The 62,024-nt window shown below is 43.9% G+C and overlaps 4 protein-coding genes across 5 annotated transcripts in view; 2 read left to right on the top strand and 2 right to left on the bottom strand.

Moving 5' to 3' along the window:
- The window catches only part of rab34a (RAB34, member RAS oncogene family a), a 4,141-nt gene extending 2,701 nt beyond the window's left edge, over nt 1-1,440 (bottom strand). Inside the window, exons 1-4 of one of the 2 annotated variants that reach the window (XM_068745226.1) lie at nt 1,306-1,440; nt 481-559; nt 307-398; nt 1-10 (exon numbers count right to left, since the gene is read on the bottom strand). The exon at nt 1-10 is cut by the window's left edge and continues 59 nt beyond it. In XM_068745226.1, the coding sequence (XP_068601327.1) occupies nt 1-10; nt 307-398; nt 481-555 (177 nt within the window). In that variant the 5' untranslated portion in view covers nt 556-559; nt 1,306-1,440. The remainder of the gene's footprint in view (nt 11-306; nt 399-480; nt 560-1,305) is intronic. The other variant, XM_068745227.1, reaches the window with a different exon arrangement.
- An 855-nt stretch (nt 1,441-2,295) lies between these two features.
- Nucleotides 2,296-8,931, bottom strand: tlcd1 (TLC domain containing 1). The gene is made up of 4 exons (XM_068745475.1): nt 8,479-8,931; nt 7,423-7,505; nt 5,557-5,639; nt 2,296-4,669 (listed from the first exon to the last, which is right to left on the bottom strand). Exons 1-4 carry the CDS (start codon nt 8,682-8,684, stop codon nt 4,265-4,267), a joined length of 777 nt encoding a protein of 258 aa, XP_068601576.1. The 5' UTR covers nt 8,685-8,931; the 3' UTR covers nt 2,296-4,264.
- A 4,068-nt stretch (nt 8,932-12,999) lies between these two features.
- On the top strand, nt 13,000-19,812 carry nek8 (NIMA-related kinase 8). Its single transcript, XM_068745599.1, has 15 exons — nt 13,000-13,046; nt 14,063-14,268; nt 14,743-14,975; nt 15,063-15,194; nt 15,458-15,666; nt 15,796-15,875; nt 15,975-16,159; nt 16,463-16,610; nt 16,796-16,872; nt 17,307-17,424; nt 17,601-17,751; nt 18,177-18,340; nt 18,566-18,718; nt 19,108-19,266; nt 19,784-19,812. The coding sequence occupies exons 1-15, from the start codon at nt 13,000-13,002 to the stop codon at nt 19,810-19,812; spliced, it is 2,091 nt and encodes a 696-aa protein (XP_068601700.1).
- Nucleotides 19,813-22,197: 2,385 nt separating this feature from the next.
- On the top strand, nt 22,198-46,287 carry traf4a (tnf receptor-associated factor 4a). Its single transcript, XM_068745580.1, has 7 exons — nt 22,198-22,340; nt 40,408-40,459; nt 42,742-42,846; nt 43,011-43,172; nt 44,207-44,368; nt 44,908-45,063; nt 45,655-46,287. The coding sequence occupies exons 1-7, from the start codon at nt 22,198-22,200 to the stop codon at nt 46,285-46,287; spliced, it is 1,413 nt and encodes a 470-aa protein (XP_068601681.1).
- The last annotated feature ends 15,737 nt before the right edge of the window (nt 46,288-62,024 follow it).

Below are 62,024 nucleotides of genomic sequence, written 5' to 3'. Positions count from 1 at the left end.
TTTAAATCTGCTGAGAGACAGGAAAAAAGAAAAAAGAAAACGAGTGAACAAACGCCCCGAAAAGATTCATTGAAAGCTCCGCTTATTAAAATCGTTCTTCTTTCTGATCCATCTCTTCCTGCTGATTCTCACCATCGATCTGAAGCCATTGATTTCCTAAAGGTTATTTTAGATTAAATATTAAAATGGGCGGAGCGGAGATAATAAAAGGAGCGTCCTGAATGGGCGGCGTCCCTGAGATGTGCATGCAAGGAGCTTTATTTCACACCGTGGAGGATTCAGGATTTAACCCTGCGCTTGCCTCACCCCACAGTGCCGGTGCGCTGCTCCTGGCAGGCGGTCTTCACTTTATGGTTGAAATCCTCGTCCGTGTGCTGAGCTGCCTCCTTCCTGAAGCACTGGAGGAGAACGAGAACACGTGAAGACACTTTCACAGCTAGGCAGGCGGCTTCACGATGCAGCGGCGCCACACGGCGTTACCGGAGGGAGCCGAGCGACGACGCGATCCCGCCGAACAGGGGGGAGAACGCTCATGGGTGGAACTCGGACAGACATGGAGCTGAGGCCATGGGGGGGAGAGGGGGGGGAGAGAGAGAGCAGCGTGAAGAATCTGACATCTTAACTACTCCATCACTCCATCACTTACACAATGTTGATAAAAACTGTAATTAAACTGTATAAAACATGAAACTGACTTTAATAAAATATAACTATTCTGTAAATTACTACATTTGAATTCCTAATGTGCTAAAACAATTTGCTGGACGGATTATTGGTTACGCAAACAAACAAACAAATAAAACTATTTGGGTGATGATAAATCTTTTTAATTTTATACTATTCTGCAAATCCAACTTTTCAAACTCAACATTCTGTTGTTTCTCTCTCTTTTTTTTTTTTTTTACATCGTGCAGCTTTACTTGGAAGCTCTCTGTCACTTATTTAGACTAAATTAATATTGAGAGGATTCCGAGGGATCCATCATCTCCTTCTGTTTAGACTATTCGTTCACAGCACGAAGAAGCTAAAGAGCCTGAACCAAAGCAGACATGAGAGACTCGCATCCAGACTCCCAGACCGGAGCAGAGCTGATCCGCTTACCGAGTGGATCCGTTTTAATCCGACTGTCGATAAAAGCTTCGATTTAAAACCCCAAAAGCTTGTTTTATTTGGGTTGAAAATAAAAAAGGGTTCAATACCGAAACTCAGGCCGATGAAACACGTCATCACGTCGGTAAAGTAAAACCACGTTCAGAGGAGGCAAACATTTTAACACCGTAAACTTTTTTTAAACACTAAAGATACCTCAACGAGACGGGGCGGTCCGCTCCTCCTCTCCGCTTCTCCTCCTCTCGGTGTTACGGCGTCTTTCCTTTCGGCGTACGGTAACGGAAACCGATTCACGCTAACATGACGCTGCGGAGTCTTCGGGGGACGAGGATGAAGTCGACAAAATATATTTTGGGGAGCAACGGGGCAAACTAAAAAACTCCTACTATAGCGAAGCTATAAACCGCTCTCCCGACTCCTCATTGGCTTCTCGTCGTATTCCGTTCCAGATTCTAACCAATCATCACCCCCCCGTGGTTAAAACGAACACGCCTCCGAGAATCCAAGTAGCCAATAAGAAGCGGAAGATGGTGGGTCCTACCTTCACCGTAGTAGGATTTGAAGCGCAGTGACGCGTTTGTCCTGCCAACGCTTTTTACCTCCCATCTTTCATCTGCCCAATGTTCTCTCCACCTCTCTGTCGCCCTCTGTCGATCTATCTGTGGATTTTGGGGACGGATGATGTACTTCTCGATTTGTTTTCCATTTCTCAAGAAATAATCTCTCTCTCTCTCTCTCTCTCTCTATTTAGGAAATGTACTGTATGTATGTATGCTGTAAGTTTCCCATGTCAATGCATTTGTCCACTAGAGGGCGCTCCAATTATTTAGCTGTAAAACCATTTCATTACAAAGTCCTGCTTATACTTGAATTAAATCTAACAATTTAATTAATCTAAATTAAAAAGTATATAATAGAGTAATGCGGAATTATATGCCTGGTGTACATACAATGTACAAGTTTACAATACAGTACATGTAATTCCATATAAATAGTATAAAAGCAAGAAAATAATAAAAATCACAAAGCACAAAGTATGTTCAAAAACACATTCACATAGAAGTGGTTTATATGATCTTAAAGCAAACATGATGATTAATGTGTCAGGTTTTTGTAGTCAGGTTGGTTCTAATGGGAGTAAATGATCTCACTGCCATACCACCCAATCCTTGAGAAAATGTGACTCCATTTATTGCATAGTTATTGAATTTGTTCCTAGTAAAGAAGTGAGGGATCAGGGTCATTCAAAAATAAGAACAATACAATCGCACAAATTTGACAGATAAGTAACAGATTTTGACAGATTTTTTAATGAACATTTTCATTAGATCTTTTTTTGTCAATAGAGGACCTGATTGTTGCAACACCAGATATCTCTCAGGTGTGATCATGAAATTACATTAAAAAAAAACCACAGTAAGAAATACAAACTTTCCCCCATTAGTTAAATCATCGTGTTTTTTTTTATTGTAACCATCAAAAATATGGACACTTCAGAAAAATACACAACTGTAGACTAAAGGTCAAATGATCACTTAATTTCACAAATGGCCAAGCTCATACAAAAGCATCTAAATATTTATTTTGTGCTATATCTTTATTTCCTTATTGGCAAATGACATTAATCTGTGCTTCTTTTGTGTTTTACGAAAGGCACTGTGGCAAAGGCACTGAACTCCACATCAGTGTGGACAATCTAAGCACTGGCTATGATAGAAATGAAATGTACTGATCATTTGAAGTCCACTAAAGGTGTTTACTTGCATTACCACTTGAAATATAACAAAAAGGAATGCACAACTCGGGACCGTTTATGAAACGTCCCCATTTCGGAAAAAGGAGGAAAAGGAAATACATTGTGATCAAAACGTTATCATTCAAACTCCTCAAAAAAAGAAGCTCTATTATTATTATTATGAAAGCTAGTAAAGAAGGTACACACAATACTCTGCTATTACTCCACATCAATTCTACTCCTGATTGTGCCTGCTCTTCTTAAAAAGGCTTTCTCCTGGTGTCCCGATGAGGTCAATTGTATATCAGACTGTTACATGTCAGGAAGATTCAGCTTCAGTCCATCTTCAATAACGACATATTTCAAAAGAGAATCATTAAATTATCCTGCGTTCTCCTGTGCTACCGGTTTAATCAGCAGCTTTGCATCAGTTCACACGTAGCTCAGCTTCCCTTCAGCCACATGCTGGCATTATCAGACAGTCAATGACATATATTTGTTAATCTTTTCAATCACTGTAACCCCAAGAGGTCCTTTGAGCATCCAGAGATAAATGGGCACAAAACCCTTACAGATAGAGAGTCCAGCAGAGCAATATTAGCCAATACACACAACCCATGAGCCCCTCCCGGCGGAATAATTCATCAAATGCTTTTACTCCATAAAAAACACCGCAAATACAACTGTTACGGCAAAATATAGTTAAACTGTCAGTTAAGATTTTTGTTTCATCTTTTGTTCTCATTCTGAAGGTATAATGTGACATTTTGGAAATATGCGTTGCTTCACTTTCCAAGTTTTTGGATGCTGATTAGGAGAGGCCTCGCGTCTGTCCAACAAAATCACATCAAGCAGCTGAGCTTAGCTTAGCACAACGACTGGAAACAGGAGTACGCAGCTAGCCTCGCTCAGTGCAAAAAATGTACAACCCAAATGTACAAACATATAGCCTATATGTTATCTTTTGTTTGTTTAATTTGAACTCAGGTTAAACTGAGGATTAAATCTTTGCTACTTTTAGCATTAAAATACAAACCTGTTTGCGTTCAAGTTTGAACCTGACTCATCGGCGTGGTTTGCACACACACACTGCGTTGGCTGGTGGGCGTGTCACTGCATGTACGATGGCTACAAAAAAGTACACCTATTCACATTTTGGCATCTAGTTGTTTTTTTCTTTTTTTATTGGTCCAACAGTCAGCCGCAATATGATGTTTTGTTTCATCTTGGGGATATTCAAGTCAAGTCATCGTCAGTGTTGCGTTATATTTTCCCTCTTGAAACCCTAAATGTCCAGCTTTCCCACTTCTCCAGAACAAGCCATCCCCTTCCCCACCAAACGCTGTTTAGTGTCCTTTGCTCTCTGGCAGTGACACAAAATGTCTAATCCTCATTAAAGGCTCCAGAAGCCTTCCTCGGTCAATCAGTGAGAAACCTTCTAGAATTGTTACATGTCCCATTCTGTCCCATAGAGCTCTTTTTGTCGTCAGAGTAGAAGTCAGAAAGCAGTAAGCGTCTAAAATAAATCAGCATCATAATATCTATCAGAATCAGGCAGAGCAAAAAGAAATGGACGCTCTCCAGCCAGGAGTAATTGCAGAATAAGTACCAGGTGAGGTAGAACTGGGCGCCCAGTCGGAACAGAACGTAGGTTACAACGTTGACATATTTGTTGACACAGTACAAAGAGGAGGACTGAGCGTTGGCCAGTTTCAACATCAGCCTCAAGTGCAGGGTGACGCTGTTGACCTCCACGAAGAGCGCTATGACAGCGCCGGCTATGTAGACCTCAGTGCAGAGGGCGTAGAGGAAGCACGAGATCACCTGCAGAGGAGACGGACAGAAAGACGCTGTCATTCCTCACAACAGCCTTTAGTTGAATTACGCCTCGTTTTTATTTACACGCTTCTGGCTTTTGTCGTTTGATTTTATATTTTCGCTCCATATCATGCTATAGCGTTGTATACATTTTGAAATGCTTATTATAGAGGGGGGTTGTTTGTCTGTTAGCAAGATAACGGAAAAGGTTCAGGATGGATGATGATGACATTTTCAGGGCATTTTGGGAATGTTACCAGAAACAGATGATTACATTTTGGTGATGATCCAGAACAGATCCTGGATTAGTTAGATTTATCGTTAACATTTCAGTCAATGGAGCTTGAAAATTTGTTCCTCAATATCTCGGTTGATTATTGACAGATGTTTATGGAATTTGACACAATCATGTAGGGTGGGGGCCTCTATCTAACCTCCGCCAAGCAGTTCATTCCTCTCCAAATTGAATTTACATTAATTTTAATGACTATGTTTCAACTTTTCATGATGTTTTAAACAAAATGAAACAGGGTGATTTGAGGACCTACGCTAAACAAATAAAAAACACTGTGTCCTATTTTCCAGAAAACCATTGCTCCACATTGGAATTGTTTATTCAGCAAACTCAATCAATAATTGTAATCATCTGGATCAGTAAATCTCTAGGCTGTTATTTGTAATTCAACGGATTTACAACATAGGCAAAACTGAGACTTTCAAAGCTCTATACAAACGTGTGAAACAAGTTACCTGTGAATGTGAGATCGAACATTCTTTTGGTGAATTGTGGAGCTTAACAAGGCAAAGCAAATGTCTTATCTGATCCAGAAGTGAAACCTGATAAAGATTAAAAAATAAAAAGATACAAAATAATCCTGGATATTCTGCCTTACCATCGCATGATGAAGTAAAAATTCCCATGATCCTCTCGCATGCCCTGTCAGGATAATGTCACAAGCATCTTGCACGAAGTAGCCTATGAAGAAAGAGAAACACTTTCTCAGTTGCTCATTGCTCATTGGTTGCCAGTTTCTCCCTTGATCAGGTCTCATGCCCGGGAAAATGCAGAGAGTTGCGTCTGGAATTGAATGTGCAAATCAACATAAAAATGACAAACACACTGGATCGGTTGAGGCCCAGGGACGCTGCTGGGCATTGGATCACTGTGGGTCGGAGACAGAGACGAAGAAGAGGAGGAAGACGGGCGCATCAGCAGCGAGAGAAGAGGGAATGGAAGAGTTTAGGATTGAGAGTAGAGACTTTGAATGTCAGGACGATGATGGGAAAAGCTAGAGATCTGGAGGACATGATGATGAGGAGGAAGATTGATGTGTTGTGTGTCCAGGAGACCAGGTGGGAAGGAAGCAAGGCTAGAAGCTGAGGAGCAGGACTCAAGTTGTTTTATAATGGAGGAGATGGAGGAGGGGTTATCTTGAAGGAAGACTTTGTGCAGAGTGTTCTAGAGGTGAATTCATGCGTCTGCCTGATGAGTTTGAAGCTGCAGATTGTGGGTGTCGTGTTTAATATGGTTAGTGGGTACGCTCCACAGGTAGGATGTGAGGTAGAGGAGGAGGAGGAGTTCTGGAGTGACTTAGATGAAGATGTTCAGAGAGCACAATGTGAAATGTACCAGGTTGATTTTGGTTCGATTTCCTCTTTTGCATTAATAAAACTAACTTTAAACTTCATGGCTTCGAGATGGAAAGTAAAGCGAAGCTATTTTTTTAAGTTTTGAACAGTAAAGCTGATGCTTTTGAAATGTCAACTTTGACAAACAATTATATGCTATCAGTAAAACACACTGTCTGACATGATGGAGGGCTAACTGCTCACAAAATGTACTTGAATTCAATTCAGTTTTGGTTTGTAGTAGCAGCCGATCATGGTGGCTGCAGAGAGAAAAGAAAAGCTGCTCTCCGTCACTGACGTCTGCATTTCGACAGACATTCTAGATCCCCTCTGTCTGTGGATGGCCGGCATGCGGCGGCTGCACAGCAGCCCCTTCCTTACGTTTAACAACATGACCTCTGGTGAATGGAGAAGACAAACGGCCCTCTGTGGAGTTCAACGCTGTTTGCGGTTGTTAGGGCAGTTCTCCACAGATTTACGTCTTCATGGTAACACGAAGACGCACACAAAGGCCCCAACCACACTCGGCACTGCTGAACCAGACCACCGAGTCCTCGGTGGATTATCTGTAGCGTCCATGGTGATGGAGAGGCGCCCGTTTGTTTGTTGCCAGAGTCAGGTGAAGGGGCGGCTCTGGTTTTGTTTCTTTTAAAAGGAGAGGTAGATTTTTTTTACACCTGCTAAACAGGAAGGTTCAGTCTAGTTGAAGGTTAGTGAAACTATCGTGTCCATCAGACCCGGTCCTAGTTGATGTCTTAACGTGATTAATCCATTAATTGACAGACAGAAGAAGAGTCTAAAAATATTTAAATAATTTGGTCTATTTCCAATACAATTTACAAATATTTTCTGGTTTTAGCTTCTTGAACGTGAAGATCTGATCCTTATTTAATCATTTTACGATCGATCTTTGACTTTGAATCAGAAGAAAATCAGAAGATGAATCTTCAGGTGAATTAATGGTAAAAGAAATATCTCGCCGCAGTTCGGATACTAAACCCTACGGCCGAGTAAATGTTTCCTGATGATCAGAATTTGTGAGACCAAGGAATCCGATTGAAAACTGGCGCTATCAAGGCGAAATCAAAACAGAACTTTAGAGCAGAGAAGTGAAGTTTCACTTCACTCACCTGTTGATAGGCAGATGAGCAGGTAGGACATAGGGGTTTGGGACAAGTGGACATTGGTCAACAACTCTGGAGAGGCCACCACGCTGGGGAGGGAAACATGTTAGGAGTCGGTATTTGCCTCGCTTAGAGCTGTTATGTGTCTCTAGAGCACTCCTTATCACTTCCTGTTTCATTAAAGGGGCGCACCTCAACCTGCACGTTTCTATGCATCCCCTCCCTGTATAAACACAACACAGCCCAATTATTGTTAACACATGACCCATATGCCATAAACCTAAAGTACTGCGCCTTGGCACAAGCTTCCCCGACTATTCCCCCCCGTCGGTTGTCGTTAACAAAACAGATTTGCCTCTTAAATGCAGCAATCATCGGGAGAGAGTTCAGGCAGCGGAAACTCTTTCTTATTGGTATAAAAGTGAGTCACATGGAGTGTCTCCACCCCGAAGAAGACTGTCTCATGATGATTTCACAAGTATGGGCTGCCAGCAGGTTTTTCCAGTTCGTTCTCGGCTGCTGCTTGGATAGTCCTGCGTTGACGGTTAAATGTGATTATTCACAAATCTGGCTCAAATTCACCAGCACAGCGAAACGGTAACGGTAACGACAGCCTCGTGTGCCACAAAGTGTTCAGTGGCATTTCTCTCCCCACATATAAATACCATTGCCCCCCCCCCCCCCCCCCCACCTCACCCTGTTGAACAGAGCTGCCACAGACTGTCACTGCAGCACGCGCACAAACGTCCCACACAAGACACGTAATGTGGGTCAGTGAATAGACACTGGATTCAATTCAATCCAATTCAGTTCAGTTTTATTTCTGTAGCACCAGATCATAACAGAAAGTCCTCTCAAAGCACTTTACAGGATGAGCAGGGAAACACAGAACCCAACTTGACCCACAAGAGCAAGCACTCTGGCAACGGAGGCAAGGAAAAACTTCCCTTTAACAGGCAGAAACCTCGGACAGAACCTAAGGCTCATGCATGGTGGACGGGCCGTCTGTCGGACCGGCTGGAGTCCCGGTGTGGACAACCAGACGTTTGAGTGGACACTCACCAGGACAGAGACCACGCCGAAGTGAGCAGAGAGTGCACGATGGACACAGACAGGTTCCTCCACTTCCAGCAGCGCATGTCATTCTGAAGCACCGCTTTGGGAGTGGGCAGCCTTCGCAGCAAATGGTGGACCCCCCTGAAAATCAGAGAGAACACCAGCACTGACAGCAGCGGGTGACTCTTCAGTGCAGGGACCAGGGTGTCCATCCTCGCCTCCCCCTGCTGTCCTCCCTCGGTGTTTAGTTTTACGCCCCTGGCGACGCGTCCTCGCTCCAGTGACCGACAGATGTGCGCGGAATGTGATGGGAGCGCTGCCCAAGAGGACCGTGAGGCGAGGTGATGTGTCGTCCAAGTGAAGAGTTGCAAGTCTTCCTCTTCACACGGTTCCCGTTAGGGGGGGGGGGGGGTCGGCTTGCACTGGTTTCCGTCACGGCTCATTCCACGGCGACCGTGTTTTTCCTCACGCAGCGCAGCGCGTCGTTGCGCTTCTGTGCGTCGCCGCCCTCAGTCCGCTTCTCTCTGTGGAATGAAGTTGGGGAGTGGCGGAATGGAACGCGGAGGGGGGGGGGGGGGGGGGGGGGGGGGGTGTTCCAAGGAGAAACACAAACTGTCATCCGAAGAACGAAGTCGCGGAGCTGCTGAGGTCGGCTTTTATCGGAGGCTGCGTGTTGTGAAATTTACCGGAAGCCCAGTTTTGCCAATATGGAATGAGAATTTCCAGTTTCTTAACTTAAAAAATAGTAGCTGTCTTTCAAAAACAATGTTTGAAAACACGACTTCTTAAAAGTGTTATTTAACACACTTAATAAAACATAAATAACCCGCGCCTCGTGGTCGACACCGAAAGCGCAGCTCATTGCGCCCTGCGGGATTTTACTCAGTGGATTCTATAAACGGACCTACAACCTTTACCGTTTTTATAGCAGCGTAAACTCTGCAGGTCAAGAAAAAAAGTTATTAAAAAAAACAACAACAAAAAAGCGGAGAAGCCACAGCTTCTCACTTTGGAGATTAACATTGGCAACGAGACGGTTCAGGGTTCGAAGTGCACAGACTGTGTCAACGTGTCGCGACCAAAGGTCAATCACACTGGATTTCAATGAATGATCAGTGACGTCACACATCCTTTCATTCATTGGGATCGAGCTGCGTTGTATCACGTCTCTGAGCAGATTAAACGTTCCATGACGTTTTACGCACGGAAACGATTATCATGCTGAAAGTTGATTGACACAAAATTCATCCATAACCATATTAATTTAAATATGTACTTATACATTCCATCTTTAGCAGGAAGCTTGTATAGGAGGGGAGTTTGCACTATTTTCCTTTCATTGTTTCCTCTTGTTAAAGATGCAAAATATGGATTTCATGAAATAAATAATAAATAACATCTTACGTTGATTGACAGATAAACTGCGGCATCACAAACCAACATGCTGCAGGTACATTCTGCCATCTGCTGCGTTAATGTTGGCACTGCCACTTTTATTGAAAGCAACTTCTCTTTGAAAGGCTGCATTTTTATCGACTATGATTTAATTAAACTGCAATATCTGATCTTATAAATGTCCCCTTCTGTGTCTTGCACAGTATTCAGTATTCATACGAGTACATCTTCACCCGTTAGGATTTATTCTGCCGTTTTCTCCTCTTCCCTTCTTCTTCCTCTTTCCGCTTGTCCCTATTACTCTTAGAAATTCCCTTCTCCTCATCCTCTCCTCCAGCTGACCCTACATGTCAGTTTGTGAGATGATAATCACTCTTAACATTAAAGGACCTAAATCTAAAACAAATGTAACACTCGTGAGTTTATAGAGTTCCATGCAGCAGTCCAGCAAGAACTTCTGGACACGCCAGTTTACTGCAAAGCACTTTACTGTGTTTGTTAAATATAGTTCTGATCAGGATTACCATCACTAATGTTGATTGTTGATGGAAACTGACCCACAGAAAAATTGTCACAGGAGATGCACCTGCAGTGTACAAATAGGCCCGCCAGATGGCAGCAAAGCATCACGTGTAGAAAACCATCTTCAACAGACTCCAGCCCTTTTCTTCCCGGTTCATCAAATGAATATACAATTAAACAAATAAAAACAACCCTCAGGAGGTTGAAAAAAAAAGAAAGAAATTAAGTAATTAAGTGCTGAACTCCTTTCATATCATGTAAGCACTAAGCAGCTCCCCAGACATAACAAATATGTGTGTAATTATTAAAGTCATGTGACTCAGAGAGAAAAACAGTATTCAGAGAGGACTGGATATTTGTTGTCAGTGTTAATAATTCTATATTTGTATTTATGTCACCTACAGTATGAAACGTGAACTGTATAATTAATTGTGTTGAGTACAGGCTTCTCTGTAACACAAACACCCTGCGGTTAGAGAGACAAATGTAACCTAATAGCATTTCTTATGTTTCCTGGTTACCTCACTGGTGTTTACAGTCCTTCATTGCCTCCGATTTCTAAAGAAACTGCTCAGAATTGCTGATTGTCAATGTATCGATGTCGTACTTCAGTATAGCTGCTGTTGTTTTTAAATCTAGAGGCGAATATCTCTCGATGTCATGAATCTGTATGAGTCAAGAATCTTTGTGTCTGGTTCAGCGGTGAGCCGCGTGGATCGTTGGGAGATTTTATTTTTCCCTGAGTCTTTTTGAGAACAGCTACCGACTACAAACAATCATTACAGAGTACCGTAAATGCACAGAGGGTTATTGATTTCCAGGGAGTACATCATAAATAAATAAGCAAAAAGACGTCTGTCCTAGATTATTTCTCATTCTCAGGACATCAAATGACACGCATTCATCGGAGGTTATATAGATCAGCCTGGTGTAATGGTAAACTTCTAAAATCATTTTTTTAATAGTTATTTTTATATATATCTATTGTGTATCTGCAACTGTTATAGATCCTTTAGTAAGAACCATAATCATCGGAACTATTAATGATTGTAATACATAACACAAGAAAAGATTGATGACTGGCTATTGAATATTAACAGTTCGAATGCATATAGCACACGAAATAATACCAAGAAAATGATCATAAATTATTAAAACTCTATTGAATAACACTCAGAAGAATTTAATTATCTGATCAACAAATAAGGCAAAGATATTCATAGACTATTGTTGATTCCGTTTATTTTTATATTTACTTTATTTACTTTTTTACAGCAGTTTGTCTCCCACCCTGAGTCCTGACATGTCAAAAATGTGACACAGACCTGCCTCCTAAAGCTGAGAGAGAGGAGAAGTTTGTGTCACCCACCACTCCCTGTCATAAGAAACCTCCGAGTGCCACTAGCTCCCTGAGCAAAGAGTCATATATGGCTTAGCACTATAGTAAACAGAGCATTCCTAGTTACTGACTGTTCTGCCTTGAGGCAGTTCAGTTCTTGACAGGCAACACGCCAAATATGTGACTAAGCGGGTCTGAGGAGTAGCGTACAGCACGACTCCTTCAGGTGGTGCTTTGTTGAGCTGTTATATCCCTGAGAAAGAGCAAACCATTGTTTGTCAAACTACTGTCTCATCTTTCTTTCCTGTGCCTATCTTTGTTTTAAAAAACTGCAAATTGTAGAGAGAAAGGGTTCAATTTCTTGAAGATCACTGTTTGTGGTGAAATATCATTATTTCAGGTTGGTGATAATGGTGGAGGTATGCACTTTGGCACAAGACAGAGGAGACTTTGTCACAGCACAGAGCATGTATTATCTTCATGCAGCCTCCATCCTGCTGTCTCAGACAAGAGGAAGGTACTTTATAATCACCCGGCGTCTGACTGTAAGGCAGACTGACAGACTACTCTAATTACCTCTGTCTCCCTGCCTCTCTGGAAACAAACTAAGTTTAGTGTATTTTTGGTTTTAATCTAGAAAGGATAATGCATTAGAAGTGACTTTCCTTTATTTTGACTTCAACAAAGATTTCCACCAGTGGAAAAAATTAACATTATAAAACAAAACAAGTCTGATAATGCATTTCTCAGATTGCTAGTCTTGTTCACTGTTCACTTTCGCTACACACATTGTCTGATGTTTAAAGGTGCATTGACTGCAGATTAAAAAAATAAAATAACCCGGGGAGGCAACTATTGCCACATAAACATTAAATCTAATTGTTTGTTTTAAATTGCTCATCAGAATACACAATATACAGCTGTGTTATGATGCCTTTTAAAAACAAACATTGTCTGCTTAGTGTCAGGAGTAAATGATTTTCACATTGCACTGCCATTGTCACTAAAAAGTGAATAAGAAAATAGTTTCTGGGTTTTATCAGAACTAAATTCTGTCCTAAATGTTGTACTAGGGTGTAAAGATAATGTCATTGTGTGCGTGCAGTGTATCAATGACACGAATAAAGCTTTATTCTTCTTCTAAATGGGCACACGGTGAGGGAGCAGTATAATAATCCCATTGCCCTTCGTGGTTTTTGTCCCTCGTTGCTTCCTGTAGTTCTGGGGATGGGTTGCCAGGAGACGGCGGAAACGATTACTAAGTAGCAGCGATGGAGAAGTATGAGAAGATCAAAGTAGTCGGAAGAGGAGCGTTCGGGTAAACTGTGGATTCTTTGTGCTTGAACATAAACACGTGTTGTTCCTGCGGTGTGTTTGGAAACGCAACGTTGTTGCTGCGTGAACTCGTTTTAGCTCGTTTTAGCTCGTTTTAGCTCGTTTTAGCTCCAATAGTGCGTTTGGTAAATTAGCTTTTGTGTTTACATCAGTTTGAACTACCGATGTCTTTTCTTCACATTTTAAAAATCGGATGTTTTATCTTCAATCAAAACATTGAGTTGCTGGCGTTTCATCAAACAAAAGTCTAAAAATATTAGTTATTTTTCAATAATTTGCTGAAAACGATTTTTAAAGTCTTTTTTTCTGTTGATGAAAAGGCAAAGAAAAGTATAATTTAGCTTTGGCATGCGTTACAACGTTTCAGAGGGTGATTTTTGTAAAGTCATTGTGCAAATTCACAACACGTTTTATGAATCCAATTGTGATTATGATTGAATATATATATCAGTTTAATATTTTTTTTGCTGAGCAGTCATTTTAAAGTACTTAGAGAGTAATGCAAATCTGTATTTGTTTACATTACAGTATACATTTATATAAAAATAAATCAAATAAGTAATGCTTGTTCACACATAATCACGTGGATGACACATTTTTGTGAATGGATTCACACATTTTCTTGTATATCCTCCTGAGACGCTGACATGCTCGCTGGCTGGGTCTCAGGAGGATAATGTAAAAATAAAAATTTAAGTGTGAAATTATCAGGTTTCATTCATCGTCAAATTCAAGTAGTTCTCAATACAGCAATAAAACATTTCCACAGTGAAATGCAAATGTGTAGCTAAAGAACATTAGCTCTTTTGTAGCCCTGATTAATCCATCAACTCATCAGTTTCTTTAAATATTTTCTTTCCTGAAAATCACACAAAATAGTCTGTGAACTTTTGAAACAGCTCCAACCTACTGAACATCATCCATATGCGTAATCATACAGCAAGATATACGTATAATAAAATACACATGTAATATTTCTTCCCTTTCCGCTCCTCTCAGGATTGTTCACCTGTGCAGGAGGCGCAGCGACGGGGCCTTCGTCATCCTGAAGGAGATCCCGGTGGAGCAGATGTCACGGGACGAGCGGCTGGCAGCTCAGAACGAGTGTCAAGTTCTGAAACTACTCAACCATCCAAATATCATCGAGTACTATGAGAACTTCCTGGAAGACAAGGCGCTGATGATAGCAATGGAGTATGCACCAGGTAAGTTTGCAGTAATACCTAATTACATGAGCCACTTTTTGTTACCTAAAATAAAATAAACTCAGTTAAAGTTTCATGACAACCTAAAGCTACTCGCTGGGATCTTATTTCCTGACATAACGGCTGAGTTGGTTTCAGTTCTGACCTTGAAGCACATTTTATCATTTTGGGAGCTAAAACAAATACTGATTTCCCATAACACATAAAAAATAATAATAATACAACAGCGTTCAATAATACAACTCCCCAAAGGGGAGGCCAAAGTACATAACACAACACCACGTGAGTACTTTGGCCTTCCTTTTTAATTGACATCGTACATTCACGTACAGCATATAAAACCTTTTGTGTCCACAGATGTTGATGTCCTCTCGCTGGAATTCCCATCTCCCAGTATACTGATCGATTATCAGTTATGACATTTGACCAATCAGAAATCGTCTTTGTTCTCTTGTCGATGTTTCCTCCATGCAGGTGGGACCTTGGCTGATTACATTCAGAAGCGATGCAACTCCTTACTGGACGAGGACACCATCCTTCACTTCTTCGTGCAGATTTTACTCGCCCTCTACCACGTCCACAACAAACTGATTTTGCACAGAGACCTTAAGACCCAGAATATTCTTCTGGACAAACATCAGATGATTGTAAAAATTGGAGATTTTGGCATCTCCAAAATCCTCGTCAGCAAGAGCAAAGCTTACACGGTGGGTTGTTCCTTCTGTGAATGATTCAGCCATACGTTCCCCGCTTCGTTCAATCCTAAATGTTTTTTTTTTTGTTCCACTCTGCAGGTGGTCGGGACCCCGTGCTACATCTCCCCCGAGCTGTGTGAGGGAAAGCCTTATAACCAGAAGAGTGACATCTGGGCTTTGGGCTGCGTGCTGTACGAGCTGGCGAGCCTCAAGAGGGCCTTCGAGGCTGCTGTACATAAAACACTAAACTTTTAACTTAAAGAAAATGACTGTAAAGCCACCGAATTAGATTTAACAGTCCAGTCATTACGTTCACATCGAGTTCGTGTTGTTTATGTTTGAAACAGAAACCATGTCTGCCGCTCTCGGTCCCTCCAGTCGGGTTCTAATGCAGAATACTTTCACAGGATGCTAGATAAGGGATTGGGAATTCCTCAACATATTTAAGGTATATTGTAATTTTGCTCTTTGCCACTCTTTCATTTGGTTTTCAGAATTTACCTGCTCTGGTGCTGAAGATCATGAGTGGGACATTCGCCCCACTTTCAGACCGGTACAGCCCCGAACTTCGTCAGCTCATCCTCAACATGCTCAATCTGGATCCGTCCAAACGGCCTCAACTCAATGAAATAATGGCTCTTCCCATATGCATCAGGCCCCTGCTTAACCTCTGCACAGACATAGGAAATGTCAAGATGCGCAGGTAGAGGGCTTTGATGCATGTTACACAATCATTTCAATGCTAATAATTTGACATTTCCTTTATGTTCTTATTTGCTCTTTCTTGTTTTGTAATCAGTTTTGTTTTTATCGCCTTCTCTGCCTCTTTCAGGATCGAGAAGCCTCTGTCTACTGTGCAAGCTGGTCCACAGGGTCGACCAGGAGGGAGAGTTCCTACCAACAGGTCAAGAGGTCAGACGCAGAGCCGCTGTTTAACAGCAGAACTATTTTGTAACCGACTCCTCGTCATGGCTTTAATGCTGAGTGCATTTTGTTCCCGCGTGTAAACAGACGGATCCGTTTGTTTAGCATCAGGGAAGGTGCATTCCCTCCCGTTGTCCTCCGTGTACACGTGGGGAAGTGGACTCTCAGCGCCTCTCCGCCTTCCGATGCTCAACACCGAGGTGCTGCAGGTGTCTCTGGGCCGCACTCAGAAGATGGGCGTGACCAAGTCCGGCCGTCTGATTACATGGGAGGTCTGTGCAGGCCGTATTGGTGACCTGTTTACACAGCTTTCAGGTAGTGCCTGATCCAGCACAACACCGGAAGCCGTCAGACCCTGCTGTCCTCGATCAACTTGTGGATGTGAATTTATGTATTTGTAGCCGTTTTGTAAGCTGCTAAATATCCAGATAGCTAAATAGTCCGGTGATTTGGCACATTAATGATTTTATTTGAACTATTTTCTTTTCTTTTATCTTTTGGTTTCTTTCTTAGGGAAGAGTTATATTATCATACTTTTGTGCTGGTTAGGTTCTAATAACAGTTTGTGATCACAGTCTCCTTCAGTGGGCTCCGGTGAGGTCAGTCTTCCCGGTGTCGTGGAACCGATGCAGTCTCAGTTCATTTCACGTTTCCTCGAGGGTCAGTCTGGAGTTACCATCAAGTCGGTGTCCTGTGGAGACCTTTTTACCACCTGCATGACAGGTTGGTGGGCCAGTCCTCCTTGTACAACCGTTTAGAGACTATACCGTGAGACAGAATAAAGGTAAATCTACGTTTATTCTGTCTTCCCGACCGTCACACTGCTGTCAGACAAGCAGACAACATTTGGATGCTCTTATGAAAGTGTGGATAAAGCAGCTGTTCTTCTTTTGAATTTGAATTTGCAGACAGAGGGATAATCATGACCTTTGGAAGTGGGAGCAACGGCTGTTTAGGACATGGCAACTTCAACGACGTCACGCAGGTAAAACGCCTTCAGGGGAAAATAGTTCAACGTTACAGTGTTTTTAAGAAACTCAGCAAAAGGCTAAAATATTTAGCATTCTTTACACTGAAGAGATTAAACCTCAGCAATGACTTTAAGTGTGATGCAAAACAGTTACCCCCCCCCCCCCACACACACACACACACAAACACACACACAGCCTGTAGTTGCATTCTATGATGTAAAATTTCTTTCAAACTGGAAAATTATGACAAAAATAGACATTTACTGAAATTGTAGAAATCCTTTTATTACAAAAGACATCTTCTGAATTCTATAGTTTTGATGAATTAAAATGATCTCGCTATTAATCACTGTCCACCGGGTCAACGTCGCCATAGAGACGCTTGATAAAACTCTGGAACACTGTAAATCTGACCTGTGTTTTCTTCCTCCTTTGTTTCGCTGCGCAGCCCAAAATAGTCGAGGCCCTCCTCGGCTACGAGCTGGTCCAGGTTTCGTGTGGGGCTTCCCACGTACTCGCTGTAACCAATGAGAGAGAAGTGTTTGCCTGGGGAAGAGGAGACAATGGTGATGTCAACCAAATGGATGTTTTGAAGCAGGCTTGATAATTCTTAATATTCATTCTTTTCTTGTTTGTGCCTGATTCATAATAACATATAAAAGTTATATATATATAATGCAAGAATTCAGCAACATCTCAACTCACAGCTGGAATGTTGGGTCTTTGTTCGACTGTCCTGTAGGTCGCCTCGGGTCAGGCACCCAGGATACCGTCAACGCACCCCAGCAGGTTACTCTCCCTGTTGAGTTCGAGGCCCAGAGAGTTGTGTGTGGAGTCGACTGCTCCATGATTATCAGCACCCAGTACGGCATCATGGCGTGTGGAAGCAACCGGTAATTACTCTAGAACCCCTCCCTCTAAGCAGGACTAATCAGCAGCAACAAAATATCACATTTCTATCGACTCCATCGTGTGTGTGTGTGTGTGTGTGTGCGCACTGTGTGTGCGCACTGGGAGGTTACACACGCTGCATACTGCTGATGCACTTTCATTACACACAACCTGCGAGGCCACATTCTCCTAAAATGAGTAACACCTTCCTCTCAGGGGTTATTCCCTCGATCTGGGAGGGTTTCGACATGAAGATAGATGAGTGGAGGAACAGCAGACGCAGACGCCGCATTTATTAGATGACCTGCAGCTTCAGCGAAGCAAAGAAAAGAAAAGAGGGATATTACCATTCGGGGACTCTGATAAATGTGCATTATATGCTGTGGTTTAACAGATTACACGTCTTTGTGTTTATTGGTGGGATCAGGTTCAACAAGCTCGGGCTGGATAAGATCACAGCCGGAGAGGAACCGGATCCGTTAAACCAGGTGGAAGAGGTCAATCTTTACACTCATGTCCAATCAGCCCCCCTCAACACTGAGAAGATAGTTTGCACTGACATTGGAACGGCCCATTCTATTGCTGTTACAGGTAAAATTATTATACCAATATCTTTCAGTCAGTCCCCATTTTTGTGGTGGTCTGTTTCATTTAGTGCACTTAAGTTGTGGCAGCAGCAGATCGACTGAGATTCTGCTCTAAAAGACGCATTCCAGCATGTTAATAAAGCCAAATTGAACCTGTAAAAGTATCAATGTGATCCCGTTTGTTGTGCTGAGTCACACTTCTAACATCGCCCACGTTTTCCTTGTTCAGAAAGGGGCCAGTGTTTCACGTTTGGCAGCAACCAACACGGTCAAATCGGCTGTAGTTCCCGCCGGAGCAGTCGCACTCCCTACCTGGTGCCCGGGCTGCAGGGCATCGCCATGGCTGCCTGCGGAGACGCTTTCACCTTAGCGATTGGCTCCGGTGAGCAGGAAGGACGACGCGTGATGATTGTGTGCTAACGAGAGCTCTGTTCAGGTGTTCGACGGACGGGAGCCTCTGTGGCATCTTGAGCTGCAATCATGAAGGTTTGACATTTTAAAACTAGGGAGACGCCACTGAGGCTCAGTTTTCACACGTTCAAGGTGTGTGTGTGTGTGTGTGTGTACTAGTAAAATGTAACATTGCGCCAGGGCTCGGTCTCCTGGGGGGAACACCAGCGGTCCCAGTCAGGTTTAGTTTGTTTGCTCGACTTTGTCCGGCTCTGACTTCCCAGATCATTTTGCTGCCGCCGCAGGAGAGGCGGAGCCGTCGCTGACAGACGGATGAATTAAAGAAACGGTGACCAGCGCCTTCCTCTCCTCTCTCTGCAGAAGGGGAGGTCTACACCTGGGGGAAGGGCGCCCGCGGCCGCCTCGGGAGAAAGGAGGAGGATTCTGGGATACCGAAGGCAGTGCAACTTGATGAGAGTCACCCATTTGTGGTGACATCGGTGGCTTGTTGTCATGGCAACAGTCTGCTGGCAGTGAAACGTAATATTTCACTTATTATCCATTTGTTAGCAAACGGTCTGAGATGAGGAGAAATCAGCGGATTAATCCCCACACAAACGAGCGGCGGAACTTGAGAATATTTATCTGCATGCTTTTCATTTATTGGGTCCAGTTTTATATTTCAGGCTGAACACCTCGACACGGCGACTACTCGTACTAAGTGGAACAAAAAGAGAGACATTTCCACCTCTCTCCCAACAGCGACGGTGCAGAAAAACGCTCAATGGGAATAAATTCTCCACTCCACAGATTTAGAGAAGATTAAACTGCATCACATTATAATAAGTAACAGAGATCACGTTAATCCTGCCTACGGGCTGCAGAGCTGCTGTTAAAATGCTTCTTTGACCTGCAAAATCACGCAGAGACCAACAAGGGCGACAACGATTGAACCAGAAACTTTTATCATTTGTTTGTCAAAATGACAGAATTAACCATTATCAGTAGTTCCAAATTGATTTTGTTGTTGCTAATCAACTATATCTTCCTGTTCCAGCTTTGCTGGAGGACCCGGTCCCGAGATGATTTTGTCCTAGATGTCCACTCAGCGGCAGAGCGAGCTGGAGAACAGCCTCCCCTCAGTCACTCGTCTCAGAGGCCCGTCTGTGCTGCGGCGGGAACATTCCCTTTCATGATGCAGCTGCGGCCTCACACTTTCACCCAGGCTTCCTCTCTCTATGTATCGTTATTCTCTCCCTCTAATGAAGGCTCGGTTCATCTGGTGGTTTGACTTTTATGGAGGGAAGCTGAGGAGTCTGAGCCAGTTTGCTGCAGCAGGTGTATTTCACAAGAGATTCACTGGAGGAATGCTGTCACGCTGTTCCTGGAGCAGGATTACAGGAAGTCGTTATGTGAGCCATTGTCCTTTCTCACAGTTCAGGTTAGCGTGATGAAGACAACAAGTCAAAGTGGTCTGCCCTTTAGCCACGGCAGATAAGGACACGATACAAAGAAATGAAAAGAGTAAAAGGTTTAGTAACTCATCAGCCAAATGAAGCGAACATGCAAATCTCACGTAGCCTTTGTGCCTTATTGGATTAGCTCAACCGCTGAGCTCCGACCGGATAACGATGGGATCCACCATCGTCTCTAGAGCCTCGCCAGAGTGCCGCAAATCACTCATCTGTTCACTCACTGGAGCCGAAACAATGACAGCAGCAGCTTTATAGCAAGCAATGAATGGAAGGACATTTAGGGCAGCTAACAGTCCCTAACGTATCGGGACATCCAGATCGTTAGCAGCGAGTTGTGTACGTTCCGAGGATGATATACATGATGGACCCGAGACGAGGTGGACCGACTCAAACATTATTATTTCTTGCTGATGGTACGTCTGTTAAATGTGGAGCTCATATTCGATTGTGGATGCACAGCTGGGTGTCATTTTGTGCTGTACTTAATACGTAAATCCAGTTTGCATTTTTTTATACAACTCGCTGTCTGGATATTTCCTTCTGTTAGAGCCTTTATTGTCACGATAAGAGTCAAACATGATATATTTAACATGAATAAATAGAACTAGCCACAGATCCTGTGATAAAGCTGTTGTAAGTGAAGATTGTTTAAAGTGGGTTCAGTTTTCAGAAAGAGAAATTATTTTTTTTACTTCTTATTTGCAAAACGAGGGACAAGCGGTGCTGAAACAATTCTATTGGTTTGGATGTTTTAGAAAACCTAATGTGTCCAGAAACCTTTAATGAATTTATGAAAATAAACATCCTTATGAGTAGTCTCTGATATAATGCTGACATGCCTGATTACATTTTTGCCTTTTTCTGTTCGCACATTTGCCTTTATTCCCATTATAATCATCGTCTTTTCCACAGACCTGTTATCAGTTGATATGCTTCTTGCAACTAATTCATCTGATGTTAATCGTGAATACTGATCAATATCATAATACAATATTTTAGAATGTCTTTTTTTATAACCTCTCCTCATTGAAGATGGCTCCACGCCTTTCCCGAGGACATGTCTCGTTTAACATTGCTGTCTGGAATGATGACGTAATGATGATGTAATCTGCTGGCAAGACACCAGGTCGAAAAATGATCTAAATCCTGGGGAGCGCTTAATATCTCTCCAGGGCGGCGCTCGTTTCTTAGTTAGAATTTACAATGAAACACTCATTTATAAATTCTATTTCATTCTCGTGTCGATGCAAAGAGAGGAATAAACCACTCGTGTTTTTCAATTTAGTGTGCGCGTCCTACCACCAGAGGGCGCCTCCCACCTGTGACTCCAGACGTTTGTTCCGGTAATCATTTTTATTTAAATTTATATTTGACTTAAAGCTTATGTCTAACAAATATTTACGCCTCTCTCTTTGGCATGATGCATATTCTCACTATTCCTCAGTCAGATTAGCGTGCGCTCATTGCGGTGTGTGTTAAATTATTATTATTATTATATTTTAATGTAGTCCATATTAAACGCGAATGGAACCCAAATAGCGCGTTTGATTCGAGGCCGCTGCAGACAGACAAAGCCCCATTACAGGGAGATAACGCGGTGATTCAGCTCCCTGACTCCTCCTTGCGTGTCGGAGGAGGCGGGACTCGACGCACCTAAACAGGCGAGGGGTAATTTATTGCGATCAGAGTGTCATCCGCCGTGGACGGACACGCGTCGAGGCCCGCCAGCACCGAGCCGTAAACCTGCACACGCAGAAAGGAGCAGCGACCGGGCATCGACGTCGGTCTCCGGCTGCAGGAGGAGAAGCTGCGGGGGGGGAGGGAGGGAGGAGGTGGGGGGCGAACGCGCCGCCTCTGAAGCCCGATCAGTCGAGACGTGACATGAACCCCTCGTCGGCTTAAACAGCAGAGGGGGTGGGGGCGCGGGGAGGACCGGAGAGGACCGGAGAGGACATTTCTACCGTCAACCCGCAGACCTCCCACGGAAGCCGCAGAGATGCCCGGATTTGATTACAAGTTTCTGGAAAAGCCGAAGAGACGCTTCCAGTGTCCGCTCTGCAGCAAGGCGATGCGGGAGCCCGTCCAGGTGTCTACCTGTGGACATCGGTTCTGTGACACCTGCCTGCAAGAATTCCTAAGGTAGGGCTGCGCGTGCACGCTCAGAGAGAGAGAGAGATACCGGAGACGACTGCCTGTCTAGTATCGGCCGAGCAACAGCAAATAAAGGACGTGCAGGTGTGTCGTCCTCACCTTCCCTCCGCTGGGGGGGGGGGGGGGGGCTGTCTGGACACAAATAGCATCAGCCTGCTTCTAGCAGCCGTCTTGAAGGAGCTGTGGAGGATGTTGTTGTTGTTGTTGTTGTTGTTGCAGCAGCCGTGAGACGGAAATTGTGTCTTTCATTGATACAAGATGAATCGGTCCAGATGTATTTACAGGTAAAGGGTAAAGATGATTTCGTGCCGGTGTCCTGCAGCAGGCCCCTTGCCTCTTTATCTTTTTGCCCCCCCCCCCCTTCCATCACACACTCAAAGTGATCGCATGTGATGCAACAAATCTCGGTGTTACAGCACAAACCATCACAAGGTAAGCTTCTGCCCGGTAGAAGCTGAGGGTTCGTATCGGAGCACGGAGGATCTGAGTTTAGAGACAAACGAGCCCGATCTCCGTCACGTTGATCTGGAGGAGAAGGATCCGGTTGCACAGATGAGCGCTGACGTCGTTCCTGCAGCAGATCCAGGCGAGTTTAAGTCGATTAACTTACAGCACGAACTACAATTGGCAGCGAATGATTCCTTTCACTGTAGATGTCCTGCATGTCCATTGTTTCAGCCAGATAGTTTATATATATATATTAAATGTTTTGTTTTACTGATGGCCCCAAAAATCCGGAAAGTGTTTACTTATCGAGGATTCAAAGCAGAGGAAAAAAAACCAGCTTCCATTCCATCCCATGCAAGCTGCGAGCGGAGCGTGTCATAAAAGGAATCGAGCTTAATGGATAATTAGGGAAGTTCCTGATTAGTGTTTTGTAATCGGATACATTGATCAGTTCTAGCTTTACAGACGATAACGGTGATTTAAGGGAGTTTCAGTAAAGCCCTGAAATATCTGGCGGGGCAGAAGACCAAAATAACAAACGATAATCCACCTTTTTGGATCGAGGTATCGTCATAAACTGAATCTGTCGACTGTCGGTTGGATGAAACTACATCCGTGCGCGTTGAGCCGAATGAAAGACAAACAGAGGAAGAGAGAACAGGAACTCGCTCTCACTCCTTTTTTTTGTGTTTGACTTTCAGTCGAGAAGTTAAAGCCTCCCAAATGAAGGTAAACACGGCGTTTGAATAGTTAAAGCCGGTTTTACAGCCCATAAAAAGGGCTTTGTGGCGCGGCCCTCGGTGACGGCTCACTTTGACTGCTCTGAAGTTTTATTTCAGTTTAAAAATGGGTCACCGCGTTATTGAACTCCAACCGACATGGAAAAAGAGCTTCAGAAGTCCGGAGACTCTTCTGAAACACCCAAACACAACATTTGCCCATTTGCCACTGTCGTAGATTCATATCTAACCACAGCGGTGAATATTTAATGATTGTTGAGTCAGAAATAGAATGCGGAGAAGTGAAAACCACGCTCTGAACGCACGAATGGCTCTGCCGCGTGTTCCTCGTTTGCACCTTGAGTCATCAAGGAGCCTCCCGTGGCTCACGGAAAAGCGGCGGCAAATTGCATCTGGTCGAAAAAAGCACGAACTCAGATGGGTTACATTAGAAAGCGAGGGAGGAGCAGCGCTCGCTGCTGATCAATGGGCTTTGCCGCCGGTTCGTCTGCATCATCCTGCCTGCCTCCGCCTTCGTCCTCCGGTTGGAGCCGCTTTCGTCCTCCCACATGCAGACCGAGTGAATCCGAGCAAAGTTTCACAACTTCGGAGTTTTCGCTGAGTCACTGTTTCTGTTTAATCGGGATGTGCGTGCAGAGAGGAGCGATTTCCTCCCTGTGAGATGGAAATGTAACCTGTGATCTCAAAAGAAAAGAAAGAACGATGATGATGTCTTTATCATGAGGCGGCGGAACCATCCGTCCTTCCGTAACGAGTTGTTTCACTCCTACAGGTTACGTCTCTGTGGCTAAAGAGTAAACCTGGTTCATTTCTCAGCTTGAATGAAAGTTACAGAAACGTCTTCTATCAGCAGCAGAGGACATTTCAGGAGCTTCTTCCACCGCTGAGGAGACCAGCTGCGTATTCACCCCTCTGATGAACCGAAGCGTGCCGGTCGAGGCCGCTTCCGGCTCTCAGCCAATGAGAGCGTGGCTCTTTTTGAGTTTATTGAAGCTGACCGTTTTTAGTTAGCTGCTGCTTCGCCCACTGTAGCAACCGGGCTGATCCTATTGGGTAATCATTGAAGGCCCGCGTGGCATCCAGTCGGGGCTTGCCAGCAGAATCTGCCCTCGTTTGCCCCGACGGCTGCATCGCTTCCTCCAGAGCCCGCTGGACGACACGCCGCCCAAGGAATGAAGCATGGCACAGCTTCAGCCTTAATCGTCTTCTCTCAGCAATAATCCTGGAACTCCTCTCTGTCTGCCTGTGCAGCACGTATAAGCAGTGCATTTGTAACTAGCACTCACATGGATGCAGTAAAAAATATCACATATAGCTGGCACGTATAACGACATTTTTCCAACATGTCATATAAAAAGTTGTTCACAAGAACATTCATAAACACTTTATTTCTTTAAAAATTACATTACATGTGTCGTAAACCATGTATTACTTTATTTGTTGCTAATACCCAGTTCCCAGTCTATCTGACCAATGAAAATATTCTTACACTTAAAAGTAGATCAAAATTTCCCTCGAGGCATTTTATGGGACTCATAAAGGTTTCAATTGGCCGGTTCTGGAGCTTCTTCCTTCAGGCCTCTATGCAGTCCCAGTAGTTCAGCCACTCCTTACCTACCCCGGGTCACATGGAGCTGTAGTAGAAGTATTTTTCATGGCTTAAATATTCGCTGTCTGAATCTCAGGGGACTTTTTTTTTTTGAATGGGCAGTGAGTCATTGTCATTGTGGCACATCTTCTGCGTGTTGTGCAATGTTTGCTCTCATAACCGATGTCGGTGATACTCACTTTAACTGCTGCGCCCACGCGCCAACGCTCTGAATCGGCCACATTATAAACACTACAGTCGGACGACTCCATTCTTTCTCTTCCGGTTTTTGACTATTTCGCTCCAATCGGTGGTTCATTGGTAGCTAATAAGTTCATAACTAATGCAACCAATGCTTGTTTTTATTATCAATCAATCAGGCAATTGTTCCCCCTATAAAATGTCAGATGGAAATAAAAGAAATACCAAAGAACTTTTACCCTCCTAAATTAGTTTTTCCAGAAATCCAAAGATATGAAATGTACAAGTTATAACCGAAAGGCAGCAAAACATCACATTGGTGTAGCTGCAGTCGAGTATCGTTGTAAGAGACACATTATGTAACAGTGCATTTAAATCATAGGCAGGCATGCTATTTTTAAAGTGACCTATAAACTGTAATTAGTAAGTTTCTCTAGATAAGGTACAGGAAATGAACAGGAAGTAACATTCAGCAGCCAAAAAGGTGAAATGGCTCCATTGATTTGGTCCAAAAGGAACAGAATCCACTCAGCATCTCATCTACAACATCTTGTATCTTTTTTATTTCATGTATTTTATTGCTTATATTTTTAATGTAAGCTGTAGAGGCGAGGGAAAAGTATTTATATAGTCATACTCTGAGAGTTCCAGGTTAGCCGTTTACCCCGTTTCTATTCTTTATTCTACGCAAACTATAATAACATGAGGAAGAATGTAATTATGCACATTTCCAAGTATCCTGGACCCACGGAGCTGAAAAGTTTCCAACTGAGAGCTCTTTCCAGTAAACCGTTTACCACTTTGCAGACCAACGTTGTTCTGATTAATGTCTGATGGCTGCAAAGCCATAGAACGTGATTTAACAATCAAGCATCAGAGCTGACACACACACTCCGTCTACATGGTGATGAAGAGCGTTTCTCTGTCCGGTGAGTGTGTAACTGCAGACGGATGTATAGAAAGGCACCTCAGTGACGGGGGCTTTCTTAAAGGCCTCAATGGACCTGTGTCTCATTGGGGTCCAAGTCTGCCACTTGAAGCAGCTGGGGCTTTGTGCCTCAGTAGGTATCTGTAGCTGAATGGGGGCCATGCCAGGGATGGCTGATGAATGGATGTGTGTTCATTACCATCTCTGTCCCCATCACAGGGACATTCACAGCCCCCCCCCCCCGCAGGTGTCCAGAGTCTGCGCCAGCATCCAGGGTCCATATCCGGAGAGTTTGGGGGGGCCTCACTGTCGCCCCTTATCCTTCTCTGGTGACAATGACGGTCAGTGAGCTGCACATTCGAGATGCTGCTTGCAGCTGAGTCACAGCCCTGTCTCCGTCCTGCCCTTCAGCGTCTCTCGGAGCGTCTTTCAGCTGATCTGTTCGCTTTAAACGCACCAATGCATGGAAGTGGGCGCTCACCTGGAGGAGAGAGCGACGCATTTAGGAGAAAGAAACTGTTGAGCTGTACAGCGACATTTGTCTGGGAAAAGCACAGTCGGTACTCGGCTGAAATGTAGCCCACCCCCCCCCCCCCCCCCCCATAATGTGCGGCACCTCTAAAGTCACGAGACAGACGACTTGTTCCAGCAGGAGTGACGCCTCCTTACTCCTTAATAAAGGTTATTATTCTCTGACACCGATCATACGAGAAATCACTGATCTTTAAACCCAAATCCAGACGCTCCCCTCCAGCTGCTTCCAACATGTTAAGACTCACGAGCTTAGCTCAGTTTAAGTGTTTTATTGCTGATTAATTTGCCCATTTTTTTGTCATGAAACGGTTCATCATTGTGTTAAAATAAAACAGGCTGGAACTGTGAATCTGTTGAAATAAAATGTTGTGTTCGAGTAGGAAGAATGGCCTCTGTTCCTGGATTCACATTAAAGGGACCGCACGAAACTGAAAATGAAAGCCCGAGGATGTCAGACAGGAAACCATCTCAAATCAGTGTTTTATTTGTGTACAGAAATGGATGTTGACATTCAATCATTTTCCATGTTTGGAGAAGCACGAAAAAAAAAAAAATACGACAGTTTTAACCCACAATTTAGTTTAAAATGGGTTCGTGCTCACAACGCTGGAAGTGTTAGATTATCATTTACAGGCAAATCGTTACGTTTTCATTTTGTTAGTGAGGTAAACTAAACTCGAGCTCGTGCAATTTCTTTCAATGCTCTGATTTCCCTCTAATGTAAAATCAAGTCCAGCTCAGTGCTGCTTTTTTCCTCCTTTCTAATGAAATAACTAGAAGAGGCGATGCCTTAACTTAATTCCATCTTTGTTTGGGAGCTTGTTCTGAAATGTTTGCGTTTCTGCAGACCGCGAGACGCGAGCAGGTCAATTTCAGGAGGATAAGACAGTCGGGGGGGATTCTCCAGGAAGGAAGCGGAAATACTTGGAGATGCAGAGCTGTGATGATGATGATGATGATGATGATGATGTTGCACAGAGAAAGTGACCTGACCATCTCACACAGCTGCAGAGCGCCCCAACTCAGACGCTGGGACGCTGTATTGTGACAGATGGTATTATGTGTGGAAGCACAAAGGAAACAGAGCAGACGTGAAGCTCCCGGCGGGTGAAGAGGCTTTAAAATGTTTCGGTGGATTTTCTCATTGATACGTTTCGGTGCCCTGCGGCGACACGGCAGCTCAACGCGTGTCGCTTTCAGGTCATCTGCCTGGGAGCTCATTAGTGACGGGCAGTTCAAGCGGAATTCATCGCTTTTGAAAGACTCAAGAAAGTGACTGATTTGATTTAATTCACAAAACAACCTTGAGATTTCAGCCAGCTGTGACCGGGGGGGGGGGGGGGGTCCACTTTGAATGCTCTGAGAATTCTGGCTGAGTTCAAACATGTACATTCATTATTCGCTTTAACTGTCTAGAAATGTGTCTCTCTGTGGACAATCAGTTTCATGGGACAGTGGCAGAAGAAAAGATTGGCTTGTGGTTTAACCTTTAAACTGGTTTTATCACTTTAACCTGCAGGTATTAGTGTGATTTACATCTATATTCCCAAATCAAATGATAACAGGCACTAGATGTAGATAATAAATAGTGCCCCCTGCTGCCCAGGGAAGAGCCAGCCGTGTCTAAACACGCCTCCTCCGCTATAAGTGATCCTTTAAAATTAATCTGCCCGTCTTTTGTACAAAACAAGGATGGAAAAATATTCCAGCTATGCAGCGAGGCGCTTCCCTTCGTACGGCGAGCATGCTGGGACCAAGTCACTAAACGCTGCTGCTGGACCGCAGCCAGCTGGCCCATAGCTGAAGAACATGGCTGGAGCGTGCACGTGGTGCAATATGTGTGTTGGGCACAGGTTACTGAACACGCCCGTATGCGCTGTGCACATGCCTACAGCAACACACACACACACACACACACACACACACACACGCACGTTCAAACACCCATAGACATGATTCCAGGTTGATCCTTTTTGTGTGTAACTGAGTGTTACGTGCACTGTAGAGGAAGTAGAGCTACATTAGCGCACATTCAATTATTATCAATTCGAATTCTAATTGATTAATCCTTTGTGTTGTCCCCCCACGTCTTCCATTTTGGACAAGACACGCTTTTTGAACGTGTCACTTTGAACTTTGAAATGTTATATTTCTTTGTCAGTCTCGCAGAAGCCACACCCACAATTGTCACCTCCCAGTTCGGAGATGAAGTCAGGAAATGACCGATCATGTTCTCGAGTTGATGTCCTTTGAACCATCGTCTATCGATGCAGCGGCTCATCATGAACACGAAGGCAGCGTTGGGCTGAATGGGAGCTGCTCCTGTGGCTCTCTGGAGAGCTGTTGTCTTTATGGCAGCATGGCCGCTGCACTGAGGCGGGAGCGGGAATCTGTGCCCAAGGTCCGAGAGGGCAGCAGCTGGGGGAGGAGCAGAGAGGACGGGGACGTAGCAGGCTTGTTGCAGAGACACCTGTCCTCAGTGAAAGGCTCCTCTGTGGAGACCAACAGGTGTCGGTCGTGCAGTTAAGCCCCTCGCTTGAAGCGAACTCACTCTGAATGGTGGCCATTTATCCACGGAGGCCACATTAATGTTATGGTCGGTGCCCAGTAGCCCCTCAGCCTTCCTACCCCCCCCCCCCCCCCCCCCTCGATGGGTCGGGTCCTTCCTTCCTGCCAACGCTCCTCTGTCTTCCTGTCTTCAGCTGGCGTGTTTGCTGTGGCGGTCCTTTAACTAAACCGCTCAATGACTCTCTTGTGTCGCGTCTCACACTTCCTGCTCGCAGCTCATTTTCAGATATGTCAACACATTAATGCTCTGCAGCGCCGTCTTCCTGCGTCTGCGCAGGCCAGCTATTGATCCCACGGGCGCCGGTCACGCAGGAAGTCCTGCGCCAGGTGCTTGTCCAGATGGATCATTCACTCACTCAGGATGAAGGAGCGCTTGGTTTTCGTTTTTTTTTTTAAACCTCCTGAAATGGCACAGCATTGGCATGAACAGGCTGGTAGATCAGCTCACATGAAAAGAGATAGTTGTTTTCATTATTGATTTCCGATTAGTCTTGATTAATAAGCCATACCAATTTTCCAAAATTGAAATGCGCTTCTTCAGAATGTTTCTGTGTAGCCAAATCTAAATTAATCTGAGGCTGTCATCACAAATGACAGAGAAATCTAGAAAATATGCTCAACCAAGGAGCCACAGGCAATAAATTGTTACTCCTTATTCAAAGAAAATTCATGTAAATGTGTTCCGTTGCGGCCCAACAACTCCTCCGTTTTTTGTGTACTTGTTTTGCAGTATGCCCCTAAATAAACACAAACAATGTATTACCATTTATTTAATGCAGCTGCCATGAATATATATATATATATTCTATTTTTTCTCTGAGTGTTTAATCGCTTTTTCTTTCCGGCTCCACTGCTGCTTTTTAATGCACTGATTCATTTATCCCATTGTTGCTCCCGGCAACAGCGGCAGGTTGAAGGATTCATGCTCAAAGAACAATGCGGCTAAGGTGTCTTGAAACCAAGCGCGCCTTGCTGAAGAAAGAAATGGCATCTGCAAAGCAGAGAAGTGGACGACTGCAGGTGGCTCAGCCCTCATCGTCAGCCCTGGAGGGAGAAGTGTGTGTGTGTGTGTGTGTGTGTGGGGGGGGGGGGGGGGGTGCTCCTGCCTCCTGCCTCCTGCCTATGAACTGTTCACAGATTCAGACCGATAAGAGAAAGCTGATGCCAGAACTTGTCCGGCATTCGATCATAGGGGCCCATCGCAGAAGCAATCTGCTTCCTCCAGTCCCAGTTACCATGGACACACGAGTGCAGGATCTAAAGTTGTCATTTCCAGAGATGCTTTCATACGCCACATAATTAATCAAAAGCCGTGTCTATTTTATCTGGGAGCAAAGTGAGACAGCTTTCTTGACTTTCAGAAGCTAAGCAGCATTGCAGGAAGTTAAAACTGGGCTGAGACTAATGCAAGTTTGTAGTTTTCTTTTAATGCCTGAGAGGAACACGAATGAGTCATGATACATCAGACTCACGGCGGTGCTCCCCCCCCCCCCACCCACCACGATAGTGGTGAATCACAGACTTTGACAAGGGGAAATCCAAATCATTATCTTCATTCTGCAGCATCTCCAGTTCGCCGTGACCTCAGACTTTAAACGATGTCGAAAGCAGCGCGTTTATAAAACAGTCAAAGAGGTTCAGTCATCGCGTCGTCACCTCAAACCATCTTGTGTCGGTGCTGTTAGTAATGCTGTAGGAGTGGACCCCCCCCCACCCGAGCTAATTAAAGGGTGCATCACCGAGGGCGTGGCACAGTTTACTCCAAAGGTGTTCTTGTGGGATTGGAATAAAATAACTGCCTCGCAGAGCCAAGCTGATAATGGTTTACACACACCTGCTATCTCCCGCACGTGTGTGTGTGTGTGTGTGGGGGGGGGGGGGGGGAAATCTATGGAGGACAGCTGGTTAATGACTGCAAGGCCGTTCTGTCGTTAGCAGTGACCTACTGATGAGATCCAGCGGTTGTTTTTGCTTCCATAAAGAGCACATGCATGTGGCGTAAATATTAAATCCAGTTTACACAATTACAAATGTGATTTATTTTGGACACACAACGATGCATTCGACCCTTTCCACATGCAGTAAGCCTTATGAGCAGAACTGTTTTTAAACCAACCAATTGCACGCCGGTTTGCAGACAGAAGGTTAGCAACGTTCATTAGAAGGTTCGGAATGGAATTATAATCTGCACTGCTGCTGGTCACAGACTCAGTCCTTCTTGGACATCAGAAGTCATGGTCTCTATTGTTTCTCTCCGGTTGCAGATATTGTGTTGTTTTCATTCCCTGCTTGCTAATAAATCGTCCGCGCTCATATTGCAAGGCGTGACAGTCGCTCGGCACGAAATGAATAGTTTTAATTGAAGGTTGGTGCTGAGTTTCCTCCTGGGTGTAACGCTAGTTCTGCGTTTAGTAAAAAAAAAAAACACGTGTCTTCTTTGTCTACCATTCTAAGTGGCTTCGACCCACACAAATGAAGTGAGCTCGTCTTCCTGTAGGAATCGCTGTAAAATGTGATCCGCGATGAAACCAGTCAAAGCAGCGGCTCGTCTTTCTGCTGCTAAATCGTGAAACTTTACCTCCAAGTCGTCTCTGATTCGTGGCTTCCTGCTTGGTGGTGGAGAAAGCTCTCGTAAAAGTGAAAGTCGAGCCTCTTGATGTCGGCCCGAGTGAAACAGACCCGTTTAATTGGGGCAGCAGCTTTTGAATGATCCTTCTTCTTTTTTTTGATTTATTGTCAGGATTGATTTAGTTAAAATCTTTATTAATCCTAAAAGGGGATAAAAAAAAAAGTAAGTCTACATTATAGATTGATCCTTTTTCAATTTATAGAGCCTGCACCTCCTCCGGATGCTGGAGCAGCAACTTTCCTGCCATTTAAATCCGGTGTGAATCGCCTACAGGAGGGACTGAGGCGAATCAGATTTGTATATGATGCGTGATATGTGTTCCCTGGATTTATAGGGCATTAACATCCAGAGCATCTGTCAGATAATCTGACCATCATCAGCATCTAATCTCAGCCAGACATTTAAAATACCTCTGGAAACTAAAAGGAGGTTCATTATTGGGACTCAATAGAAAACTATTTGCAAAGTTAGAAGTTAACATCTCAGCTCGTAGCAGGAAGCAGTTTTTTTTATATGGATTAGTTAAGAGAATGTAATGATCAATGAAAGTGAATGTTCTTATAAAATAAAATAAAATAAAACTGTTGCTTTAAACAAACATTGTATGCAGAATAAACATTAAATTCAGTCTGGTGAATAATAAATTGTCCCTTATTTTAATTGCCAATTTGTACAATAATCCTAAACGAGTTGCTGCATCCACAGTTGCTCTGTTTTTGTGTGGAGACTTCATGCTGTGCCTCTTGATGACTGCGGCTCTATAGCAGCTGAGCTGCAAATGCAGTTTTCGAAGGCGGAGCCGCGTCTACTTTTGCGTTTTTAATGCCATATGGTTCCATTCACCAAACGGCGCTCCTTTTAATAGGCCAGGAGATGACTCGGCATCCTCAGAGCCCCCCCCCCGTCCTGTGAAGGCATTCCACTAGATTAGCGTGGCAGCAGCACGGCGAGCCGGAGCCAGCCGCCCCCGCTGCAGATCACCCTTTTGAGCAGCAAATCTGCCCTCTGAGGCTGAGAGAAAATCAGATCAGCCGCTCTTGTCTGGGGAAATTTATAGCATCTTGCTGCTTCAGTTTGTTCTCACTTCATGAATAACCGTCAAGCACTCTTGGATGTTTTTTTCTTCTTTTTCTTTTGCATCATTTGAATCTTGCAAATGAGTGAAAGAGGGCAATAAAATGGAGAGTGGGGTATTTTACACCTACTGCAAGCTGAACAGCTGCTTTTAGCACTTAGACCAGTCGGTCCTTCTCATGTGTGTGACATGTTAAAGCTCAGGACTTTGATTGATCTCCAGGAGCTGTCCTGCCACCCCACCTCCCAACACCACTCTGCCACCAGATCAATACAATACAATCAATCAATAGAGCATGTCCTGTCCAGCCCTGCCTTCATTTAATGTAATGCAAGGCTTCATGCATTTGGGTACGCCTCTGCTATAGTGCACTCATTTCCACTGCGTGGTTGAGGCTGACTGCAGTGATGGGATAGTCACTCAACCCCCCCCAGATCAGCAGCAGTTAATGAAAGTGGATTGATTTTCCTCTGTCTCCTGTGCACAGCGTGTAATCTGGGTGATGAAACTGACCATAAAACAATAGATCCGACAGAATTATTTTACATTTGCGGTTTATTTATTTGATTTCCTGCAGTGGATGATGCCAAATAATCTGTAGGATATTGTGTACCACATGAAACGGCAGAACGGAGGCTGATCCATACAGGGGGGGGGGGGGTTGTCGACCTACAACCTATGCAACTCCAGACAGTTCGACTTACGACCAAACCCGTCTGTTGTTGTTTTATGTTTGTTCCTAAGGTGTTTTTACGACATAGCGTGAAGCGAGCGAGCGACAGCTTCAGCGTTCTTCTCCCAGCTGCGTTATCAATCCTCTCATCTAACTCATTTTCCAAGCAGCAAATGGTCATTAATTCCCTCAAATGTCAACCTGCTCCTCTCAATTCCTAATATCTTAAGTGAAAGTCAGAAGTAAGTCTGAAATATATTTGTGAAGGCAGTAAATTCATAAAGTCAGCAGAAACCAACTGAAGAGCTGGGTGAGCGTTTCATGTCCAAGCCTGGTCACATTGACGGGGGGGGGGGGGGGATTAGAATACTTAAGGATGGATTATAGCATCTTGCAGAGTTGGGCCCAGCCTGCATATGTTCGCTCCTCCTTCTGACCTGCCCTCTCTACCTCCATTCATCACTCCATCCGCTTTCCTTTACGTCTCTATTTTTTGTAGCCGCTTCCTCCCCTGGCAGGTGGCTGTTTTTCATGGGGTTTTTTCAGTTTGATGTCATGGCATCTCATCCAGGCCACACCTCCGGCAGTTTGATGAGACGAATTTTTATCAGCACAATCACACAAATATTTCTGTCCAGGGAACGTAAGGCTGCTTTCAGGAGAGTGTAATCAAGAAAGCCTTGCCTCTATACGTAGTTTAGGATCTTAAAACATTATTCATGGGGGGTTAACCTGTCCTGCCTTTCTGTGTTGCGCCAAACATGTGACGAAAGATCATCAGGAATGTTTAGCCCAGACTCAAATGTAATAAATGAGAACATCAAAACAATCTTTTGCCACAACCAATCCAAGACGAAGGATTTTGATTATCCTTCAGCTTATATAAATAATATTTATCAGAGTCCTCAAATAACACGCAGCGTGCAGCGCTCTGCAGCCAGCGCCATGCAAACATGACATTTAATAAAAATCAAATTGAGAGCGCGTTAACCTTTGGAGGCTTTATAGCCATGTGAACTTTCTCACAGATGTCAGCACGGCGAGGTGAACTGTAAAAGAATACCATTACATAAGCAATGATGGCGCGAGCAAGCAGGCCGTCAGGTGTCCCGAGGGTCAGGACATGCAGTCTGGGTTTGAGCGGCCGCAGAATCATCTCCGTGCACGAGTATCACAAGGAAGAGTTCAAATTCCCAGTAGCATCCGAGCCCGCTCCACAATGTGTCCCAGTTTGTGTCTTTCGCTGTGTCCTGGAGATGAAGACAGGGAACAAGGCCAGACATCCTCCCACACACGCACACACACACACACACACACACACACCAGTAGTGCCTTTCTTCCACTTGCATCATTTTTTTTCTCTCCTGCTTTTTTGCTAAGTAACACAATTACAAATAGTATTTTTGCAGGTAAGGAAAGCAGACGAGAGATGTTACACATTCATCAAAGTTTAGTTGGGTTTATGATCACCATAGGACGCCGTTCCCGTTTTCCACCCGTCTTCACCTGACACTGATTCAGCTGTAATTTATTTCCGTGTTGTTGATGACCGTGACCCGCAGACTGTCAACCATTGTTACTTCATGTGAAGCAGCTGCCAGTGGCTGTTAGTTACGAGAAGAGGATGTCGGATGGGATTTTACAGGTGTCATATTAGGGACAGGCTTCTGCCACACTCGGAAAACAGGCCTCTGTAATCTTGAATCCGTATTTTACTCATATATTTAAGAGGAGAATGTCCTGCATGCACCAGACAAGGTGCATGCAGGACATTACTACGTAATTGAAGGATGTCTCCCTGTTTTTTTGTGCTTTGTGGTGAACCCGAATGACAAATAAAGTCTGTGTTCACTGGCTTTCTGATGGGTCATTTTTCAAGGTAATAGCTCTGTGCCATGTGTGGGGGGAAACGGTCATCTGTAATTAATGTCCACATTTATTCTGTCCAAAGTTGCATCAAAGCAGATTGGAACGAGTTTAAGGCCACAGATGATCTTTAATTAATTCCATGAAATGTACAGGAGGTCTGCGGGTCATCCTAGTGTCATGAATAGGATGTTACGGAGAATTTTTAGCTGTTTAACTGGTTTTATAAATACAGGAAGGACAGAAATAAGAATGAACTCTGTTCTCCCAAGACTTTCTAAGTAACTTACGTTGTTTCCTTTATTTGCTTACCGTATTTGTTTGTAGCGCCACAGATGGGAGTAGGAGCAGCTAAAATATTTAGTTTGCTCTTTTATAAAATTTGACCAAAAACAGCCACGCATTTTATTTTTGATAATTCTAGCCTATGATCACCGAATGTTATATTCAAATCAACTCCATGCTAAATGCTGATTGAAGCCAACGTTAGGCGTTGAGGAATGGACAGTTTATTGTGTCTCTATTAAAGCTGTCACCGCATCATTATGGGTGGCTGCACCACACAGGAGGCCTGTGACGGAGCAGTCCATCCACCTGTGGGTTGTCATCACGCTCCTGTGAAAGACGAAGCTGCTCCTCCCTTTTCAGACAAACAAAAGGGCTGCAGAGAGCTGGGCTCAACGCCAAACCAGCCATGGGTGAAGGGAGCTCTGCTCACCTGGTATCAGGTTCCACAGGTGGAAACCAGTGGGGGGGGGGGGAGGTAGGACGACACCCAGCCTCAGCCACTCAGCCTTATAAGGATGAGGAAGATCAGGCTTGCAGGTTCAAAGTGGAGGTAGTGAGAGCTGGTTCAGAGGCTCCGCTTAGCACAGTCTGTTTGGATAAAAAATAAAATGGCGTCACACATAGTGACATGGTTTTAATCTGGATTGGATACACACAATTGTTCCAGATTCCTTGTGCAACAGTCAGTGTTACTACTAGCTGCTCAAAGAAAGTTCCTCAGTTTTAATTTATGGAAGAAATGTAAATAAATAATTCATTATAATCAGACAAGTGGGAAAACGTACAAATTAATTAAATTCCGTTGTCAAGATTCCGTAATAGAAATGCTTAAATTGTCCAAAGTCCTACAGTACAGACCTGCACCATAGCTACTATATGAAGTACCAGTTCCTTGCTTTAAGTGGTATCCAGGTTGATTACATTAGCTTTGCCCCTGCTCACACTCATGGCGCGCAAAAACTCTAAAACCAGATGGATTGGGGGGGGGGGGGTTATGGCAACTCTGTCTGGGACGAAACAAAACTTTTCTTTTCCTCAACTCTTTAGAGGAGAAGCAGGAAGTTTGGTTTCAGCTGCATCAAAGGCGATGGCAGGATTTAAGGTTTTGTTTGTGTGTATATAAAATTACATCTTGAAAAGACAAAAAGGGTTTTAGTGCGAGGATAAACATGAAAGCTGGCAGCATGAGGCTAGTTCAAACAAAGCTGAGTCAGCGTGGCAGTCTATTTTAAGGGTTAACTCAAAGGGCCTCGCGCTTTACTACTCGTTTAGACTGTCGCAACAGCCCTGGCCGCCACAATGGCAAACATGTGCTCTGTTTCTACAGAGCAGGTTCCAGGGTTAGTCTCTGGTCTCTGGTTTGTCACTGACCCCGCCCCCTTCACGTCCCTGTAAGATTAAACCTGAGGGATTTGCACATGTCACCGTCTGCCTGTCGGGAGCCGTGTGCAGAATGACGAAGCACGTTGTGACGGCTGCCCTGGGATCAGCAGCGCCAAGGAACGGGGGGTTCAGTCGAGCTAACACTGTGTGATACGTTTGGGTGATTCAAACAGGAGCATCTCTGCAGCTGAACCGCTGTAGAGCCTCCAGTACTCCAACAGAAGGAGGCCATGAAGTTTGGATTAGGTTGCTCTAATATGTACCGTCCAGGCTTAAGCAACCCTGAAACACTTGTTGACCAGCCCCTCACCGTGGTTGTAGATCAGTGGCAGACAAGCGTTTGTGTTAAACTTGTTTTAGAGGATGCTGGTTGTTCGCTGGATATGAGTTTCAACTTGCAGAGATGTAACAAAAATGAGTTTTTCCCTTCGGGCTTGCTGTGACAGTTACGTTTATCTTTGAAAAGTCAGACTGCAACGGATAATTAAAGTCTTACTGATTAAGATCTATTTTATTATTATGATTTATTCAGGGTCCAAGGCAGGATGGGGCGGGCGCTAGTGTGTCTTTCTAACTGCCGAAACAACCCAACAACAATTTTGATAACTTTAAAAGCCTGAATGTTCACATTACGGAAGCGCAGACCGACAGTAATTTAGGCATTTTCGACTTGTGATAAGTGAACTAAATAACTTTCTGTCTTCTGCTAATGCTTTTACCAGCTAATCATTTCACGATTTATTCAACACACACGTTGGCTTTCAGTCAATTATTATGGAGAAGCTCGATTTGTCCAGCTCTGGCAACCCGTGTTGTTCCAGGCCTGCTTTACGCTAACAACAACACGTAAACAAAGAAAGCTGCTTGGCGTTGAGGAATCATTCTAGAAAGTGATCAAAATTGAGCTGCGTTCCACGTGCCCCCCCCCCCCCAGTGCTAAATGTGCTGTCACTACGCGGTGGTGAGTTTGTCTCAGGATTTACCAAAAGAGTCCAACTGTCGTCAGCAGTGGAGCCGAATGCCCGAGTGTGTGGCTGCTTGGAGCTTCTCTGCGACCAGGGGAGGAATCGTGCTGACATTCTGTGACCACGCTTCTTTTGGCCTGTCTGCCTCTCTGTGTGTCACAGAGTCACGGGCCCCCGAACTGGAAGGGGGCCTCAGGCTGTCCCCTGTCCGGAGCGGAGAGCCCGTCGCTTTGCATCTCCTCTCGCTGTGTGGCTTCAGGACAGGCATTGCTCTCTTTACGTCGATGAATGTGTGGTGGAGACGACTTCTGTGAATGACTTTACACATGAGATGTTGAGCGGCTTCTTGCAGCCTCTAATCGATTGACCCTCTTCTACTGCCCGTTGTGGCTTTTTAATAGATCTCCCGCTCCCCGCTGACACAGTGACCCTAATGGAGGCGAATTATTGCTGTCTCGTCATGCATTAACCTCCCTCCCTCTCAGGCCTGACTTCTGCTCCCCTCCCCCGCCTTTCCACACACACCCCTGGTTTCATAGCAGCTGGGTAGATGGGACAAAGTGCACATGGTCTCCCATCCTGTCATATGTCCCCCTGTGCCTCTGTGCCTCTGGGCACCACGGTCTGGTGACACTGCAGCAAGCCAAATCCATGCGATAAGCAGCAAACACTTACCATTTGCACGCTGTTGTCCTTTAATTGGTTTAAGCATTTAAACATGGTCAGGGGCAGGAGGGGCCTCATTGTATGGGAGGTCAGGTCAGGCTTCAGGGCATGGGTCTGCTGAACAAAACACATTTTTGTGCAACCTTGTTGGCTTTAAATTCAGTGTGCTCAGTTTTCATAATGAAACTTAAAATAGATGCATAGAATACTGCAGCTACATGATATTTTCATTATCAGACAAACTGCAGATACTTGCAAAAAGAAAATGCAGCACAAACATCTCAGAAGCTGCAATAAATCAATGCTGCATAAACAAGTAATAGATAATCAAAGTCGTTGTCCTGCAAATGAAGACCGTCTGTCAGATTACTACTGATCCAGGAACAGCAGGGTGGCTTGAGACAGTTGTGGCTCAAATACAGACATCTAAACAGATCAGCTGCTGATTGCCTTTTTTTTGATAGCCTCTGTGCGTCTGGAGAGGTTTACTGTGCAGCTGCACGTTTACTCTGTGGCAGCGGTTACTGCTACCATTATTTGCATGTGTGAATATTTCATGATAATATCAGGGTTGGGATGTTGTGAGAGGGTCTGCCTTAATGAGCTGTGTTACCCGCTCATCTGGCCATAAAACAGGCCAGTGGAGGGCTCCTCTGTGGCGCCACAAAAACTCTGTGGGTGCATGTAGTAAAAAGACTTAAAGGCTTAGTTTGCGTTAAACTAAAGAAAGAACAAGACAAAAAACTCTTCTAACCAGCACATATTATCTTTTCTTTCGGGAGAAACACTCTCTTCAGCAAAATGAAAACATTTACAGCATTTTAGTCTCAGAAAATTCTGAAGTCTGTATAAAGTAGAACGTTGTTAACCTGTGAAAGAAACTGTGAAAGTGGGCGGGATCATCAGTCATCACTTTATGTATCACAGATAAGCTGAACAGGCTCCATCTTGTCATTTTGTCCTCTGTAGTAAATAAAAATCTGAGCGCATAAATCCTCAAAGCGGTGCAAAATGATGGAGCTAAAGTAGTTAAAGCGGTGCGGTGTTTCAAAGCCGTGACTTTATTGTGCAGTGTGTGCGTGTGTGTGTGAGTGTGTGTGTGTGTGTGTCCCTTGGAGGGTGATGAGTGTTTGAAGAGACAAAAAAAAAAAACCCTGAATGATAGGTTTTGAAGCATAGCTCATACCAACTGTCAAAAGAATGCCTCTCAGCTCTGGTATTCTCAGTCAGGGTCAGAATTAAACCCAAATGATCCTTTGCACATCTGCTCGGTACCACGTGATGGAAATCATCAGCGTGTAAAGGAAGGTTCTCTGCTGATATCCATGTTCCTCCAACTTCTTGATGGCTGACGCGTTCCGAGCGACTTCAGAAAATATGATGTTGTATGTTCCCAGCTGTTCCCGAAGGCATCATTCAGGCCTCGCCCTGATCGTTGAATATGTGATTTTAAAAGAATGGCTTGCCGGCGTCTTACAAAACTTTTTTGTGTTGCTTCTTGCAGTGAGGGCGTCTTCAAGTGTCCAGAGGATCAGCTTCCGCTGGACTATGCCAAGGTAGGATTTACACGCCGCACCACGGAGATTTCAGAGGTCATAACAATTAACTTTAGAAAAAAAGTTTTTGTCATTATGCACACAATACACACAACAAAATTACATTTGCATTATATAATATACAAACAGCGAATGTCTTCAGAACGCTCAAGTTAGATCATCTTGTAGTTGTAGGGAATAGAGATCAGACAAACTGATCAGATCCACTAATCTGGTGATAAAGTAACTAGAACATCAAAGGAATTTAAAAGTACACACAACACAAACTTAAAATGGTAAATTAGGAACAAACAAGTGGTCAGACACAATATTTCAATGTAAAACGAATTAAATGTAATACTGCGTTGACATTAATATAATCAAAGAATGTTAAATGCCATATTTGAAGAAAAAAGATATTGGATGATGACTTTGTCATTAAAGTGCCGCAATAAAAAAAATACTTTTTATGTTTGTTGTCTAATCCTGGGATGACGTAGAAACACGGTTCTGTAAATCACAGTCAGAGGTTTTCAACAATAGACGGAAAGCAGACTTTCATTCATTCATTTTCTTCCGCTTTGCGGGTCACGGGAGTTGCTAGAGCCTATCCCAGCTTGCTATGGGCGAGAGGCGGGGTGCACCCCGGAGGCATCGGCATCAACAGCGCATCGCGGGGCCACACACACACACACACACACACAATTTGCCAGTTTAATTGACCTAAATTGCATGTTTTTGGAGAAAACCCACGCTGTCAAACTCCGCACAGATCGGATTCGCACCCGGTACCTTCCTACTGTGAGGCAACAGCGCTAACCACTCCGCCACCATGCCGCCTTGAGAGCGGAATGTTCGATTAAAGCGCTATACACTTTTTTCCAAATAACAACGTAAAAAGATCACTGTATAAATCTCAGCTGAGCTCTACTTAAAGGCAGTTAATCAGGTTGTTTTTGGGGATAAAAGATAGTGACTGTCTTTATTCAGAGTGGAAGGAGCTCTCCTTCACACGTGATGTCTCTCTATTGTACATGGAAAGAGAGCCACGCGAAAAGATAAGGACTCTTGCCTGATCTGCATATGAGAAACTGATCAATGAACAGTGAGTGACTGTTCCTGCTTCTGGGCTGCTTTTGGCATCTATTAAAGCTGTCATTCTTCCATTCAGCTCAGTAGCATTAGCCAGAATTAGCCCTGGAACCATTGGAGCTGCAGCAGAGCACCAGTGCAGGTGTGTTTGCTGTGCAGAGAGCAATGGAAGGCGCATGTAATAGCGAGGACTCCCTATAGGAGGAGTGTGCTCATGGCACACCTGTCCGATTTTGAGATTTATCCTCACAGGCTCCCAGTCGTCTGCAGATTGCCTCGCCCTGGTGGTCGACTGTCGGGGTTATTGCGATGCTCGATGGAGCATGCTGTCCTTCGATGACGTCCACAAACATGACCGCACTCCAACAGAACAAGAAGTGTTGCCGTCGTTAAAGCCTTGTGCTTCACTAGTCGCTAGTAGTAGTGTGGGATTAACAATGGCTAAAGCAGACAGCATAAACCCTCAAGTTGGAGCTCCAAGGAGCTTAACCCCCCCCCCCCCCCGATCTGTCCGGGACTAAGCTATTAAAAGGTCATCATTGCCATCTCCTTGCAGATTCCAAGACTGGAACAATGAGAGGGTGTTCCAGTTTCCTCCAGAGATGTTTCCCCTGTTTGCTTCCCCTGAAAGAACGTGATTACGGCCACACACACAAAAAAAGAAATGTATGGTTACACTTTTTAAGTGCAGTGTCATTTCTGTAGCGCATATTTATACGGTTAACACTCATTTTGAGTGGCAGAGGCATCTTTCTGCTGACGCGGCGGCTAGAAGCACTGAGGGAGGCGAGGGGAAGTGTTTTATTGTGGAGGATTTTCCAAATGACTCCCTTGTTTCCAAGCACGTGGTCACAGTTTGACTGTTGTTGAGTTGTTTGTTTATAGGGCTGTTGTGACATTGTGAGGAAGTGGCTTTTCTTGTTTGACCAGCGCTGTGCTCCGACGACAGCACTGAGGGATCGAGATGAGTGTTGCTCAGACATGCTGTGTGTGTTTAATCCAACAAACCCACAAAAGATCAGTTCATGAACATCTGCAGGATCAGCTTGCTTTGGTCAGTTATATAACACATCCCGTGGTAAAGTAAAGTAAAAACTTAATTCCTCCTAAAAAGAAATCAAGAAACACGAACATTCATTTTGTCGACTCTTCTACTGCTAGTCTTACAGCGTGATCAGTCGCCTCCTCTGACGTCTCCTCTTCCTCTTCAGATCTACCCGGATCCAGAGCTGGAGCAGCAGATTCTCGCGCTGCCCATCCGCTGCATCCACAGCGAGGAGGGCTGCCGCTGGACCGGACAGATGAAGCAGCTGCAGGTGAGACGCTTCCCCTGCTCTGTGTTCCACTCCATCCTCACTTGCGTGTCACCCGTTACTGCCCTCGCTCATCTTCGTCTCCTTCCCTGGCTCTGGCCTGGCTGATCCCAACACGTGGTTGGCTGTGTTTGCATTAATACTTCTGCCATTGTGTTTCCCCTCAGGGCCACTTCTCCACCTGCGCCTTCAACGTGATACCGTGCCCCAACCGCTGCTCCGTCAAGCTGACGCGCCGCGACTTGCCCGACCACCTGCAGCATGACTGCCCCAAGCGCAAGGTCAAGTGCGAGTTCTGTGGCAGCGAGTTCACGGGCGAAGCCTACGAGGTAAACAACGTCTCCAAATCTTTTTTGTTCTCCAGCACGGAGAGCTTGACGCCATCACACAATTTCCATTGGAATATGAAAGACGTCTTTGTGAGGCGCAGCAGGAGAGACTAGTGCATACGTGTTGCTGCCTTCGGAGAGCGCTGGGCTGATTTTAAATAGCGAGTGTGTTGGCAGAAAATGGAAAATCATCTCTGACTGCTTCTTTCATAATGAATGTGTTTTCCTCAGCGCCTCCTCACTAGCACCTCTGTGGGTTCCAGCATGCTGCTCCCTCCTGTTTGCTCTGGCCCGCATGGCCTCCTCTTTGCACTCAGCCACCCGTAACTCTCACAAATGTTAAAAAACTTCACCAAAATGACCTTAAATAGAAAGGATCTCTCATCATGCAACTTGAATATTTGCTGACAGTAATAACTAATCTATGATTAAAGATATTGATATTGATATTGATTGATTTATTTATTTCAGCAGTAAAACGTGTATTCAGTCTGATTAGTATAATTTTAAGTAGAATGTAAGTTGCTGCCAGAATTCAGTAATTTTAAGACGTGAAAAAGTAATGACGGCTTCCTTATTAAAGGATTTGCATAATAGTATATATTTAAGCTAATTTAGCATAGCGTATATTTTAAATTTAATTTGAGAAAATGTGATAAAAAAAGAGAAGTAAAGATGGTGAATCTCTTCAAACAAAAGTACTGCAACACAGTACTACTGATATACAGGTATAGAGTGTTGTTAGTCATACATCCAGCACTGCTGACATTAAACTTCTACTTTGAGATGACTCATCGCTACTTAATTTTACTTCTACTTTATTTTATACTGTTTCCTGCCTCACAAATGAGTCGACCTGCAGCTTCATCGTTTTCAGTGATGATTTATACGTTTTCTTCATTTTGAGCTATGAAAACTTGCAGGACATAAACTCGATTTCAGTAAACAGGAACGACTACTGTCTCAGCAGCTTTTTCGAGTGGACTTCCTAACGCAGCTCCAAGCTCTAAACATGTGTTTCCTTTCTCTCCCAGAACCACCAGGGCGTGTGTCCGCAGGAGAGCGTTTACTGCGAGAACAAGTGTGGGGCGAGGATGATGCGTCGACTGCTGTCCCAGCACGGCACGGCCGAGTGTCCCAAACGCACGCAGCCCTGCAAGTACTGCGGAAAGGAGTTCGTCTTCGATACAATCCAGGTCCGTTTACATTTATGCTTGGCATCTTCTATTTATTTCCAAATGCGTTACTTCTGTCTTTTTAATTAAATAATTATATATTTGGCAATATTGACCCAGCAAACCGTATCGTGCCAGTAATCCATCCTGAATGTGGCTCACTGGTCTGTCGAGATAATCTGCTTTTATGTTTCATATATTTTTACACTGAATATTTGGTGGGTTGGTCCAAAGAAACCAGACAAGGGTGTCCTTCAGCTCAGATGAGCTGGGACCAATCAGTTGATATTTCTTGATTAAATGATTTAGCGTGAATTTGCCCGTATTATTGGCTGTGCAATCTAATTATTTCCTGTGGCTTCATGACTTTATGGCTAGCTGCATGAATGGTTGTTTATTTTTGAAGCATTATTTTGAAATTTCACGTTTGTTTTTAAATGCTGAGGCTCAATACTCTTCTGCCATGACATTTTGATTCCACAGTGTATGACATCATTTAGTTTTTATCACTCACACTGTCGCCAGTGACAAATTAACACTCTCACTGACTGCTGCTGCAGAACCACCAGTACCACTGTCCCCGGTTTCCGGTCCAGTGCCCAAACCAGTGTGGCACGCCCAACATCGCCCGGGAGGATCTAGCTAACCATGTGAAAGACAACTGCGGCAGCGCGCTCGTTCTGTGCCCCTTCAAAGACGCCGGCTGCAAACACAGGGTAAGACGAGCCTGCATCATTTTACCCAAACGATGATGACGATGAAATGATGTGTACTTATTCTCAAATGTGGTTGTTTAGTTGAGAAAGAATTATGCAAAGATAGAAAAAAAGGAAATAACTTTAAAAACAAGATTCGTCTCATTTTTCCAGGTGTAAGATTTTACATTTTTGCCGATCTGCGGTGTTTGCGCGTGTTTTTCTTATATTTCGCTCACATCTTTCCTCGCTGTGTCTTGCAAAGTAATGATTTACAATCACGCAGCGCTGCCCTGTGAGGTCTCTTTTAATGAGAGCAACACTTCTATATTTTGCAGCGCACTGTGTCTATTTTTAAAACTGTCATCAATGTGAGAAAATGTGGCGATGCTGGTGGAGGAGCTGCGGATGAGCGTCATCCTCCTCCTCCTCGCTGCTGAGACTCACGAAGCATCTGTACAGCTTCATGTTCAACACCTACTGAAACGACGACGTGATGCAGAGCAAACGCTGACCCCACAGCCGCGTCGAATGCAGCCCGCAGCTTGTCTTCATACGTGTCAAATCCATTCCAGCGGCTTCCGTATAATCTCTTTGCTAATTTTCCGGCAGTGCCCCAAGCTGGCGATCGGGCGTCACCTGGAAGACACCACTAAGTCTCACTTGACTATGATGTGCAACCTGGTGGGGCGTCAACGGCAGGAGATCCTGGAGCTGCGGCGGGAGATGGAGGAGCTGTCTGTGAGTCACGACGGCATCCTCATCTGGAAGCTCAACGACTACTCGCGCAAACTCCAGGAGGCCAAACTCCGAAGCAACCACGAGTTCTTCAGCCCACCCTTCTACACTCACCGCTACGGCTACAAGCTGCAGGTGTCGGCCTTCCTGAACGGTAACGGCAGTGGCGAAGGCTCCCACCTCTCCATCTACATCCGCGTGTTGCCCGGAGAGTATGACAGCCTGCTGGAGTGGCCCTTCTCCTACAAGGTGACTTTCTCCATCCTCGACCAGAGCGACCCATCGCTCTCCAAACCCCAGCACATCACCGAGACCTTCAATCCGGATCCCAACTGGAAGAACTTCCAGAAGCCCTGCAGCAGCCGGAACTCACTGGACGAGAGCACCCTGGGATTCGGCTATCCCAAGTTCATCTCTCACGAGGAGATCAAGAAGAGGAACTACATCCGAGACAACTGCATCTTTGTCAAGGCTTCAATAGAAATACCCCAGAAGATAATGGCTTGAGATCCCGTCATTGTTTAAAGACTCGCGACTGGAACTGACTCTTCACCTTGAAAATGTTACCCTTTAGATGCTTTCTGCCCTGACAGCCTCCCCACCACAGAGCTTGAGGCGAGTCTGTTTGGCTTGGTGAGCTGGCTTGGAGGACCTAGACGTGTCGCGGAGGAGATGGTGTTTGGTCTGCAGAACCATCACTCTCTGGTGTTTCTTCTTTTTTTATATATATACATGTATATATGTTTTCTGAACTTTTATCACAATCTACAACAACAAAAAAAGCCTTTGAAATCAAACAGTGCCTAGAGAGTTTATCTTAAGTTATGTTTTGTTGTTATTCCTGCAGTAGAAATGCTAAAAGACGATGGAAAACGTAAAGAAGAGGGGTGAGAACATTAGACACCGGTATGAGGCGTCCTGTTGAAGGCATCTGAGGTGGAAGGAGCTCGGCAGACTCGGGCTCAAGCCCCATTGCCTTTAGCAGACTCCCGTTCATCCCTTAGACACCACCGAGCCCCCGGTAAGAGGCACCTCGTGGGTTTCTGTGCATACACAAGTGTTAAGTCCGTGTTTATGAGTGGCCGGTTCACCTCCTATGTTTTGAGGAAGCAGTTTGACATTGTGTATGGGTTGAATGAAATGATCAGAGTGTGTGTGTTCTTTCATTATGACGCTACACAAAGCAGCTACGTATCTTAGCCCAAAACAAAGACTAGTAAAGAGGGAAACGGCAACGTCTTATGCATACAAATGTAAAAGTGACGTTTGGCTAAGGTAAACAACGGCTCCAGCTTTATTGAACTGAAAGGAGAACCCTTCTTCACCAGTGTTTACTGCTCTTTTACTTTCTTCTTTTCTTTTTTTAAACCATGCTAAAATCATTGACGATTTGTCTCTAGTGAACTGAGCCCATCACAGGAGCCGTCTGTGACATTTATCAGTGATTCAACCTAGTCGTAAAAAAAGCATCGGTAGCTTGCAGATGTACCAAACACACACACACACATTTCACAGTGAACCTGTGAGGGGGGGGGAGCACCTTTCCTTGGTCTTCTGATGAGCAGAGCAGACAAAGAGGCCAGCTGGAGCTCACCTGCGTTCAGTCGTGAAGAGAAAGCCATGTGGCCTTTTTACACAGTACGTCTTCGCATGAGGATTGTGGGGGGTGAACGGCGCAGCATGCATGCTTCGTGTCTGCAGCCTGGACTACGTTTTTATACTGTAACCTGTATTCTTGAAATCCTTTCCCGTTGATGGCTACTTCTCTTTTTTGGACCATTTAAAAGTTGAAAAATGTCAAGAATATTTCTTTTTTTTTTTCGTTGTTGTGCTTCTTATACACATAATGTGAACACTGTTGGTAATATAACCTGTAAACACAATGAGCCCTCGTCTCTGGAGGGGCGTTTTACAGCCCGTAGTTATTGATGAGGCGTCTGCACCTTTGTCGTCATCGTGGTCAGCAGTGTCTTCACACAACGCGACGACGACGGGTGGAGTGGCTCAGCCACCGTACGATATGCCGATCTGCATCACGGCCTGGTCAGAGGCGTGGAGGACTGATGACCCAGTACGCTCCTGGTGCGTGTGAATACTAGTGTAAAAATGCAGAAGCACATTCTGTCTTTTTATTATTATACATGGAAAGTTCATGATTACTTGTCATAATACCAGCTGATATTTTCCTGTGATTTAAAGAAGTTGGAAGATAAATTTGTTTTTGTAAGATTCTGTATTTTTAAAAATACTTTGCTGTTTTATACAAAAACTATTCGTTGGCGAGTCGGGGTTGACTTTAGGAATTTTCAGACCCTTTTCGTCTCTTGGACATTTGGATACTTTCTTTGTACTTGTGGTTTGAGCCTCACATATTCTGTCTGTATTATTTCCTCTTAAAAGTATTTATTTTAGGGAGCCATCGTGTGCATTTTTACAAAGGTGGCACACATGTTTTAATATGTTGATTGATGAGTGCTTGTCTTTCTTAATTGAAATAAAAAAAATCATATATTATTAATGTATTACCAAGTGGTATTTTATACTGGAAAAGCAGAAATGTCAGCAGATTGTTGATCCCCTATTTGAAAATATTTGAACACTGGTTCCAGATCTGCAAATCATTAAGTTAAAAACAAAAACAACACCAGCAGGACCTTTAGATGAATATATATCTGGCACTAGTCTGTGAGTAAATGTGGTAATATTATAGATTTGGATGAAATTATAACAGAACTGTGCTGATTTAATAAAAAATAAAAAAAGACATCCATTATGGAACAGTTCTGAGTGGGATCCTAAAGGAAACTGAATGTAGAATCTCCACTTTTCTGAAGCTGCTGTCTTGCTTTTGCAGCTCTTCATGAAAAGATTTGTTCTGCTGCTGTAGTTCACACGTTGCTGAGATCTATTGCAAACTGTCTTTATGCCTCTCTTTACAACCAGCTTTCTTGGCAGTTGGGGAGAGCCTTAAACTTCGGGCACAATTTCACACAAGTTTTCTGTGTTGCATAAAGAAACATCTGGTGTGTGAAATAATGAGTAGGAAGGACTTCTGGCAGTTATTTGGACTGAAGAAGCTTAAATATTTTTCCTTGACTTAGCGACAGTGCTAACCACTGTGAAAGCACTGAATGTCTTTCTTTAAAATCTTATCTGAGAAAAGGTTCCGCTTCCTACCTTCCACCTAAATTATTCTTTCTTCCTCTCAGATGTGCTGTTTTTATTTTTATTTTATTTATTTTTTATTTAGAGAAACAAACAACCGAAACAAACAAAAGTACTCCAGTCCATAAAGGGCACTACTTCTGTTTGGGTCTACAACAGCCAGTTTGTCAAACCTCCATCTGCACACCTACTCCGTGCTCCAGGCCTGAGGTGAAAGCACATTCAATCACGATCTTTTGCTCGTCACTACTCCAATACCGTTTGAGCTGTAAGGGAAGCAAAGAAGCGGAGGAAATTAGGCAGAGGAAGTGAGGCAGGCTCCGGCCCTACTTTGAAGCGAAGCCAGGACTTTGCATCGGCTTGCAGTTTGAGAGATGTCCAGTCTAGCAGGATTTAGGGAAGAGGAAAATGAGCTTTTAATGTGAAACTCACTGAGTCCCCCCCGAGGAGGACAGTCCTGTTTTTCACTTACTGTGAAATCGCTGGGCCAAACTCTCCCTAAATCATGTAATCTCAACTGCACTTTTTCCATTTAAAATGAAAACAGCATCTGTTTTCTAGGCGTATAGCATGACTTCTTGAGGATATTGCCAATATATTTGTAAAGAATAGCTGTTTTTCCATTTTCCCCACCATGAGAGGGATCATTCATTCATTTCAGGGAGGACAGACCCCTCTGTCTAACCTCAGATTAATACAGAAAGCTCACGTCTGAAGTTGAAGGCAGAGGCTGCCTGACAGCCTCAAACTTTCCTGGCTCATAGTACAAAAACAACAACAACAAAAAAACTAACATTATTCTGCTTCAGGCTAATGCAGAATGAAAATAGCAGCAGCTAATTATATATTAGCTCCACATGGAGTCACGTGCAGCTCTGTGTACTGTAGCGGCCGTTGGCTTCCCTTTCTTTCAAGTAACTGTACACTCACTTGGTAAATGATTTGCAGCTACAGCCATGTTTTCATGAACTGCACACACATCAGTGTGATTCCTGCTTGGTGAGCTCACCCAACCTTTGGTCAACATATGTTGAAAGTCAGATGTTGGCTGGGTCAAAGGAGGAGAACGAGGAGGTGGTGGCATTGAAGGCAGAGAGAGGCCCAACCCATGAGGTTTTCCTCATCCATGGAAAAAATAGCACATCAAAGAGGAGCTGCGGTTTGTGAAGCGGCACCACGCTGTCGTCTCTCATCTTGAATGCATGCAATTCTGCCTCGCGGCATCTGTGTCGTGCAGCAGAGGAAAGAGAGTCTCAGAAGTCACAAAAAGTAAGGGATGTTCTCATGACGAAGAGCCACTGAGGTCGACTGAGAAAGGCAAAGCATGGAGTTAAGATTGTATTGGCAAACTCACGGCTGCTTTTTATGGGACAATTCACAGTAAGGTTTCAGATTGAAGCCCTTAGTCTCGCCCGTAAAGATGTTTTAATTATAGGTAAGAACTAAGAAGAGAGAAGTATGAGGGACCTAAATAAGTCATATATATAACCATTTAAAATCTTGTTAGGACCTCCTGTTTAAGGAGTACTGGGGGTAATTTTGGGGGAGGTTGTTTGTTGCTTGTGGAGGGGAAACGCTGTCTTCTGTGGTGTGGAATAAAAATGATGAGCTCACGATTAGCTGGACCCCACTGTGCTTCTTCGACCACTCAGACACGGCGGCTATCCTGAATAAGTAAGAGGCCAGTACAACACCTAAAAATCTTACACTGATCAAAAGAGATATAACGATACTGTCGGTTTGATTTCTTATTTCACTTTCCCTTCAGAATTCAATTCTGAAGGGATTCTCTTTGTTCACAGACTGGATGCCAAAGAGTTAAACAGTAGATCCACCTTGAGGTCATATGACTTCACCAACCAAGCCTGTTTCTCTGGATTAGCAGCAGCTAATCTGACAAACCAGAAAAATGAAGCTGGATTATTTTATTTTTTCCCCCCAAATATTGGTTTCTGCATTTCCTCTGGTGTTCAGCCATCTAACCAGCGACTGATGGTTTTAATCGCCTTTTTAAAACAAGCTGAGCAAGACCAGAAAGAGTGACCTGGGGTCAAAGGTCAGTCAGAGTCACTGTGGTAAGTGCCAGTAGCACCGTGCCCGGTGCTACAGGTTTTGGATCAATGACTGGCCTGCATTACTTAGAAACCACACCCTCCCCGTAGAAAAGTACCTGGAGGCTCAGACAAGACAAACACAAAAATAATATCTGATCAAAACTGGGTGGGTTTTACCAATACTGTTTTTAGTGAACAATATTTTCACATGTATTTATTATTGACTCGCGTTTATGGAAATCACAAGAACCCCAGAATATTCCCAAAACAATGACGTGTTTATCCAACATGCTACTGGTGTTCTCTTCATTACGCAGCACGGGAATGTGACGTGTGCTGAATATCATTTGCTGATGATGATTTGTTTTGTTTTAGAGATTTATGTTTGCTATAAACGCTGCTCTTGGTAGTAATTATGTCATGTTTACTTGTGCATGAAACACGTTGTTGGTAGCAATGAAGCCACAGATTAAGACTTCTCAGCTGTGCGTATTGGGCTGTGGATTTTGCAGCTCTAAAACCCAGCTGTGCTCTACAAGCCACTCACATCTCTGTCAGTTGATTAAACAGAGCATTTGGGTCAGTGGAGACCAAAAACCTGGCTTACATTGCCAAAATTGCAAAAAAATATATTGTTATGAGCCTAACTTGAATTATAAAAGTGGCTGGATGGATGGATAATGGATGAATAATGTTGAGGACATTAAACCACAGGGACACGCGGTACAGTCAGAGTGACATTCTTTATTTGAGGTTTTTATGTGGATGAGCAGGAAGCCTCCTGAGGGTTCACACGTTGCTGGGGTGATTTGTCTTCATGAACGTCGACGCCGGTAAGCAGTGGCCACTGAAGGACCCTTTCAGGTACAAACTCCTGCACACACACACACACACACACACAGTGTGCACACGACCATGAAAGTTAAACATGCACTGTTTTATTCCAGAAGGTGCCTGTTTGACGGCCAAATACATACTGTTAGTTTTATTCTCACATGTAAGTAAGATAGCTTTGAAAAGGAATTCACACGTTGCATGATGGTCTTGCACTGGGCCACAAATTCTGCTTTATCTCCCTCTTCTCACAAATAGTCCTTGCGTGGTTGTGTGACGCATGTTTAAGTATTAGTTTGCATGATGTAAATTTAAATTACAAACTGTCAAACCTTACCTAAATACAGTAAGGAAGAAATAGTATAGCTGGAGACCAGATCAGTAAAACAGCGTGCGTGTTTCAACCTCAAACAGTTTAGAGGAATTTCTGCATACGTTCAACCAGAACTAGTCTTGGATGTACCGACTGCCACCCCAGAATCCTCTCACTACCAAACACATCGTCGTGTTTGTTGAAACAAATCTCTTTGGCCTGAAGTCCTGCCGATAATCTTAACTTTGCCTGCAGCCCTTAAGTAACGGCTTTCTGTGGCTGCAGCCATGAAACCCATAATCTCACCATATGGTAAATGGCCACAATACACGGGAGCAGTGCACAAGAATTCAAGAGCCATCAATTATGACTAAAATAGGAATGTTAGGAGTTATCTTCTTTTTTTTATCTCCCATTTGCAAACTGTATTGTAAGTTTTGGTATTTTCAATATTTTACATTTTGAGCATGACATTTTGTTCATCCGTGTCTCTTAAACCGCTTATCCCACAGATGAGGCATTAGTCTGATTAGGTAATTAAACACTTGGTGTAATTCCAATAACTTTTATATGTTCACTTTGAATGTAAATACTTGGTAGAATTTCTGTGATATTCATTTTGCTGTTATATCCATTGATCTTAAACAGTAGGTGCATAGCATAGCATCGTCAACACAAGGGTCTTGTTTACACAGTTGTTTAGAGGTGGTTAATTTTCATCACTTAATATCATAAAAGTAAAATAGAAAACACCTTTTTGCATTGGGCTTGAAAAAGGAGAGAAAATCCAACAGATATTACAAATGTATTAAAAAGGCTTAATGTTTGTTCCAATAAATTTAAGGAATAACACATTAAAGTCCATTTATGGCACTGCATGTCCGTTACACAATGAACACGTCTATATGATTTTGTTTGATGTGCTAAATTGGTTCCCATTAATTTCTGCAACAATGAAAGAGTCACGTGATCTTTTATTGTATGCATAACAACAGCAGCATCACTTGCTAAAGCAGGAGTAAAACAAGAGACAAGAATGTGAGTGTATTATAATATTGTGGATTATATGTGGCATAATGCATCAAGAATACAAATTAAAGATACAAAATGTATCCAAACATAAAGATTGTCTATAATGTAGTGAGACAAATATTTCATATTTGTGTAGCTATCCATCAGAGCAGGATTCATCCTATCGACAGCATCATTCTGTGTCATACTCTGCAGTAGCGATGTCATATTCCCGTCAAGCCCAGTTTAATCCTATTACAACCACTTTCATCATCACCAAGATATCTAGATTAAATTCCCTGTGTCAACAACGATTACACTTGGTGGCCAATGGGATTGCCGAAGCCTCCAGATGGACAGAGGCAACTGGAAGTGATCAGTAATAGCATAAGTATGGATTATACAGTTCACCACTTCCTTAGGATGCTACGCAAGCAGCTCTCTCTGCTGCACATGCAATTAAATTACCAATTTGAAGAAAATCACATCCACGTGAATTTATGTTGCATCTAAAGGCTACAAAAAGTTGCTCTTTTTTATTCTTTCATTGGGGGAAAAAGGGAAGGAAAGACTTGAGATTATCCTTTAAATAAGTCTTCCCAGTCTCTGTTCCTTTCCAAGGAGAAGAGGAATAAACACATGGAGCAATATGTCAAGGAGGTCTCACCACAGCGGGCGCATGTGTTTACTATCTCTATTTATTCCTGTGTGCTTTTGTGGTCAGGGAAGGGTTACTCAAATAAGTCTGGTTTGTCTTTGGACCCAGCTGCATTAAAAGACACGGCAACACCCACACTTCTCTCGAGCTTTATTCCCACATCTGTGCTTTAGCTCAAATATCACAGCATCCCCCAAAAGCACATTATAGACAGAGGACGGGGCCTCGCACAAGCCTCTGATTTCCTATTGTCTCAGGTCTCACTTACCTCCCTCAAGCCCTGATATAAGCTTAGCTCCTGACTAAAGTCAGGATACAGTATATAGCACATCCAGTCCTGCTGGGCGAGGCGAGGCCTCACCTGATCCTGAGCAGCAGGAACAGCCAGATTTATTTCACGTTTAGGTTTTATTTTGGCCGTTTGACTGAGACAGAGAGGACAGTGTGAGGAGTGTTTGTGAGTGGAGGGAGAGTGGAATGGTTGCCACAGTGAACGTGCGCCGTTCTACCAAGCTGGCCTTTGATTGGCTGAAGTCATGGCTGAGGGAAGGAAATTCGGCCAATTGGAAACAAATTGTGTTTTGTTGCCAGGCAAAAGCTGTCCTGACACACAGCTGATATTTAATGGCAAGAAAAGGTTTGAAAGAGTGACAATTCAAAGAAAGAAAAAAGTATAGGAAATACAGGCAGTGTAGATTTGTTTTTGTTTTTTTGTCCGACATAAAGTGACAGACAATCCAATTTTAATGTTGAAATTAAATATTATCATGTTCTAAATGTATTGTATTGTAAGGTTGAATCAGCTTCATCTGTAGAACAGAAAATCTAAATAAATGTCTAGAATAAAAAGCCTGAAAACAGAGAGGATATTCTGGCAGAGAACTGTCCAGAGAGTCGGGTGGAAAGAGGCAGCAGCTGATCAGGTGAGATGTGTAACAGGTGCTTCTCGTTCAGTTCGGCGATGCCTCCACAGCTGTGCAGGGCAGAAATCGACCTGCAGCAAAAGTCACCATAGCAACCCTCACAAATGGGGTTTAATGTTAAAATGTAAGAGTTTTTTCCAGACCTCATTCTAGATCAGATCCAGAAGACATTTTGAATGATAGTGCATAGCGGACCCTTTGCGACTGTGATTATTGGTGAGTGAATTGAAGGCATATTTTACAAAGGGGGGGGCCTTTACTTGCCGGAAGGCCCCCCCCTTCCCTCCCTACAGCAGTAATTTATATACGGCCCCTTGAAGGCTCGGCCTCCTCAGAGTGAGTTTCGTGTCACGCAGACCAGTGTAGGGAGCAATGAGGACGGCGGGGTGGTGGAGACGGAGGAGGTCACATTTCAGTTTCCCTGCACTGGCGCCTCCTCCCTCTCAATGCTGAGCAGTCCTCTCAGAAGAATCACATCTGGTGTGCAGCCATGTGGCCGAACACGGCAGCAGGAACACACTCACAAGAACGTACTCATGCTGCTCGGTGTGGATGCACAGCAAGCACAAAGGAGCTCGGTGCCCACAACTCGCATCTTAACTACGAATGCACACTTGATTCAGTTAGACAAGGAACAGTTTTCACTTGACTTGACAAAGCAGGACGAGTCACTCTGCTTTAAACATCCTTCCCACTGAAGTGCCCTCAAAAGCTTCTTAAATTAATCCTGAGAAATTAACATAAGCAGATACCATTCCCTTCTCACCGAGGCAGGGCAGACCCTCATGCATGTTAATTGTTAACAGCTTTTATAATCCAGACTTCCACATCTGGGACCTCGTCCAGTTTGCCTGTTTGTGATTAAGATGGAACCACGTGGGGGCGAGAGATGCTGAGAGAGGGATCTGCAGTACATTTCTCTGGGTTTACCCGATTTACAATTGGCCGGCTGAACGATTAGCTGACTTAGACTTTCCTGTCTTGCTCATTGTTGTGATTTTTGCATCTTGCACCAGTTATATATATATCTGCAGAAAAAGCAAACGCTGGGGTTCAGATGTGTTGATTGCTTTTATTCAGGAATATAAAGTAGTAGTATCTCGTCTTTATATAATCCATTCATCTATAAACTTAAGTTTGACACTGAAAAAATATTTCAATACAATTAAAATGTTCTAAAACTTGTTTGTCGACAGAAACACATGATCCTCGCCGACTAATGGTAAGAAACTGGGAGGGTTGAATTTAAGGTCCTTCATGTGTGCATCTATTGATGCTTGGGTTGTGGCCCCTGAAGTCTCTGGTTTACTGGCCCCTGTTTGTGGCCTTCATGCTGGAGCAGAGGAGCCTTTGGGTGATGGAAGATGAATGATATGATCATTAGGCTGGGCTTTTGTGTATTGATGGGTCACTGGGGAGCGCTCCGTCACTGACAAGCCGTCCACAGCGCCTCCGCTCAGCCAGCGTGTCGGGTTTCAAGCACATGAAGTGAATTAGCTGCATGCGACTCTTTACCAGGCCGATGTCCTCCACACCCCCAACAAAGCAGCAACTGGGATGTTTGTTTTCTCTGCAAACACAATGTATATTTAAGACTCGTCGTTGCTCATTTACTGCTGCTGCATGGTCGCTGTTGTAAAGCAGTCTAAGGAATGCTGCTGGATTTTTGTACCCGCTGTAAAACAGAAGTTTACCTTGAGTAATACATGACTTATGTGAAGGCAACTTCCTGAGAGAGAAAATAAAAGCTCCAAACACAAACTGACGTGTTGTCACCATTTAAAGTGTATTGCGTATATATATTATCCGTCTAGAAAGCGTGACAGAAATGTGCATTTATTTGACGATGCGAGTCTGGTCAAGCAGCAAACGTAAATACGACATTCATCAGCAAGTTGCTAACTGACTGTGTATTCTGCTGCTGAATAGTTAGCGTCACTTTTACGAGGCAGCTTTTGATTACAGCAGGGCTGTAGTTGGTCATGTGGCTATTTTAGTAGTAAGGTATCAGGTGAAATGAACCTGAAACTAATACGCGAAGTTTTAAAGCACAACAATAGGATAAGAGATGCTACAATGAGCTGAGAGTGAGTGCAAGATTGGAGGATAATGTCTGTTCATGAATTTGAGTAAAACCCTTCAAAATCAATAATGTACATATCTATCGTTATTATTTACAAAGTATTGCAAAGTGTAGCTTTCGAGCAAAACCATTATTTTCTGATGAAATCAAGCCAGTCCAGTTCTTTTGTAGCATCATCAATCTGCATTTCATTCTGCACTTCAGAATCACTCTGCCATCCTCTTATCTATTGTTCCATCTAAATGTCCCAGAGGGATTAAGGGACAGCGGGAGTTTCGCTGAATGACATTGAAGACGTCTTTAGAGGAAGTATTTTGGGTTTTTTTATGCTGCACGGTTATTTCATGGTTGGCTTTCATTCTGGTTCAGACCATATTAAGCGTTCCTGTTTTTACTTACTGTAGTGACTCCATCATCATTTGTGTCATTGTAAAACCCGGTCAACATGAACAGACGCTTACTGCAGGGAGAAGAGTGAAAGATTAAACCACATTCTGTCGTCCAGCAACTAAGGGATTGTAGAATGCATCGTACCACCAAGGGTAAACCACTGGACCCCCCCATTAGCACAGCACCTGTGAAATCCCCCCCCCCCCCCCCCCCGTTAGGAGAATGCAGCACTTGCAGTCCCAGAGCCTGGACACGAAGTCTCATTACTGAAAGGTGCTTGCTTACCCTCACAACATTTTAAAGTCAAACTAGATGAAACGAGGCCTCTATAAACCTCCCATGTAGAAGGGGGGGGGGGGGGGGGGGGGGGGGGTTGGTGTAATGTCGGGTGTCCAGTTTCAACCGATAGCCCCTCTCCTCCATGTCTCCACACTGAACACATAATAACAGACTGGACTCAGAAAAGGCAGCTGTAAATAGATAATGATGCGTTATCTCAGCCAGTCGCCGTGGCTGTACAGCGTAGAGAGAGCGTCAGCAAGGATGTCTCACATTCCCATCGGGTTCTTAATGCAGCTACATTTAGTTCTGGTAATGTTAGCACGTCATGCATGTCCTTAACAATGTCACAGTGACGAGACGTTCATGTGAAGGAGCGTTGGTGTTTTTCTCAGGGAAGCAAACATGAGGATGAGGTCATTCACGTCTCAGATTCCTTCTTCTGCTGCAGTGAATCTTGCGGTGCCATGAGGCTTTGAAGGAGCGTCAGCTCTACCCAGAATGTAAAAAAAAAGAAGTCATTTTTAGACATGAGTCTATGATTTCTGCCTCTCGCATGTGAAGATTCTTAAAATAGGTCTATAACAGTACGATTCAACCATTTTTCTTTCCACATACAATGTCCTGATTAATCTGGATAATCCTTATAAATGAGTTAAAGCTGGTAAATGTTTAAGTACGTTTTTGATCAGCGCAGCCCGGATGGAGACGGCGACAGATGCATCACATCCTTACAGGCCAGATAAGTGATGCACGTGAAAACATATTGCATGTCAAATGTCAGATGCTTAGATTATGTAAACAAGAAAATAGTCAGTTCACATATGCTATATGATATTTAAGATAATAAACAGTGATTATTATTATTATTACTTGTCAGTTCATAGCGATCCAAAAGACGGCAACAATTCTGCTTCGAATCATAGGTTTACAACAAAACCTCCTCATTTTATATTCACTTCTTGTTGCATCAATTACAGTCACAACAAAAACTGAATATTATAGACACCAATGTAGAATTTATGGCCTATAAATTCTATTGGATTTAGTTTAGTCATCATTGAGTGCAGTTTTTGTATTAATAACATTAATTCTTAAATAAGGGATAGTTTTTTCTTACATCAGATATAGTATTTCGAATTATAAAAAGAACACGACTCAACAAATACCGTCCCCCTGTAGCTGCTTCTCATACAAATGTAATCTAGTCCTCAAAAATAAGAGTCTTCTCTGGCAGATATTTAACAAAAATATTCCACTCAAAGAGGAAATCCACTGTAAGACCGCTGAGGAAGATGCTAAGGCTTAAGGGTCATGAACTATGTTAAAGCGGTCGGTGGTGACAGGTGAAAGATAGAGGATGGGTAGAACAGTTGATTCTCTCCTCTGGTTGTGATTCAATCCATCTTCTGTCGGCATCATCGAAACAGACGAAGAGGAACACATTTAACATGTGGAAACCTTCATCTTGTCAGAAGCGGCATAGGGACGAAGAGTCTGAACAGAAGCTGCTGGTTTGCAGATGGCTCTGGGAGGCAAAGAGGGCACTGACCTTTGACCCTAGCAGGATGCCTTTTCTAGTAGGGGAGTTCCTGCTGCTTTGACAACAAAAAAGAAATGACCTTCATGAGGGGAAATGGACATATGTCTTTTAAATCCCTCCCAAAAATCAGAGAACACCTCAAACGCCAGAAGGACAGCATTGATTTTCTCTGAACAGATTTGCATCGTGTGCCAGACGTGAAGATTTGAAGGCAGATCTCTGCTGACAAATACATTTCCCAGAAAAAGTCACGTAGGCAGTGTGTCCCTGTAATCTACAGACAAAATATAGAAGGCCAGGGCTGGGATTTAGAAGATAATCTCATAATCTCCACCTGCAATTTTGAAATCCACTTACCGGTAGTTCTTCTTGGTAATAAAACGTTGAGTTGCAGATTAATAAAAATTGTTTTAAACATCTGCTGCTCTCTGTTTGATCCGTGTGAAGTACAGAAAGTATAAAGAGCTGTTTTATCATTGATTGTCTTGGTCACTTGAGACGGTGGTGCATTCGCTGCTGGATCCGGCACTACGTTCGTTCCCTTTGCATTTTGTTTTTCAAGCAGCTGCTGCGCAGAAAAGGGAAATGACAATTTGAAGTAATCAATTCGCCTAACAAACTCCGCACAGACAGGATCCAAACCTTCTTGCTGTGAGGCGATAGCGCTAACCACTACACCAGTTGATTAACAGTGAATCCAGGTATTCACAGACTTCCACACTTCCAGCAGTATTCTGGTAATCTCTTTGTCAGGTTTAGGAGGAGCCGAAGCTGCACGATTTCCTCCTTGTGAGAGGCACCACTTCGCATGCACTCGGGCAAAGTGCTGCGGCTCTGTCCCAAAATGATCACTGTCCACGAATGACAGCAGAAAGTGTGACCACGTGTTAAATCACTTCACCTTTTCAAACGAAACATCACAACCTTACGTGTGTGTGTGTGGTTTGTGTTTCTCTAAAGATGCTTGTTTTGCTTGTTTTGCTTGTAGAATTGAAGTGTGTCAGTTTTGGCAGGTTATCTTGGAGTAGCTTCTCCTCCTCTGGTACATTTAACTTGAGTGTTAAAGCTTGAATTAAACATTGTGCCATCAGAACTCCGAGGGGGGGGGTACCGCTATCTGCAGAAGAAAATCAGCTCAGTTTTTTCTCCACAAGAGACTCCAAAATGAGCCTCAGGACATACTGGTTATAAATGGCATTTATAACCAGTATGTCCTGAGGCTGGTGTGAAACGGTTGACTTCATGGGCAGTCTCAGCACTTCTAATGCCTTATCAGCACTTTCATGCCACACAGTAACTCCTGGCACACTTTCTTTCTGTCTTTGTTCTTGCACGGAGCGTGACAGAGTCTTCTTGGGTGGAGGAGTCGCTGGTGGTCCCGACAGTCCTGCAGCCTTTCCTGATGGGTCCTAATAATAGTTAATGATCCCCGAGAGGCTGGAGAAACGAGCAGCGACGCAGCATCCCAAAGCATGTTAGCCGGCTACATGTTAGCGGCAGGAACTGGCATACATTTGTTTTATGTAATCATTTGCAAAAATCAAATCTCGACAGCTGGAATTTGTTTTATGCATGTGTGACTGTGTGCAGAGCAGATAAGCAAGCGTGCTGAGCGAGTCCTTGCATCCAGAGGGCTGTGGCGGAAGTCTGTTGGCTCGTACAGGAAGCACGTAAACTGAGCTTGAATGTAAACAGGATGTGTGAGTGATGGATTTCAACGTTTGCTGCCGTTGAGCAGAAACACTTCAGAGTTCCTCGATCTCTCAGCATGTGGTTGAGTTTGCAGTAAATAGTTCAGCTGGTCTGATGCAGGGGGGGGGGGGGGGGGGGGGGGTTCTGAGTTTGATTTATGGGTGAAATGACCCTTTAATCAGGGAAATGGTCTATGCTGCACTTCTTTCTCACTTTTTGGAATTGTATTTGAATTTTCTCTCATTTTTGGAACCGCGAATTAAATTTTTAAAAGCAGTACTTTTGCTTAGAATGGGGAACATTCTCCCACAATGACGTGCACACGGCACACACACGAATGCTTCTGTTGATACTGCTCTCTTTCTGGGAGATGAGCACCACAATAAATGTATGCTACAGCTCATTGTATCATAAAGTGACACACAGACTTGTCCACACTTTTATAAAATAAACAATGGAAGCAAGGAGCCAACATGTTCACTCTGATCACAAAATCTATGTGGCCTTTTGCATTTCATTCAGTGCTGTGAACAACAAGGTATTGAGAACACTGTGCTTAAGGGGAAGATACTTGCAGTGCGATCCTCTCAGTGGTGGTCCAGGTCGGGGGTTGCGACCCCTCTACTGCAGCAGAGACATGTGCTGCCACATTTTTCTCATCTCACTGCATCTGTTGCAGATATTTTATCCTTTCATTGATGCAACTGGCTGATTTTACGACTGAAGGTTTTCACTCCTACTCACCTCAGCGATGGTTGTTGTATGATAATTACTTTAATTCAAAAAACCTTTTTGATGTAGCAGGATGAACAACATTGAAATAAACATTTTCAGCTGTTAAATTTTAAACAAATCCAGACAAATCTAAATGATTAGCCAGCTTCCAACTACGGTGTGAGGAAGCTCAGTGTTGTGATAAATTCAGGAGCCAATTGAATTTGGTTTCAATGAGCGTGAATAAAAGAGCAGAAGTCTGAATTGAAGCTGGGTTTTTTTTTTTTTTTTACTTTCAGGCATTGAAAGTGCAGCTTCATGAGGTTTCAGTGGATCAGCAACAGAAAACATGGAGGCTCTTGATAACAGCGGCGTTTATCCTGTCTACTGTTAGATGCACGCATTGTATTTGTACACACGTCTTCATCCCTTGACGTTCATTATGTTAATGCATTTCTAGGTTTGCACTGCTGAGACATTAACTGAACCGTCGCGTCTGACATTCTCTTAAGCCTACAGGCAGGCACCTGCCATTCATCCATGCTCACAAACTCTGTGAGGAGTGACTGTCTCTTTACCCTCAGA

This window comes from Brachionichthys hirsutus, chromosome 11 (assembly GCF_040956055.1).
Source record: "Brachionichthys hirsutus isolate HB-005 chromosome 11, CSIRO-AGI_Bhir_v1, whole genome shotgun sequence".
Classification (NCBI taxonomy): Eukaryota; Metazoa; Chordata; class Actinopteri; order Lophiiformes; family Brachionichthyidae; genus Brachionichthys; species Brachionichthys hirsutus.
Note: the sequence above shows the minus strand (reverse complement) of the source record. Positions and strands in the feature narration are given on the sequence as shown.

Excerpts from the sequence above, each read along its gene's own strand:
- tlcd1 (XM_068745475.1), bottom strand. The coding sequence starts at position 8,684 with ATGGACACCCTGGTCCCTGCACTGAAGAGTCACCCGCTGCTGTCAGTG. Across the intron at positions 7,506-8,478 it reads TCGGCGTGGTCTCTGTCCTG|CGTGGTGGCCTCTCCAGAGT; the intron begins GTGAGTGTCCAC and ends TTCCCTCCCCAG. Across the intron at positions 5,640-7,422 it reads GCTCATCTGCCTATCAACAG|GCTACTTCGTGCAAGATGCT; the intron begins GTGAGTGAAGTG and ends CTTTCTTCATAG.
- traf4a (XM_068745580.1), top strand. The coding sequence starts at position 22,198 with ATGCCCGGATTTGATTACAAGTTTCTGGAAAAGCCGAAGAGACGCTTC. Across the intron at positions 42,847-43,010 it reads GACAGATGAAGCAGCTGCAG|GGCCACTTCTCCACCTGCGC; the intron begins GTGAGACGCTTC and ends GTTTCCCCTCAG. Across the intron at positions 43,173-44,206 it reads TCACGGGCGAAGCCTACGAG|AACCACCAGGGCGTGTGTCC; the intron begins GTAAACAACGTC and ends TTTCTCTCCCAG.
- nek8 (XM_068745599.1), top strand. The coding sequence starts at position 13,000 with ATGGAGAAGTATGAGAAGATCAAAGTAGTCGGAAGAGGAGCGTTCGG. Across the intron at positions 17,752-18,176 it reads ATGGCGTGTGGAAGCAACCG|GTTCAACAAGCTCGGGCTGG; the intron begins GTAATTACTCTA and ends TGGTGGGATCAG. Across the intron at positions 18,719-19,107 it reads CACCTTAGCGATTGGCTCCG|AAGGGGAGGTCTACACCTGG; the intron begins GTGAGCAGGAAG and ends CTCTCTCTGCAG.